The 59,311-nt window shown below is 37.6% G+C and overlaps 1 protein-coding gene across 3 annotated transcripts; it reads right to left on the reverse strand.

Moving 5' to 3' along the window:
- Nucleotides 1-3,129: 3,129 nt before the first annotated feature.
- On the reverse strand, nucleotides 3,130-53,420 carry WDR33 (WD repeat domain 33). Of its 3 annotated transcripts, none has more exons than XM_010020817.1 (22): nucleotides 53,204-53,420; nucleotides 51,494-51,562; nucleotides 50,382-50,486; nucleotides 49,646-49,741; nucleotides 48,997-49,148; nucleotides 47,135-47,232; nucleotides 22,535-22,661; nucleotides 21,813-21,967; nucleotides 21,607-21,685; nucleotides 21,116-21,226; nucleotides 20,220-20,314; nucleotides 19,986-19,994; nucleotides 19,189-19,275; nucleotides 18,803-18,942; nucleotides 18,284-18,436; nucleotides 16,861-17,898; nucleotides 12,330-12,432; nucleotides 11,589-11,850; nucleotides 7,830-7,996; nucleotides 7,607-7,699; nucleotides 6,606-6,791; nucleotides 3,130-3,766 (listed from the first exon to the last, which is right to left on the reverse strand). In XM_010020817.1, exons 1-22 carry the CDS (start codon nucleotides 53,405-53,407, stop codon nucleotides 3,543-3,545), a joined length of 3,753 nt encoding a protein of 1,250 aa, XP_010019119.1. In that variant the 5' UTR covers nucleotides 53,408-53,420; the 3' UTR covers nucleotides 3,130-3,542. The 3 variants fall into 3 exon arrangements, with proteins under 3 accessions (XP_010019119.1, XP_010019103.1, XP_010019111.1); XM_010020801.1 differs by having other exon boundaries at nucleotides 11,589-12,051; XM_010020809.1 differs by lacking the exon at nucleotides 19,986-19,994 and having other exon boundaries at nucleotides 11,589-12,051.
- Nucleotides 53,421-59,311: the final 5,891 nt, after the last annotated feature.

Here is a 59,311-nt window from a genome sequence, read left to right on the forward strand (position 1 = left end):
TTACTTCAAAACGTGAGTGAGATTATGGAGCCAATGAGACGTAATGATTGACTTACCCATGACATGGAAAGCAAGTGTCTTACAGCTGAGGTGCACAGGGCTGGCTGATGTTGAAACGTGGGGACAACTTAGTGAAATCTGGTCAAGTGTTGGGGTCAACGTTCAAAAATAGTTAACTGCTATTAACTCATTTTTGTGCTGACCCCTACACTGTGAACACACTTCAATTGCTGAGTAGTGCAGTCATCGGCCACCTCAGACCAGTGGTGAATGTGAATACTGTGTCCACTGAACTGCATTCCTCTCTAAAAAACATTTTTAAAATACCATTCAGTATGTGAAAGAAACTTTCCTGGGGCTGAAGGTCACAAAGACTACCCATAACTGTAAGGGTAGTCTTGTTGCATGACAGTGATAGGATGAAAGGTGCTAATCTTAGGTAAGAGCCTTAGTCTTTGAAGGTAGTGCTGCTGCCTTACAGCTGCTGTAAGGTAGCAAATACCTGGGCTTGAAAAGGGTAGCTTCAGCTCTTAGAACTTAATTTTTTTATATGTATGTATTTTGCTTTCTCAGCTTAGGCAGGAATTGCTTACTTATCACAACATGGCCTTCAAAAATAAGATTTGCTAGTAATTAGAGCTTGTTTCAGCCAGCACAGCTCAGTTTCAAAGCAGAAGCTAGACAGCTTTAGGAAGATGCTGAATTCAGGCTGACAGTCCCTACTGAGAGCTTGGTGCTTCAGTTTGGGCTGTGTACTGCACTACTGCAGGTAAAGGGGAATACCAAGCCTAACTTGCTCAGAGCCTGAGTATCTCATTAAGTATATGTGCCTCATATACAAAATAAAGCTAAACACTGCAATATTTATCTGATATCACTACTTAAAGTTTAGTGTATTCACCTAATACTCCGAATTAAACTGAAATTGTTAAATGGGGGTTCCTAATTGTACAGAGATTACTTTAATAAAACTACTTGTGTACCAAATTTCAATACAGACATTCAACTAATGGTCACTCTTTTCCCATAAAAATGTAGGCCAGAGCTATCCGAATAGCATTAAATTAGTTATCTTGTTTTTATAACTTCTAAGCTATTGTATATACAATTAATTTTATTCCTAACAGCAGTAACAAACTAAACAAATCTTAGACAAGGTGGAGCTGTAAAGTAGCAGGTAGAGGATAAGGATTCCACATACTGGTAAAAGAACTTGACCCAAAGAGTACAGCAGTATATTCCCATTAAGTAACCTTACCCATTTCCCAGCAATAGTGGGTCATGGTACCACAGACTGGGGCACATCTTCTGCCTCTCCTGCTATGCTGTCACCTGCTAAGATTTTACACAAAAGCTAGCTCATTTTCCATTTTTCTTAAACATTTTGTGCATATTCCATGATTGTGGGGTATTTCAAAACTTAATTAAAAAAGCTGTCCCTTGATAAGGAATTTTACTTAACACCAAGTACCATAGTGGTTTAAGGAGTTAAGGAAACATCAGAGGAAAACCAAGTATACTCCCTTTTATCTAGATAGAAACAGCTGGGTTTCCTATTGGGTGCACTCTCGTTTTGGTAGAGGACTGTGGTTTAATTGAAGACTAAAGCTCATCCTCAAAATCATACTCTAACTATTAAACAACAAAAGTAACTTTCAGACTCTTAAAAATACATAGGTCTTGTTAGAAAAAAAGAGAGGGCAAGCTTTCCCCTTTGCTGTCAAAATTTAGTGGTATTTATTACTAAAACTTCAGAATAGATCCTAACTCACTGTTGTATACCAAAAGTGACCAAAGCCCTTCTTCAAGTACAGGTAAAAAGCAATTTCTTTTTTAGTCCTCAAAGGAGAAACTGTGTTATATCAGATGCATCTCAGCTGTTTCCCAGATAATTCCTTTAAGATCATTCTGTTTCTAGAGCCCCATGAGAAGGATTTTATAGGCTAATGATCAGTTAAATACTGTAATTTTCAAATGCCATTTTATACACTACAAATGAAAAACTAAGAAAGAAAATGCTATTTGTGACTGAGCCAGGAGCAGTTAAGTATCTGTGTTTTGATCTCTTTGTACAAGATGGGTCATCAGGACTTAAGCAAGTCTTTAGTAAATCTGACTGTATAAAAGTCCGATAAAATAGCTGCCCTGTTTCACTATGTTGTTGCAGTAGCCTTGACAGCTACGGAAGTACAATACCATATTATCCTGAGTATTAAAACATTAATTTCAGGGCAGGGGGGATGGAAGCCTGGTAATACTTTTCATTATACATTATATCCTATACTTTTAATGTGGGAGCTTCCTGACAGCTGGCTTTAGAACATGTACTTCTGTGATAAAATTTTCAGTGAGGCTTTAGGTATTAAAAGAGCCTTTTGATAACCTGGTGACTGGAGATGATTAATATGAATGATTTATGGGGAAGACAAATCCATGGGTGGTAAGCAGATTTATAATGAAATGTGGGAAATGGGAATAACTCTTCCTTATCATTTCCCTCTCCTAGTAAAACTGAGAAACTATATCCTAAAGAAAACTATACTTAAAAAGTGATTAGAAAGTGACCAGCTGTTGAGGTTTGAATGCACCAGACCCTACTGAAAACAGCTATCTTTAAGCAGTGCATCCTCCAGCCATTGTAAAGCATATGCATCCATATTAATCAATCTACCAAACTTTCTTCCTCAGTTTCTACAGCCAGGTGGTGTTTTGAACAAAGATACTTGACTCGCGCAGGTGAAGCGTAGAATGGCAGTACCTGTCATGATGTCTATCTTGCTAGTAGTCCAGGTTGTAACACACTATGCCTATGACAACTTTTTCTAAATGGTGTTCCACGTTTTTCTCTTTCAGGATGGTAGACTAGCAAGCAGCGGTGATTTCCCGTGTTTTGGAATGTTAACGTCAGCACCACTTGTAATCTGTAGACAGCTGTGGCTAAAGGTGAAAAGGAAAGTTCTCTATGCATCATAAACCAAAAAACTAGGAATCATCCAGCTATGAGTATTTTAAACAGTTGAGATTTCAGGAGGTAGTTCTGTTGCTCCATCTGATACACAAGTTTGCCTAAAGACAACCCTCTTTATAATAATAGGTGAGTAAAGAATCACACACTGTGTTGATTTTATGTTAATTTTTGCGCAAATTACATTCTGTATTCATACAAAAACAACGTAACTCTTCTGACAAACTGTACATATAGAAACAAGTTTCTGTCTGGAGGTGAACTGAAATCTCTGGAGGTGCTCCATGTCTCATATCACTTAAAAAAAATTCCAGCTCTTCACAAAACAAAGCAGGTAAAAGAAGGTGAGGAAAACAAGGGTGGAGAGGACAAAACAGAAAGCTAGCTACAGCGCTGCAGCTAGCAGAAGTTGACTGATCTAGGAAAAGACCCTTGTCTTGTTAGGAACTAATGCACATTCAGTTATCCCAGTTAAAGAATCCAGGTTTGTGGTGTTGCAGGTTACTTTGAGTCCAGAGTAGCAATGCATTTAAATATTGTCCAGGAAGGACTGGGTGTGACCCAGTCAAAGCCTCTTCTATCGGCCCCTTCCACCACCCCTAGATGATCCTCTTCGTGATTGACCAGAGTTCATGTTATTTCCTCTTCCCCAGTTACTTCCACTCCTTCCTCCTCGAGAAGGGTTATTGCCTCCTGCAGGGCCTCCACCAAAAGCTTCATCTCTGTGGAATCCATCGTGATGGTCTCCATCTAAAGAACTGGATCTCCCAGATTTTGACGCTCTCTGTGAATTTCCTCGTCCTAAAAATGAAGCACAGTCAGTTACTGCTGTTGAAGTCTAAGCCATGCCTTTCTCAGACATACCATTTATGTAGCTAGTTTCTTTGGTGGAAGGAACTACGGGATACACATTTGCAGACCAAACATACTTGAGACGTAATTTTATGCCTTCTCCCCCCTCTGTAAGATTTTCCCCACATAGATTTACTGTCTCCATTACAGTCCAGAAGACGGACAGCAATCAGACAATTCCTTTGGAATTAAAGGAGTTCATAGATGATACGGTTAGCAATCACTTAATTAGAACAGTGATAGTCATGGTGTTCTCAGAACTGCCCAGGTGTACGTGTTTCTTGTGCTTTAACACCATCCTGTGGTTCTCTCTATATTTTTATTGCAAAACACTTTTTTCCCCTAAACAAAGACATTGCACTGATGGATTGGTTGAGGTTGGTGGTGAAGACAGTGAGTAACGTTACTGGTTCATTCCATTTTTTCCTAGAAATAATGGAAAAATGCTCTGTTTTAATCACTAACCAGAACATAAACTACATCAGCTCTTACTGCCAGAAATGGGATTTTCTACTTCTCACAGATCTTCTTAGTACCGAGACTTAAATTAATATTAAAAACCCCGAAGTCATTAGCTCAAAATAACAAGCAGTATTTTGGGGGAAAAAAACCCCAACAAAGTAGTAACGGTAACCGTGCTTTGTGGACACAACAAAGTGCTCCAGCTAAATTAGGACATTTTTCCTCACTTCAGCAAGAAGGATTTTTTTGTTGACTGCTTGGATCTGTGTAAAATAGAGACCAAATTGTTCCACAGAGCTTATAATTCATGAAGTTTTAATCTTCACATGACTTTACCAATCAACTGAAAGTGACACAGCCCACTCATGAAAAAGTATTGTCAATGCTTTGTTTATCAGGCTTTCTGGCATTGTTATCTAGGCACCAGAAGTGTGGTAGTTAACACTTGTTTTGATTTCAATAAAGAATCTGATAGAGTTATCACAAATTACTACTGAAGCTGGAGAAGGAATCCTTACAGATTTGGTAAGAAGCTGGCTAAATGAGAAACACAGCAGTGTTGAAAGGAAAAATATTGATACAGAGGGAGTTCACGAGCAAAGTTTCATTAAAAACCTCTGTGAATGAATATCAACACCTGCTGTCAATACAACACTGGAAATAAATACAATCCATGCAGAGGAGGACTGGCCTACGCTTAAAACTAAATGAGCTTCAGGACAACAGTAAGAGAAGTGGAATGAAATTTGGTGGCATAAAAGACAAAGCTGCGCAGTAGAGGTCTAACAGAAAACTCAACGATAGGCTGGCTGAGCTCAGCATTTGGAAGCATCTGGGAAGAATCTTTGTCATTGACCACTACCTAATAGTGGGTAGTCAATATGAGGGCATAAAAAACCCCTCAAAGACAACATTAACAAGAAAACATCAGTCCCAAGATTTGTAAGAAAAAGGATCAAGAACTGGTACAAGACTAACGGGATGATTGTGGAAATGGTATATACAGTATTAGGCTCTGAACTAACTCTGAAAGAATGTATCTATCTTGTGGGTTACAGTAACTAGTTGCATGACAGTGCCATGTGACTGTTCAGTAGTTCGTTAAAAAGGGAAATCAATAGGACATCAGGAGCTATTAGGAAACAAATGAGAACAAAACCAAGTGAACTACAGAAATCCAGGGTTAAACCACATCTTAAATAGTGTGTGCAACTTCTAGTTACCCTGTTTAATTTACAAAAGGATAAATTAAAAATGAAAATAATATATACGGAGTAATAAGGGTAGTAAAAGATACAGATCAGAGCTCCGACTTGGAGAAGAACTAGTTCAGGTTGGAAATGGCAGTTTGATGCAATCAGAGATAGCATTCAGAAATAATAGGTATCATCTTCCAGCTGTTCCAGTTAAAACACAAGACATCATCGAATGAAATTAGTGAGCAAAAGGCTTAAAACAAGAGGAAAACATTTTCCTTTTTTTTTAAGCATAGTCTACTGCAGTTAAGTTTTAGAGCTCTCCACAGATGTTGCAGATGCCAAAAGTTTATATGATTCTTAAAGCAATTAGAGAAGCACGCAAAAGGTAAGTCAAAAGCCATTATATATAAAAATACTGTAGCAGGCCACTGAACTACAGATCTTCATAGGTTGAGAGAGCATCTCAGGACATACCACTACAGACTTACACTGTTAAGAACAGTGTAGTGCTTCCCTCAGTATCTGCTACTGGCTATTGCTGAAGACGAGCTACTGAGCTTTATGGACTTCTGGTCTGATCATGGATGGCCATGCTTACACTCTTACAAGAAGACAACTCACAGACTGGTTTGGGTTGGAAGGGACCGTAAAGATCATCTAGTTCCAACATCCCTGACCTTCCACTAGACCAGGTTGCTCATGAGCAAAAACTTAAAATGTTTGGATTCATCAAGTCCAACAGAGTGAAGGCTGAGACAGGAAGGGTATTTCAGGTAAAGGATACTAGCACAAGCTTGAGTAACAACTAAACTGAAAATTAGAGGGTGGGGGGGAAAGCTGTTAACAGTTTTCCAGTTGGAATAACAGGGAGCCAAAACCTAACTGGTTTTGATCAGGGCAATAAAGAGGATTACGTGAAGCTGGAGAGAAGATTTGGATTTGATGTCCCAGAAAATCCCTCCATTCTTATGTTCCTGTAAGACTGGTGTTCAGCTTCACAGATGGTAATATCAGATATTTACCAGTTCAGCTTTATCCCCTCTGAACAGATAAGGAATTCTGGGCAAGTTTACTGTTGAAAAATGAGCCAGTGTTAGATAAGGTTTTCAATACAAGGGGCTTTTTACCTTTGCCCCTCTCTTCTGGAGGTCCACCTGGAGCATCCATTTCTCTGTGGTCAGAGCTCCCTGGTCCATCATGCCAGGGACGTTTACGTGGTGGCAGTGAGGCCATATCCATGCCTTGGAGCGAAGAAGCACGTTCTCTGTTAGCTGGAGAATGCCTGTCATGAGGAGGGTGATCTGGACGAGGACCTGAGCATATAGAGGAAAAACAGAATTGTAATGTGGATCTGATCGTTATTCCTCACTTTTGGGGGAAGTCACATGAATTTACACACTTTCCATTGTACTTGGCACACAAATTAAAATTACATAAAGCTTCCCCCCCCTCCTCATCCCAATAGGAAACCAAGCAAACATTAGATGAGTAAGTTTTAAGAAAGCTAAAGGTAAAACTGGTCTCTCAAAGATGATGGGAAAGTGACAGATCTAAAGTGTTCTTTTCAGTGTATTTTCATATATTTTAGAGATGATCATATCTTCATTATGGATTTGTCATTTGTGTTCATTTTTTCCATGGCATTTGAAAACTCAGTTTCCCCCCATGTAGGGTTGCCACTGGTCACACAAATGCAAATATGAATAAGCTGTCAGACACTGCAGCAGCAAACATTATTTTTGCAACAATAGAGAAGATGCCACCCAAGATTACTACTGGTTTTAATATAGACCTCAAAAAAATCCCCAGGATATGTGCTTCAGTCATCCACATGTGACAACAAGAAGTAGTTCTGGGCCTTACAGGAATTCAACTTAAAATCAAGGCTTTGAGGCCACAATAAGTTTGGTGAGACAGTTGCATTTGGAGCCAGTTAAGTCATGTACAGTTAATTTTTTCCTAAATTTAGAAGTCCAAAGAACTACATTTTGGTTTTCTTATAGTAAAAGACTGATAAGGAGCATATGAGGTACAGGAAGAAGAGGTGATTTTTTAAAATAAATGTTTTGGTAATGAGTTACATCATAGAAGTCTACAGTTATCTATAACAAACCTCACCAGTTTTTACCTGGTTCTCTGTTTCCATCCCAGGATTCTGGTTTCCGCCCTCCTTCAAAGCGTGGAAATTCATCTGGAGTAGGAAGTAAACCCTTCCGGCCTCCTGCGCAGTAAGAGATGCAGGGGACAGGAGTAAGAAGAGACATTGGATTCACGACAGTACTGTAATTTGCCCAAGAAGTGTCTTTGCTTCCTTAACCGTGCATTTCAGTGTGGAAGAATGTTCCCCTCACCTCTTAAAGCACCACGACCTCGCCCCCGAACACCATGGTCCCTTCCTCTTGAGTTTTCATCTGGAGAGTCAAAAGCATCATCTGGCCCAAAATCTTCAGGGCCAGGAAAGCCATCTCTCCCCCTGGGTCCCCGGCCCTCATGTCTTGAGGGGCCTCCTCTTCTGAAGCTACAAGAAAGAACATGGTACAAATGTGGTTTTTAGGCAGAATTTAGATTGAGAAACTTTAGTCAGCTTCAGTTTAATAATCTACTCATTTCTGAACTGTTTTACTTAATACTAGAGCACATAGAGTTACTAGAATAGGATTTGTGGGTGGAAAAGCGCTCATTTTCTGCCTTTGAGCACTTCATTTATTAATTTTTGTAGTTTCCCCTCATTCCTTCTGTTGATTGTGTTGTTTTTTCATGCAAGAAATACTTTCAAATATACTGTGTTCATTTAATGAAAAGGGGGGGGGGGGAGAAAAATCAGTGAGTGATGACAAATAGAAGGTAAAGGATAAGTGAATTTCCCTTAATGTGGTGGTCTTTTTTCCCCTTCCATTTTTTCCCTTTCCATTGTGGTAAAAACAAACTGGAAGAATACAAGCAATGAGAATTATGGCTATAACAAAACGTATCAGCATCTCATTCCATTGATTTTTACTATGCTAGAACATTCTCTTTTCTGTTCCATTCTTCTAAGTTTACAGTTTTAGCAGATGAATCTAGACTGCCCTTGGCTCCATAGGGATGAGGATGATTGTTGAACAGCACACACAGTGGCATTCTACAACCTGAAGAGCAGTTTATTTAATTGCAATAATGAAGGATTTTGTTTTGAAAAACATAGTTTTGACACTGAAGCTTATAATTTCCTTCCAGTAAGTCCCATGGCAGTAATTTGCTATGACTGGGTTCTGCAGCTCATCTGAAATGAGTGTAGCCCCTCCAGTATCACACTGGGGTTTTAACAGAGATGTTCAGAGAAGAATGGTTCTTAATGAACTGTCAGTGCCATTTCAGGTAAGCTTGTAGGTGGCTGCATGAATACTAGTAGTTTTTGTTTTCACATTGCCAGTTTAAACACTTGACGTGCCTGTAAAAGCACATCTGTGTTCTGTGTATTACTGCAACTCTAGAACTGCATCCTAACTAGCACCAGTTGTTAGGATTGCTTTAGTTTACAGCCCAGTTTCAGTGCCAGCACAGGCGAGAGCTTTAGGCAGTGCAGGCACACTGGTTCAGGAGTCCTCACTGTCAGTGCGACCCCACGCTGCTCCTGCCCACCCCGCAGCAGCAGCACACATAATGCAGGGCATTCTTTGCCCATTCCCACTGTTTTCCCCCCACCTCCCCTCTCTTCCCAGTTCCACAGTGGCCAGATTGCAACCACCATAATACTCGGATGGTGTTGGCTTTGTGCAACATCCCCCTCCCCAGCTCATTAACGACACAGTGCATCCTATTACAAGCAAAACTTTAGATACTTTTATTTAGAATTTTAACAACATTAACCTTTTAATTACAAATTTAAATATTTTAACAGTAGTCATAACACAATACAATATTTTTAAAGTTTTACATTTTTTTTTTCTTTTTCATTAAAAACAATAGGTCTGTCTCCACCTCCCAGAAAACAAACACAATACAGAGAGGGGGCTGCTGTGCCTGTATAGGTACAACAGTGGATGGAGGGAGTGCTGTGTATGGACAGTGAACCATTTTACATTAACCTGGACGATTTGGGAAAACAAACTGAACAGTTTCAGGTACAAATGGTTCAGATGATCACATAGCAATATCGTTTAGCCTTGAAACAGCACAGTCCTCTAGATGTTCTTTAGAGGGCCTCCCATTTTAATACTGACATGGTGTGATTCTGCTTAGCGTGTAAATTACCAAGATTTGCAACACAAAGTCTTATGGCTAGCAGGAATAGGGCCTTTCCTTTTGTTTCCAGGCAACGTTATGGACACAGTTTAGTTCTGAAATCTATCATACCTATGCCTGACATAGCCACAGCTCCTAATATTGTGTTATGTATATTCTATTTCATATCAGTCGTATGTAAAACCCTGCCTTGCATAGGGCTCAGTTTCTGTTTTGACTGCTCTTGGATCTTCTTCCTCGAGGCCTAGGACCTTAATGTACAGAACTACACACTGTGCAGATTAGCAGGCAGGAAGAGGCAGGTCTCCTCTGCAGTAGAAGCATCATGTTGATATGCATAGGTACAGTAAGAACAGGACAGGGATGAAAAGGATGGGAAATAAGAGAGAAACACACATACACACACTTCCCTCTCATGCTTCATCAAACCAGTTACAGTCTAAATTCCAAACCAAGTCAGCTAAATGAGTGGTTGGGATTCTTGAGTTCACCTCAGCATCTGCAGTAAATGGCACCTAATTCGCCTTCATTCAAAGGAATTCATTAAGTTTGAAAGCACAATAAAGCCTTTTATAGCTCTGTGCTGATTCCTTTTAAACCAAGCTGTACAAACACTTGTACTCTAAATAGACTCTTCTTAGTTCAGAAGTTAGATTTACAGGTCATAAGGTTCTTAGACTCTTCCTGAAACCTTTCTAAAAATCGGAATCATCGTAAAATATCTTCCAGTCCCATAGCATTTCCAAAGTAAGATCTGAAAATCTCTACTGAGCTTCTAAAAGTGTCTGCTGCATCTTTTAGAATTCTACAATGCAGACCATTCAGCTTGGATTCTCTCTATTTATACTTTTTAAAAATGGCTTTGTTACCTTCTCTTAGTTATTGTTCATTTCTTTTCATACTCTTCACACAAAAGGAAGGTACATCTTTACAGAGCTAGGTAGAAAATAGCTAAAAGAAGAGCTGTATAGATGCAAAGTAAAAGGAATGTAAGAAAATGATTAAAAAGGCAACTAAAACACACAAAATTCACATTATGTGGAGACCACAATATATTTGTACAAGTACATGTTCTTATACATATAGAGTTGGTGGTCAGTGAGAGGCTTAGACCTTGGAGGCCAAATTTAACTCAGTTAAAGTAGCATAAATGTGGAGCAATTTTGATGACAGTTAATCTTGCTGACTTAGCATAATTCCTCCATATTTACATCTGTAACTAGACACAAATTCATCCCTTTAATTTATTTGGAAATTGTGAGCAATGACGTGGACATTGCCATAAGTTGGATTATTTTTGAGTTCTTCGCTTGGCATTAAGAAATAAAAGTCAGAAAGAGAAATAAAATCTCTACAAGCAAAACCATGAGAAAATAGTCTCAACAGTCCAACAGATGCTGTAGCTCTGTCCCTTATATTTGATAGTAGGATCACTGTTCTGCTCCTTACAAGTATCTTACATCTCATTCTACAGTCTCTACAGTCATGCTGTAGTTTGTGACTGGAGACAAAGTCTCAAAATCCACTTCTAGTGTTCAAAAGTTTGTCACTTTAACCTTCAAGTTTCCTCTCAATTTTCATCAAAACGGTCTCAAATCTTCATCCTGTGTCACTGGATCTTCTCTAAAAATTTCCTCCCTTCTCTTTACTTACTGTTTAAAGACACGGAAGCTGCTGTGTACAATGACCATTTTTCAAGTTTTCTTCTATTACTGAATGATTTTTATGGACTCTATACTCTGGTATATTAGAGTTTTCATTTCCTTATTGGTTTCCAGTTTATAAATCTGAAACAGATAGACTCCTTAATGAAAAGGAAACCAGGAAGAAAGAGTTCCCTCCATTAACCCTTTTGCCCCCCACAAAATGAGTAGATTAATTCTTACCTCTCATCTCGTCTTCCTCGGAACCGTGCATCCTCAGGATCCCGTGGATATCTATCATCTGAAGGTCTGCGTCCTTCCCAAGCACCAGGAGGCCCACGGTTTGAACCCCCTCCTTCAAATTCCCTGTGATCAGGAGGAAAGGGAGGCCCAGGTCCACCTCGTCTCCACTTCTCATCTTGCAATGGTGGGCCTCCTCTCCCCTCAAATTCCCGTAATCGATGGCCAAATCTCTTATCTGGATGGAAGTCGTCACGGAAGTCATCTGGTCGATCAAAGTCATCATGGAAATCTGGGTGAGGTCCTCGTCTATCTGGCATGCCCCTGCTGTCTCTACCATCACCCCACTCCTGGCCACCTCGAAACAACCCTCTCTCAGGCCCATGATCAGGACCACCACTGTTCTGGTCGTGCCTTCTATCTGAGAGAGGGCCCATGTGATGGTTTGGTGGACCACGGGAGTCACCTTGAGGGAAAAAATCATAGCAGATTTCTGTAATGTTTTCTAAAAAGGCTGTAGGATGCTCTAGTTCGTACAGTTCTACAAAGTACATGTTATACATTTCACATTAAATCAATTTTTTTTGTGGCACGTTTCCTCTACATTCCAGACCAAGTCTAAGAAGCTTTCCTCTCAGCCAAGGCCCTGTCCTCTGCTGTAGCTTTTTCTGTCTATAGGCACTGCACTGGAACAGCCTCTTTAGGAGAATTACTCACGGAAGAACAGACAACATAATTAATTACCTTTATTAAGACCAGGTCCTTGGTTGTGAGGGCCAAGACGACCTTGTCCTCCCTGCTGCCCCAGTCCTGGTATCAGTGGCGGAGGACCTGGGTTCTGTCCATCCTATGAGCATATAATAAAAAAGCCATGTGAATTGCCATGTGTGAGTAGTTTTGATTTTAAGCATTTTCTAAGGGGGCAAAATTTTCTTTGCATAAAGACCGCATCTGCACAGGTCTTACGGGAGAAACAGCTGCTTTTCCAAGGGTTTCAGCCTAATTTTTCAGACATTCACATCAGTAATGCTTTTCAGTCACTATCTGAGGAACACATCATTTTATAGCAAACTCAGCTTTTCAGGGACTAAAATTTTACCCATAACAACCAAAGATAATAAAGCTCATATTCTAGCCGTCTTGTTAGAGCAGATGAGGAAACTGCATGTATTTGAAAAATATCAGGTACTTACTTATATGCAGTTAAAGAGCTGCACAGACCAAAGACTTCCTTTGGAAATGAAGAAAATAAAACAGTGCCAATGAAAAAAAATCAAGATTGTGAGGACAAGGAGGAAAACAACAGGGCTTAACAGCACCTCTCTTGTAAACCTTTGTAAACTTTTAACATGGAAATACATAAGCTTCATTTTTAACATGCTGGCAAAGTTTCTTTTTCTTAATTCTAATTCTAGGATCAAAAGAAAGTACTAATACTTGGCTAAGCACCAAGAGACACGTTGTTAATGGGTTAGTAAGCAGTGACAGGGCTGAAGGCAGACAGTGTAGAAGCTTTTCTCAAGCAGAAAGAGTGGAGCGAGCAGAGATTTATGCAAGTAACATGATCCCAAAGGAAAAATAAAGTATGTATAAGTATTTTGTTACTTTCTCTCTTATTTTGTGAATTTTAAAGGATAAAGTTATAATTTTTAAATTCACTGTCACAAACCCATGAAAAATTTCTACAGGTACCACATTTATACTGGGCCCACTATAACATTGACCAGGAAATAATGTGGTTGAACTGTCTGATTCTGCCTTTAAACAGCAAAGGCCAAAGAGTCATCATCTGGGGTTTGTACTTGACTGGAACTCTGTAATTTGCACTGTAGCAATGAGATCCAACAATAAAAATGTATCACTGTGAACAAGGCAGACTTGAGACTTGCAAGATGGCGATACAAAACCTTTTTATGTTGGCATCACCAAAACCAGTAAAATCCTCACAAACCCATACCAGAAAACCCTGAACACGTAATATTTTTTTCCTAAGATTTACACTTGGCCTTCATATTGGCTTGTAAAAAACCCTCCAGACTTCAAGTAGTTTGTAAATACTTAAAACCCTATACTCCATCACTGTCACTGTGTTTGTAATTACACTGTTTAATCTCTCCATGAATCAAAATTAAATCATTTTCATGCTCTACATGTATTTTTGATAAACACTACCTTTTTCTTTCTGGTTACAAAGAAGTAATTAGTTAATTTATGTATTTTTCAGATCATATTTTGAAATATGGGTTTTAAATTAAACCTAACTGCAATAGAAGTGCTAAACACAGAAAAGCACACAAATATATACTACAAACATGAGAGTTTTGTAGGATATTTGCACTGAGTAATTTTGTAAGGACTTTGGAAAAAAACCCATCAAAATAAAAGGCCTGTTCCAATGCTTATTAAAAAAAAAACCCAGAACAACACAACCACCAAAACCACTTTCCTAATGACTGAATGTTGACTTGGGTCCAGAACAAACAAATTCCTTGACCAGGTAAGATCCAGCTATCACAATGGTTCTGCTATTCTTGACCAAAACCTTGCTGGAATTCCATTTCTCATACATTTAGCATACACTTACTTAAAATAAACTTTACTGAACTTCTTAAATTTATGCCACTAGCGTTTAACCAAAGCAGCAGTTTCTGGCACTCTCTAAATGAGTTTCCTCAGTGTTTGGCAAAAACCTCTATTCCAAACAAATCATGCTTTGACAAGACGGGCAGACAGAGCTGTACCACAACGCTTCCTCAGGCCTTTCATGTTCTGCACAAGTCAGATAAGCTGCTGCAGAATGCAACTGCTCCACATTACCAGCCTATCTGCCCTATAGATCTGGTTTATGATAGCCATCTGTATTAATTCAAGCTATGCACTGAAGGAGGAAAGAACTCTTCGTATTCACCCTTAAGAAAAAATTGCATTCCTTCTGAAATAATGCACAAGCTTCTGAAGTTTGTCTCTATGTGGATGAGAGACTTGGCCTGAAGTATCTGTACTTCACTTAACCAGTAAATGACAAGAAATTCTACACATCTGTCTAAAAGGAATGTGAAATCTAAATTAGCAATAGCAGAAGTGCTCCAAAGTACTACTGCTAACTCGGGAATATTCTATTTATCTACCTGCATTTTAGTATCAACATGCCTATCTCCAGAATAAGACTTTGACAATCATATCTCAGGCAATTTTCTTCTCATAAACAGTTCTCTACCCCATTTCACATTTGCAGAAGGCAGATCTCATGTTCAGGAAGAGATGTGTATCTTGCCCACACACTCCGCAGTGAATTTCTGCTTTCCCAAGTACAGCAGATGCAGGCAAATGTGGTATCTTATATGGAGATTAACCTTTACAAATCCATATAAAAGTAGAAGCCATTGAAAAAGCAGATATATATTCATAGGCTTCCTGAAAAGGAAGGCAAGTGATTTGTACAAGTTTACAGAAGATAAATGTGAAGCCTATTACTTAAAAAATCACAGATAGGGCCTTTTTACATAGGAACTTCTCTTATATTCATATTACATAGAAGCAAGCTGGAGAAAAAGCTGACACTGTGAATTTTAAAATCTGTTCCTTTTTAAAAGACATTATCAGAATAACACTGCACAAAGAAGGAAAATGGTCAAACCCACCTTGCTTTGTCTTTTTTTAGTATTTGTAAAAGACCTCAAGATAGCAGTATGCATTGAAAATAAGCAGCCCCCTGTCAGAAGCAACTTACTGAATTCTGACCAGAGTGTTAACAGCAGGGTCAGATAAGGCCATCCCCATATATATGTAAACATACCCAAATATTTATATACACACAAGATTGCTAATTATTCTCAGTGCAGAAAAGTTAGTCTCCCTGGGATAGCAATGAATAACATTATGCTGATTTAAGTTAGACAGTTGGGGAACCAACTCTCATTTGCTTATCTTTGATGCTTTTGAAATCTCAGCAACAGCATCACATTAACAGACTTCTGTAGGGAATTACTGCTCATTTTCATAAGGAAAAAAATAGTCAAATAAAATCACAATTGGCAGGCTAGTCCACTTCAATCTGAAATGGTATCACTGAGTTAAAACTCACTTCAGTATGTCATCACTCACTGTGACTGGTACCAGAGTACACACTAAGGACTACCTGCATACCTGTCTAAAGCTTTGACTACAAACTACTGACTGCAAGTCTAAAAGAGTTCATTTGGTTTAAAAAAACCTCCATGTTTTTAAAACTTGAGTAAGTAGACTTTTTTTCCCAAACATTCCTTTCAAAATTAACCTTAAAGCTGAAGACAACAGAAATTTTAAGTACAGGATCAGTGCCATACAAATAAGAACTTTTAAGAGCTAATAAATACATAAAGCTCTGCATTATCTGTGGTAGATCAGAAGATGGAAAAGCCTGTTATGAAAGATGCTGCAGGCAGCAGAGCAGGTTCACCTGGTATTGAACCAGACTTAATCTGACTTGATTCCTGCAGAATTAATTGGCAAGTCTGTAAGCATCAGTCTCCAGTATTCCAGGTCAGCTAAGCACAAGTATATTGCTTAGCTGAGCTGGTGAATCCTCCTGGAGCTGAATGCCAAGGCAGCACCGTACAGGGACATCAGACAAACCTGTCTGATACCTGATACCTCCCTCTCATGCTTCTTGGCAACTGGTGCAGAAAGGAGTTCACGGTGTACAGCAACAATCTCTTAACTCATGCTCCAGAAAGTACAAAGGTGGGTGAATTATTTCTATACCAAAGTAGGAAGCAGGGTAGCTGTGTTCCTGTGCACTTAGTTTGAACTGGTAAATTCAAGCAGACCTAAGCTGATTCCAGATGTGTCAGCATCTATGGTAAATTCATCCCATGATTTGGATTATCTACTCTGGGGCAACTGTGAGTTGACAGTAACTTGCTCTGACTAATACATACAAGTTTCAGTTTGCTTAGATTCAACTTTTCTGAGTGCTTACCTACTCCCCAGGAAATTCCCCATTTAAGACAGTTCAGTGTCTTGAAACTAAAACAACTGGAGTTACTCGTAAGGTTACATATTTTCATAGCAGGCTGATTTTGATACCAGTATTTCCTATAATCCCTTTTCTACCGTAACCTTTGCTGTTTCCAAACTACACAACTGTTTCCAATATCATTTAGGTTTTTCTGAGGCCTCAATCTTGCAAGTATACCAAACCTTCAGCCTCAGCTCTTGCTCTGCATTTCTACTGCGTGACATTATCATTCCTACATTCTTAACACTCTTGTGATACAGACCATGTCATACATACCTGATTGAACGGGGGACGAGGCCCGTCACCCAACAGAGGTGTTTTCTGCTGCTGGAAAGGCAGAGGGCCCTGGGAAGGGTGCGGCCCCCTTGAAGGGTTCGGTTGTCCCTGAGGTCCTTGCATGTTTCCTTGAGGCCCTACTAAAGAGCCTTGTGGAGGTCCCTGCTGGCCTTGTGGCCCACGCAGTTCTTGTGGTGGTCCTAACATTGTACCTTGAGGCGGGGGTCCCTGGAGACCTCTCATCTCCTGGGGACCATGTCCTAGTAAACCACTTTGCATATGAGGACCTCTCATTTCTTGCGGATGACCCATCATCATCCCCTGTGGAGTAGGTCCCTGGTTATCTCTGGGTCCTGGTGGACCCTGCATCCCTCTTGGATTAAGTCCCATCAAAGGCCCTTGAGATATAGGGCCTTGCATCCCTTGAGATCCTGGAGCTCCTTGCATGCCGTGAGGAAGAGGTCCTTGCATTCCACGGGGACCAGGTGGCCCTTGCATTCCTTGACCACCAGGGGGACCTTGAGGACCCAAGTGACCTTGTGGGCCAGGTGGACCCTGCGGTCCTAAATGAGTCTGAGATCCAGGTAGACCCTGTGGTCCTAAGTGGCCTTGTGGGCCAGCATTACCCTGTGGGCCTGGAGGCCCCATTGGCCCATGAGGGCCTGGATGTCTCTGCATTCCTTGATGTCCATGTAAATCCTGAGGCCGTGGCATTCCTTGTGGAGGCCCTTGGGGGCCTGGAGGTCCTTGTGGTCCCATGAACCCTTGTGGACCTGCAGCTCCTTGGTGTAATGGAGGACCCTGAGGTCCCATTTGCCCTTGGGGTCCTGGAGGTCTGAACTGTCCTTGTGGACCAGGAGGTCCCATCTGAGGCATATTCATTGGCATCTGCTGAGGAAGAGGCTGCTGAAATCCTTGAGGCATCTGTGACATTGGGCCTTGCCCTGGAAAAGGCTGGGGTCCATGAAGAGAGCCTCCTGGAGGTGGCGGCTGCACTTGCTCAGCTTGCTTCTGTGCGAGTCTCTCAATCTTCAATTGCTGTTTGAAAAAGAGAGACTCACAAAATCAGCCAAGCACAGAAGTACACATAACAACTACAAGTCAGAAGCAAACTGATTTCTCAGGAGTTCAAAAAGGTTTAGTGCTTTTCTCTTAACTAACGGCAGTATAACTGCAGAGATCCATACATCAGCACTAGTTAACTGAAATGTGGGAGCCTCATTGAAGGTGTCATAGAATCATGCATTAAGTACAATATCCTGTTCAATTAGATGTTTGGCTGGTTGGTTTGTGGGTTTTTGTTTTTTTTTTTTTAAAAAGGTGAAAACAGTACTGCGAAAACAAGATACTAATTTTAGTGTTGAGGTCCAAATATATCACATAGAGCACTCAAATCTGCTAACAGCTGTCTTTACATTCATACCTCCAAGAGTTGTGGGTTTGTGTACTGAAGTGCTGCCATTTCCTGTTCAATCTCTGCCTGTGTCTTCTTCTTCTCCTCCAGCTTAATATCCTCCTTTCTATCATTCAATGGCTCAGGTGGGGGAGGCAGAGGAACTTTATTCTGCATCCATGCCTATAAATCGTAAACATAAGAAGATCTCTGTGGGTCCACATGTATGCAATATACTGCTGTATTAGGAAAGGATATGCTGGAATGCTGTGTAGAGTGGATATCCAAAAGCTAAAAACAATACTGAATAAAACTTCTATATCTTATAACATACTATTTTCCAAGTACAGATACGATTTATAAAGGATTTAACCAAATATTTTATGCTTAAGTAGTAACTAAACTAACTACTGTGGTAAATTATTTTGCACTGGGTTTTGATAGAAAAGAGCTGATACTGGAAATCCAAAACAATTCAACAGCCACACACTTTCTGAAGTTGGGAGAATAACAAGTTGTTCTCCTGTTCACTATATATCAGGTGCTTACCTGCTGAAACTGTGCTGGTATTGGTTTTGCATAGGGCACTTTTTTCTGTGGCACCTTCTTTTGGTCCTTTTGCATTACTTCCTCCATTCCCCAATCCAGCCCTGGGATTGTCATTTCAATGTCGTTGGACTCATCTTTCCCTTTAGCACAAGAGACACAAATAATTAGAGCAATGCACGTTTACAGAGAAATACTGTTACTCTCTCTACAGCTTATTTAGCAAAAGAGACCAAGAGGTTTTCATCTCTTCCTCCTTTACATGGGAAATAAGCACAATGAGAACTTCAGAAAAAAAACATCTGCGCTACCAAAATATATGAAAAGAATCAAAGAAGTCACAGTATTTGAATGGCTCAAGAAAATGCTTCCCCATAGCTCCTACTTACCCATCTGCTCTTGCTCCATGGCTATTTTCAATTGTTCAGGTATTCCCATCCCAGGAATAACTGCTAGGCTGTTGGGTTCTAGATCATCTACAGAAAAACAATAAATATTTATCCTTGGAACATTTTTCTTTACATTATCATTTTATCCTTTTAGATTCTCACATGATTTTACCATTGGCATCACTATGTATTATTGCACAACTGGTGGGTCACTTTAGTTCCATACATGAACTATAGGATATTAAAAGACCTGCAAATTCACATTGATAAATATGCCCCAAAAGGTCAGACAGTATATCCTTTCAAGAAAGCTACATGTATGGTAGAAGCTTAAAAAAGGAAATAATAACCCATACCCATTCTTGTTATAACAAATCTATATATTTTAAAACTAAAATTCCATTCTTGTTATAACAAATCTATATATTTTAAAACTAAAATTGTATTAAAGTGCTGCATTTCAATTAACATTCCCAAAGACAAAAGAGCAAATAATCAAAAATCTGAAGAAACAGATACAACCTTAGAGATGAAAAGGTTGCTGAGGCATGCCAGAGAGCAAAGTACCATTACCTTTGTAGTTTTAGGCTCTGAGCAGCCTAAAATTACCAAGATAAATCCTTAAGTAAGTTTTAAGATTTTAGTCAAGTTCAGTAATTTGAAAGATTTTCCTGCTGTAGTTCAGGACTGTGGGAAGTCTTGAAGTCACATGAAGTTTTCAGGAAGGAAAGTATAGTGAAGATACTGCCAGAGGGAAAGCCAAACCTCATTCCTGTAATTGACAGAGCAGGTCTTACCTCCTGGGGCTGCAGAAACAAAAGAAAACTCACTGTTGGAACGGTGATCACTGATAACATGGACAGTAAAATCATGGTCATCTTAATAAAAAGTATCTTTGTCTAGGTAGGCACGAATGCTATAATACTGTTTCACCATCTCACCCAGAGCCTGCACTCTAGTGAGTGCAGCTAACAACCTAGATTTGTTCCTGACCTCAACCCTCTCTTCCATATTGAGGGAAATGGCCTTACCGTATTCCACACCATCCTCTGACATCCCAGGCAGCAGATTCAAGTTATAACGATCTCGCATTTTATCTCCAGGCCGATTTCTAGTCCAGAACTTGCTGTCAAAAGGAAGTGATATGATCTCGAAAAAGGGTCTGATTAATCTAATTAGTTCTTCAATCTTTATAGCGTGCTATCTTGATTATATAAGGATTCAACTCTTACTGGATCAAGTTCAGTGCTAGATCTGAACATTAGGTGTGAGGCTCAAACCAAAAAAAAAACCCCAGCAGTTATCACATTCAATTATCTAGTTACAATTCAGAAGATACTTCAAAGTGTAATGCCTGTAAGTACAAGGCATCAACATCAGATCCTGAACAAGACAGATAAATTTCTAGTCTATTCAAACAAAATTCTCACTCAATTTGAATGTATCCTTATACACAACTAAACTTGTCAATACACATCCCTACAGAAAAATTTACTCCATTTATAGAATACTTCATGTTTACAGCACGTTCAACCTAAATGCACATAATTTGTGCCTCCAAACATGCTTGCAATGTGAAAAGACACACATGACCAGCAGATGATCTGCAGGAAAAAAATGCTGTGGAGATAAGAATATTTCTTTAGCAAGAAACTACAACAATTCTTCCTTAAGAATTTCTTCAGGAGATTTCAAAGCTCTCATAAACCCCAAATCCTAGTATTTTTAAAGCTTCCTTAGATGAAAGAAAGAGGTTAGACAATGCTTTTAGTGTAAAAAGTCAGTGCCTTCCCATTAGGTAAGTTTGTGTCTCTGCTTTTCACATTATTGTGTATAAGAATCATCCCAACCTATTCTTTGTTCAATGATGCCCTGGATCATTCTAGTGTACATACTTTCCCTTAGATGTTTAAATACTTGAAATTACCTGGTGTGATCATTTGAGCCCGAACAGAGAATGTGTCCAAGGGGATGCCACGCCAGACTCCAAATCATTCCCTCATGGGCCATTTCCATTCCACCAACCTCCTTCTCAACCCTGAAGCATATTAATAAAAAAATCAGTCATGACACGGGGGAATATCTGCTAGAATACAAACCTTTTGAAGCTATTCAATTGTTCCTCTATCCCATATTTTGCTAAACTTAAGCCTCTGTTATCTTTCTAGTTGGTGAATTGAATGTTCTCAGTTGTTCTCAATAAGGAATTCAGTAACGTAGGGATTTTCAACAGTACCTTTAGAAACAAAATAACTGAATCTCGGAACAAGCTCTAAGAAACTTGGATTTCCAACCATTCATCACCCTCTCAACAAAAAGCTATTTTCTGTGCAAGTAATCGTATCCTTTAAAAACACATCTGCACAAGACAACTTCTGACCAATACCTATCCAACATGCTGATGAAAATGCCACATACCCAACATGCCAGAATAACAAAGAGCCATCAGATCCTCCACTGGCAAACAGCCCTTCATGAACAGGATGCCAGGCCACAGCTGAAATACAAATAAGCCACAATCAGAAAGCATAACACAGGATTTCTAATGAATGGAAATCAGGATCTCAAAAACTTTAATTTTTAATCCAAGCTTATTAATAAAAATCCACATAACAAATTCTGACCTGTGGCCTCCTTTTTATGACCCCTGAAGACCTGAAGTTCTTCTTTCAGATTACGAATATCAAAGAGCTTACAGAGATGATCACGAGAAGCTGTTAGCAGCCAGTTGCCATTCAGATTCAGTTTCACCTCCATCACTGTGTTTTTATGAGCATGTCTGCAAGCAGAAATAGACTGTTTGTCCAAATACTGATTTCTCAGACACACTAAAACCCCAGTAACTTACCAGTCCCAAATACTCAGATCAATAACAAAGTAGTTCAGGCTACTAACCCAGGAAACTGTGGCATTCTGTGCAAAGGCCCTATGCCTTAATCCTGGTCTTGCATACTTCAGAGCAACTGGGTAGTGCTCATTCAGATAGTGTTCAGTTACTGTGCATGTTTCTCATGTAGCCTAAGAAATTTTTATCAGCCAGATGAAACATCTCATTTGTGTTTCCATATCTCAGTTCTGCTTTCCAAATGAGAACTGTATGAGTAGGAGGTCTATAGAGAAGGACAAAGTAAATTTAAATTCCTATTCAATATTAAAGTCACAATTTTCCAAGAATAGACTTGTCTTCATCTAACCTCTAGATTTTCTGGCAGAGCTAAAGCACAAGCTTTATATTTGAAGCAACTGAGTATGGCTGAAAAGATGCAAGACAAAAAGCTAAGAAAGGAATGAAAAAGTTTTATGAAATTAGCTTGTATTTGAGCAAAGTCTGTGGGCAAGAACTTACAGTGTGGCAAGGCTCTGGCCAGTCTTTGGATCCCAGAACTTAATGGGCTGTTGGCTATCTTTACTTCCTGATACAACTAATCCCTTTGTAGGATGCCAGTCAACACATTTCACATCTGCTCCATGTCCTATTAAGGAGACAAAAATTGTTCATTTTGAGATTTCAGATGCTGCAAAATTAAAGGGTACACACTTTATAACTGTAATGTAAAACTGAATGAAGAACATCACAGAGCACAGGTCACAAAACAAAATCAAACTAAATAAAAACTGAGTGATTTAGGTGCCTTTCTTCCCACTAATCACTGAGACCACCTTCTCCTCAGATTGTACCCTCAAACCAAGCTCACTTCACCAACACAGTAGTTCTAAGAAGTTTCTGCTCAAACTGGTACTTTTCTTTAGGCTTTGGCCCTAAACAGTATTTTAAACATAACCCTGACAAAGAGTTTGTATGGAAGCGCTAAGGGAAAGTAACACCGAGACACTTTCTGTGAAATGTAGAAATGAAAAGCAAACACGTATTTATTCCTGTCCCATCAGTACCCTTCTGCTGTCCTGTCAGAAAATAAAGAAATGAGATTATGGAACTGAAAACTAAATTAGCATATAATGAAAAGATACGAAATACAACCTCTTACCAGGTCAGAGGGATTCAGGTATTTCTAATGCTCAAGAGTTAGGAAACACCCTTGTAATATCATTTCATTTTAAACAGACTGACTGAGAATCACTGCTGCTCAGAGGATGTTAAATCTGTCAAGAAGAAATGCCTGTTCCTGCTACACAACAAAACAAGGTTTCTGAGCTGAACTATAGGGATTTAGAGAAGAAATAACAAGCAATGATTTCTCTCTGATCTGTCCCCATGCCAGCCCACCTCAAGGGAAACTCAACAGTAATAGTCAATACCAGAAAATGAGGCAGCATGAAGTAACTAAACAAAAAAGCAAGATGGGAAAGGAAGGGCTGTCTGCAACATAGAGGCACTGAAGTAATAAAACGGTATGGAAGAATGGCAGCATGTTCCATGAAAGACAAAGGTTTCCTGTCAAAGTAAGACAACTCCCGCAAGTACTGCTTTGCTACATAGTGAAACAGAACTTCAAGCAGCTGCCTTTATATAGGCCTTAGTCCGACAAGATGTTGAAAATTAATATCAGTCGAAACTTTTCTGAGGCCACAGAAACATTAAACTGTAAAAACCAATATTTTATCTTAAAATAAAAGCAGAATGTTAACACAGAGAGCACGCTCTCCGTCAAATGAGTGCAACTTTCCTCTCTCTGGAGAAAGAACAGACAGGGAAGAGATTCATGACCTAAGAAGAAATGAATACAGCTTTGATAAGTATGTGAGGAATGACTTTAAGGATTGATTGACAACATGGATGAAGGAACACAACTCTCTTCCCCCAGCCACAGCAGGCAGAATTGCCCATGGAATATACAGGGTCTCAGGGAAAAGCAGGATCCTCAAGTTGCAAAGACTACAGATCTGCTCAGAAGTGATCACTGCGGTGGTCCTACCAACAGAGTGGCACTTGGAGATGCACCATTTCCCTTCTCTCTGGATCTTCTAATGTGGAAAGGAATGAAAGTTACTGTCTGTCTGGATTTGCTCTGACTAAATCTCTCTCCCTCAACTAAAACATGAAGCTGACGACTAAGCAAACCTTGTTTCCAAGTGTTTGTGTGGGAAGAACAATTCAGCCTGCAGTAAGAGAGCTCTTTTCCTCCACAGTGAAAGGCAACTCACACTTGCAGATTTTCAGCTGATGATATTCTGTAGGTACTTGCTATCCTGCAATCCCGAGGGAAAGACAGGGGATTTTAATTCAAGGGCAACAACAGGCCCTTATAAAGAAACATTCTGTTACAGTTAATAACTGGTTGAACCCTGTGAAAATGTGTTCAGACTGGAATACTTGAGTACTATCATAAATACAAAAAACCAAACCCCAGCAAAACCACAAAACACCCTTATCCACATGGACTGGAATTACACTGGCCTTGCTGCTCCCAAAATAAAGACAACTAGTAATGGAAGAGCACTAAGAGATAAAGGATGACTCTGGTCAGTAAGACTGCATCTGGAAAATGAGTTGTGCTGGTAAAAGGCTACCTCTGAATCACAGTTCAACCTGTGCAAGGCCTGATTTAGGCCTTTCTTCCAAGACCTGAGTTAAACCAGCCTAAATACGTACCCTGAGGGAAAAAAGGCTCAGAGTGGGCAATCCAGTTCAAGTTCAGAGCCATACTCTGTTTAAACAGAGCAACCAAAGCACCTATCCTATAAAAGTCTTCAGAAGGGAGTGACAGTGATGGGACAGCACTGGACTGATTGGCTTGTCGGAAGCCAAGTTTGTTAGTCACTACCCACTAGCCCCAGACCACAAAGCTGAAAGGTCATAAATGATGCCACGACATTCAGAACAGCCCCTGTCTGTAAAAAAGAATAGATGCTGTATCATCTCCCGTTTTTATAGATAACTAAATTGAAATGAGGGAATTGTTTAGAATTTATGGGAAAAAAAGCCTACAAATAAATTGAAATGAAAGACTGAAGGTAAAGATTTTTGACAAACTGAACTTGTTTAAAATCATGAGTTAATGTCTGAGCACAAAACAATATACTAACACTTCACAGTTTTACTTCCTACAACTTTTTCTAATCTTGAAAAAAACCCACAGAAAATAAAAGCAAGCATATGTAGATTCTTTTAAAAGTTCAGATACAAAAGTAGTTCTCTAATAATACTTTTCAAATGCATAACACATTTTTGAACTGTAGTCAAAATGTCATAATACATTTTGTGACTGTAGTCACAACCCCGTTAATTAAAACACTGATTGTTAATACTTGTAGCCGACTCACTTGAAGGATTGTGCTTTAAAAGACACTGAACAGAAATTCTGGTTCGTGAAAAGCATAACGAGCTATAATAAGATTATGTGTAATAGTATTAGATCAAATCCAGCATGTCACAAGTCTGGAAAAATACACATAAATTAAGGACTTGATTTCCCCCGCCTTCTCTCCTCTGATTTCTGCACATATGACTTAGTGAATGTAGAAGATGGTGTAAAAAAGTTGTTTTGGATCATTGCCTTTTTATTACAGTCTTGAATATATCTAGACTGTATATCTATATGTTTTCCATCTATATATATTTATATTTTATAATACAACTGTATATAAACTATCAATTATGGATATATCAGGTTTACTGCTATAGCTTTTTCCTATTATATCCTTTCCCCTAGGAATGACCCCTATTCTGAAGGCTATTTTACTTGCTTGGTTTGATTTTCGTTTGTTTTTAAAGACTCGTGGTTCTCTTATTCTGTTTTAAGTGGGGAGTAAATAGAAGGGCATACCCTCTGTTTGAATTGGTCAGCCTTGAAGCCTGTTCATCAGCACACAGTAATGTTCACCTTCCTATAATCTGTATCTCCAAAATAACAGAACACCTCTCAGAAGAGCAGGCCCTTTGTAGCGGACTATTTCCAAGGGATCTGCAAAGAGACATCAGGTCTTACTACTGTTTGAGCTAAAGCTTTCCACCCCCAAAAAGAAAGGGGGGGATGACAGATGACGACACAGACATGTGCAAGTCAAAGATAACGGCAAACAACCATGTTAGCAGAAAGATACTCGAGTCTTTATGTAATTCTCTTAGACTTTGTTAGCTGCTTCCAGCCTATTGGGCAAATCGGATTAATCTGCCTATTGTTTTTATGGAAAGCTTTTAAAATGTTATCTGACAGTTACCCATTCCCTCAGCAATTCCTTGCTTCTACGTAAAGCTCACTTAGGAACTGAATACCTCATACCTACAAGAACCTAGGAACTCTTTTGATAATACCAATCAGGCTAGCAATAAGGATAAGAATATATTTTAATTCCACTGATTTAGTGTTCTTTGCCCTATGCAGTATAGTACGTGAACTGTACTCTGCTTGAAAGCTGTCCTATTCACTTCCTATTCTCTACTCCAAGAATGAATCCCACAGAAACCCTCCACCTACAGATACACAGTATGCTGCTTCTTTTGAGCATGTGGGAGACTGGCGAATAAGAAATTAAGAGAAAATGCCCTTTCAGTCTTCAGTGGATTAAGAACAATGCCTCCCACCATGCTTTCAGACCTCTGTCCTGTAAACTCGCTTTATTTTCCTCTATTTGTGCACAGTCTTTCTGTAGCTCTTATTAAATGTGGTATCTAGAGAGACTGCTAGAGTTTTAATCTATGTACAGGGATTTATTTTTTTTTTTTTACAGTTCTATAATAAGTTTTCTTCCCAGACAAAAGCTCTTCTACCAGAACAGGGATTTTTTTTACCATCTCTGAAATCAGAAGGTTAAAAAAATCCATAATAATTAGTAAACACCAATGAAAATAATTTTGAAATTACCACTGTGGGTAAATGACTTTTCCCAACATTACCTGTAACAGGTAATCAACCCCCAAACTGTTCCCATAAATGAGTTTACAATTTGTATGTGCTAGTCCTAACTGAGCTTACACCACTCAGTGAATAGTCTGAATTCTACAAAATCCTAAAAACACTAGGAAAAAACCCAAGTTTCAACTTAATGCTACTTGTGGGCTTGCACAGCTTGTGTAACAGCAAATGCACTGCAAAGAATTACAATAAAAATGTTATGTTACATGTAATCACCAGTAATGGCATATAGTGGTCTGAATTCTTTACATCTGTTGAAATTCAGTGACAGTATCTTCTGTATGGGTTTATAGCAAGGGGAAGAAATCCAGCTGGATCCCAAGTGTATGTGGTACCTGGGTCATGCAGGGTTCAGTTTGTAACTAATGGAACTACTCATATGTTAAAGTGAATGTTTAAATTCTTCAGTGAATTGAAGTGAATAGAATGCTGCAACTTCCAAAGCTGAAATGCTCTGCTTTAAACAGAAACAAAAATTACACACCTGAAAACGTCTACAGCTTTAGATTTGTGGTGCCAGGTCTTTTTTGTTTTAAATCATTAAGCATGTTAATGCTAGAGCCTACAAACGTTATCAAGATACATTTCCTTTTAGACAGATTTGCTTGTCCCTAACTCCTGAATGTATTTTTGAGCATTATCACCACCTACACCCGATCAGGTTATTTCCTGTATATGCTTAAAACATCTAGAGACAAAACAAGTTCAACAGCAGGTTGTGCAACAGCACAGTAACGGGACCAGCACCTGTAGCAAGCAATGAGTTGTTCAACATTCTCTTAGAAGTGAGAACTATATGAAAATCAATTAGGTATGCATGTTTCACAATTTCTAATCATAAGACATAGTTAAGTCATTACCTACATTGATCACAGATAATTATCGAAGTTATTTTAGTCTATAAAAATATTACATTAACCAGCATCCAGATTTACTAATTTTAAGTGCACTTTTATGCACTTAAAAGAAAACCCCCTATGGATAACATTAAGTGCATCTCTGTCACCCAGTTCACCTATGCAGTGGCAATGCTTTAAAATGCAGCATAATGCTTAGTGCATTATTACTAATTAAGAAGTCGTTATTCATCTTAAACAGAAAGCCATCAGGAAGCTCAGAGCTAGCTGAAGAGAAACGACAGGAAAAAATAGGGCAGGAAGTGTAAAAGGAGAAGACACACCACATTAAAAACTGTCTAACATCATCTTATTCAATATATATATGTTAGTGCTTAGCAGTAACGGCAGCTGAATTGAAGGACAAAGGCAGGTTTCCATCACAGTTGGAGTTAAATTATTTATGAAAAGGAGACTGGGTTCTACTTTGCCCTTAGACTCAGTTATCTATTAAAATTCTCATGCCCTATTACTTAAAACTCCTTTACAGGTATTCATCAGAGAATCAAGAGAGCTTTTTTAAATTGCAAATGACAGAACAACATTTTTTTTTTTTTTTTTTTTTTTGCTGGTTACATTATTTGTCAAGTAGCTGGGGCTAGATGTTCTTTTCTCTTCAAAAACTAGCCAGCCTACTTTGAAAGCAGCAACACACTTGCTTTTCATTGATAGAAAATATTTATTTACAATGGTATTTACATTTAATTGTATTAAAAATAAATGTTGTACAAGAAACATTAAAAATGAACAGTAATCGTAAGAAAAATTCTCATTCTTTATAACAAACAGCTGAAAAAGAGCCAAAACCCCACTCTCAGAGGGAAAATATCACACAATTTACTATTGTTTGTTTTCTGGCACCTTCCTTTCAAGTATTTAACGCTCCTCACTGGATCTGAAAGAGCCTGCAGTGCCTCTAATGAGTGTTTACTGTCTTAAGCCACCAGACAAGACTGATCTCTAGTCTAACATGCATGGCAAGTACTACATAGTGCCATACAGAAAAGGGGCAGTATAGCTGTGTCCAGGAATAGAACAACTGTGGTCCTTCTAAGGAAGAAAAGGTATGAACTTTAAAGATAAGAAATTGAATGGTTTTGTCACTCATTAGCTTGCAGTTCCCACAGATTTGTAGCTTTATATCTGAGTACAGAACGAGTTTGCCCGGCAGCATGTTATTTTGTGAAAAGAAACAGAAAGTATCTGTATGTGTGAGCTTTCACATCATAGTGTTCCCAGTCAAGTCCTCGGAACAGAATCTTCACAAATGTTTTGAGTCTGCTCACAGCCTGTACCATCAAAACTGTCAAAACTACAGTATTTATTTAGACATACTTTTAAATTAACTTGAAGCTAATAAAAAAAACTGTGGTGCATCCTAAACTTGAGCATGACTATGTAGTGAAAGAATGGAAAAGGAAGGAAATCAGTGGACAGAACTTCCTACCAGCTCTCTGTTCTGATTGTAATTTCAGTCAAGGTTGTAAGCTGAATACTTAGTTCCCAACTCAGAAAGAGAACAAATACTTCCAAAAAAGCTAAGAGTAATCATCATTAATAATTTTCAGCACTTATTTCCTTTAACATCCTGCTGGATGTTCATTAAAGTTCTGCTAGCGATTATGGCTGTTGCAAAAGGAAAGCACAGTCCAAATACCTAGTTTAGAGATTAACCCAAGTTTCAAAACACTTTCTGGCCGCAAGAGCAGACATCACTCTCAGCAAGCTACTAAAACCCAAGGGGGAAAAAAAAAAGTGTGGATTCCAGCAAAAAAAGTTACAAGAAGTCTTTTACTTTTATATAATTTGATATACCCTTAACTCCCAGAATCTTTTAATAAAGATACCTACCACAGGAGGACTACCAAGATCTTTTTGTCAATCTGATCTTCCTTCATTGGAAGAATTGGTTTCAGTATGTTCTTATTGTTGAGACTACAGAGCAGGATTCCACTTTTTTTACATCCCATTTTGACATTTTACATCCCATTGAGAGGTTGAAGTACTATCAACTCTCTTCTCTACCAGACAAGTAAATTACTTCTAAAGACAGACATCTGTTCATCTGGACAGTCACAGACCACTTGTCCATCCAGCTCCTCACTTCAAGGGGCAGTAAGGTTGCAGGAAAACTGTTTTCCTTCTTGGCAACCAAAAAAGCCATTTAAGCAACTTTGATGGCCAGTTTATAAACACAGAACACCCCATAGTATGAGCCCACCATCACTTTAAGCAAGGAAATAAAGAGTTTAGGTACACTGAAGTTAAGAAAACTATTTGCTTTGGTTCTAGGGCAAATACTGCATAAGCACCTGCTCTCAGAAATCTAAGTGAATAGCAGTTGGGCCCAGGGGTAGAGCGAGGGAACAGGACAGATTATCAAACTTTGTGTAGACTCTAGGAAAAGATTTGTGTCAGCCAATAATCCAGACAATTAGCAAGTATAAGAGATATAAGAAGGGATATGCAGATAGAAGCCATTTAACTTGCCTTTTTAAATGAACTCTGCATTTTACAATTGCCATTTTACAGAATACTCTGCATTTTAAATGCAGAGGCCATTTTAAAATGTACTCTGCATTTTACAATACCACCAAGATTGAGCACACTAGGAAGCAGCAGGTCTACTGAAGTAAACTGCTGGCAGAAAGCAGAGTACATAATATTGACCTAAACTGAAAAGCACTACAGTTTCTATACAGAGGTGAAGTGAAACAGACAGGAGGGCTTTCATCTCAAGCACGAAGGACCAATTTTTAAGCCACTGAAACATGAAAGGTCTGTAAATTACGAGGACAGAAACACACACAATTAGCAGAGTACCATGAACTAAAACAGAACAACGAAACCCCTAAACTCAGCCTGTAATTATCATACGGTGACTTATGAATGTGTCTAACCTAGTGCTGATCTCTGGGCTAATGAGAAGAAACACACCAGAATTAAAAACCAAACAAACAAAAAAAAAATCCCAAACGAACAGCACAAAAATGTAATTAAAATGCAGGAGCAAAACAATGATTTGAATAGTGTTAAAGAAATACAATAGAGATAATATGTTCCATTGACATTTCCATCAAGCAGCAAAGAAAAGATGAGCTCAGGTGAGAGACAGAAACAAGCAATGTTTTATCACAGTCTTATTTCAAATTTCTGCATCATTAGTGCTTTTATTTCCTCTTATTTTCCTGTGCTTTCCTATATCAGCACCACATCTGTGCACTCAGTCCACTATCCTGCCACCTACTAATTCTGAGATTTAAGAATTTATTTTCCTTTGAGATTTAAAGCTAATACTGAAGTCTCTATCTAAGTAGAGGAACCCAATATTTTTATTTCTGTTTCAATTCTAAAAATAGGTCCGTATTAAGTAAGTGTTTTGTAGAGTGTGGCTGTATAAATATCTATGCAGCTCTCTAAAATGCTAGGCATCCCCATGTATCATTTTAAATTCCACAGGTACATGAATGGAAGAAATAGTAAGACTCTTCACATCTGATCCAACAGAGAGATAAGGAAAAAGATGGTGTTGAAAACTTACGAGGGATTTTGTGTGATAAAACCTAACAAAGAAAGGGAGAGGTATCAACAGGGAGAAACGGGATAAAATGATCCAAAGAATACTTAAGATAACTCAGATATATCAAAAGCAGGGGGCAAAAATATGTAGAACACATAAAAGATGACATACGTGGTTATGAGAAGAAGAAAGGCAGAGGGGTTTCCTCTGAGAATGTATTATGGGACTGTTCTTTCAAGATGAGAATAGATGGTACAAGAATTAAACAGACCACACCACATCATACTATGGATAGATTGAACACTTCTTTGACCCCTGTGCTCCTTGAAATGACCACCAGTTACGTATTTTCTGCTGACTTCAAAGGAATAAAAAAGAAATCAGACAAGATAGGAATACTGTACTGGCATTTAAATGTGATGTTTACCTCTGTAATGCAGCCTATGATGGAACTGGTATTTGAATATATAGGTAATTGCACTCAGTAGCATGTTACAAATTTCCAAAAGCAGCATAAAGTAATCACGTGGAGGTCTGCAGGAAAGTATCCTAAGAGCACACTGCAATTCTAACATCAGTGTATGTTCCCATTAATTAACTGGACCTTTCATGGAATAAACGTTGATTAGAACAGGATATTTTTCTTCTTGAAGCAGAAAAATATTCAATTCAAATGCCAGATCTACCCCTGGAGTAATAACTCCCAGATGTTATTACATACACCAGAAACACTGTCTAATATTTCAAAATGAAACTTTTTCAATTTTCCAATTAAAGGACACTCCCAGAAGAGAGAAAAAAAAAGTTTAAAATACTTTATGAACTCTACAATAAACTTTTAAAAAAGCTTTTTCAAAAGTTTATACAAAAAATATCTAGAAAATACAGAAAAAACCAATAACATGGACAAAGAATCCAAGACAGAGAATGTCTACAGATTTTCATTATTAGCATTCTGGAAATAAAAGTTGAAAGTATAAACAAATTATCTATGGGACTTTTTTATCACGGGTTTTGGAGCATTTGTTGTATGAAAATACCACCACAAAAGATATCTGCTAAAACTCAATCATGCATTTTAAACATCCACAGATGTGTAAATAAAATGGCCTGAAACCACTAAGAAAAAATTCCAACTAGGTAATCAATTTAAAATAAAAGGCAAAAGAAAACAAGTGTTTACTGGACCGATGTGGTTCACACAGAAGCTCTTTCCTCAGGAATCTTTACACTTCTCCTGGTGCTTTCTGTAGCAGCTTTTAAAGCTTTTAATCTTACACCAAAAAAGAAAAGGAAATATATCTTTCCAGTCTCAGAAATGTACAATCCAGTCCACATAAGAACAATGAACTTGGTCCATTTATGAAACTACAGAGACAGGAGACAGAAGCTAAAAAGCAGTGCTTTTGGGAAAATGGTGTACGTTCACAAAGTAACAGGAAAAACAAAGTAAGTAGGTTATGAACACAAATAGAAAGCATCACCAGTAAGATTAATATACTGACTCCTGAGTGGAACTTTCAGTGCTCGTCAAATTGAACACTCGTTACAGTGCTGTTTGAATTGTGCAGAAATAGCTAAGCTGAGGGATGGAAAACTCCAGTATTTCTCTTGTAGGAAGCTGGGCCTTAGAAATCTGTAAAATAAAATAACTGATAAATTGAATCAGTGACTGGGGGAGAAAGGGGGTAGTGAAGTTTCCTCTTCACTTGCACAGACAAGCCTCCATACATACTCTCATTCAAATACTAGCAGAAGCAGAGACTAAAAAAAGATGACTTTCACGAAACAAGGTGACATCATTTCTGTTTCAGAAAAGGCTATGTAAGAGCATGCAACTGCTACTGAAGTAATTGGCTGAAGAAACTGAAAAAACAAAAAATGTATTTGTTGGCAAAATGATGCAAAATACCAGTTCTGCCAAACTTACATTCTGGTTTTTAAGATTTTTGTTAATACCACAACCTCGTATCAGGGGACAAAGTTCATTTTTAACCTTAAAATTTAACCAAAAAAAAAAAACAAAAAAACAAAAAAGGAAGCTTTAACAGGTACAATCCCATGTCAACAGTTTATTTTCAGTGCAAGTTAAAATACAGTTATTGATTTAGTACAAAGAATACACCTTCATTAGACTAGTCTATTTTTGGAATACATATCCCCTGTGAATTTTCTTTTGCTACAAGATGCAGTTTTACAAGCATCAATGTGTTGTGAATGTTATCAACTGCAACACAAGCACTACATTGGAGGAAAAGGTACAGTAGGATGAAAACCACCTGGCTTTAAGAATGACAGATTCTTCATCTACTGGAGACTGGGCATTAATTAGTCATTTGTACTCCACCAGCGATATGCTAATCTCTTCAAGACTGCACATCAATGAGGCTGGTTGTGCCTTCGTATCAATGCATCTTTCACAGAGAACACTAGGGGTTTTAAGTTCTTTTACATGATGTCTACAGTGAATGCAGTATGCATGACATACATCCTATGGCAAAAAGCAGCAAAACCCGTTATTCCGCTATCGATTACAAACAAGCAAACTTTTACAAAAGTTATAGCAGTTTTTAAATGCAAGCCTGATTTATCTATCATACAGTTTTATGAAATCTTTTCTGATACTGCATGAATGAAGAACAACTTTATTTTTGCAAGGGATAGATTTTCTAGAAGATTGGTGCCATTTTCCACCTTTCGCTAGCAGATAATCCATTTAGACTGATGGGAACTAGAATTATCACATAACATCTGGTTAGTAGAACACGTTACCTAAATCAGCAGGGTTACCAGTTGCTACCATGCAGATGTTTGATTCACACTAACTGCCATCAAAGAGCTATGGACTGCAAGAAACTGAAAAATTAATTCACTTTTCACTCCTAAGCTCAAGTGCTCCTTTCTGTGCAAGGATTGCAGAGTAGACCCTTCAGGAAAAATATTCTGATAGTATTCAGGTCTAGTAAAAGCAGTATTATTTCCTAAGATTTTAATATGGCACTTCAAATTAAGTCAAGTTAAATGCTAATTAAAGTTCTCCATATTGTTCATTTTCAAATACCGCTGCTAAATTGTTTGTTAGATTTCTGATAATTACTGCTTCTAAGTATTTTTGAGGAAAGCTCGTCTTATACCTATTCCTTACTTGCATTTTGACATCTTGCAAAAAACCTTACTCAATTACCAACATCGTATCAGAACAAAAGTTATTAATTTGGTCAATAAAATATTGTGCAATGGGTTAAAAATAACTTCTGGTATTTCTAGTAAATAAACCACCTTATTTGTAACCTTCTCTGAATTTCAGTAAAGTGCTATAGCTTGCTACAGATGTTGCAGAGATTGTACCTGACAGGACAGACTTCTGCAGAAACAAATGCAGCTTCAACCATTGTGCAAAACACAGACAGACTTAATTGCCAGTTATTTCCATCCAGACTTAATAGGAACAGACATCCTCATGGTGAAATTGTAGACTGAAACACACATAGTAAGTAGTCTGAGGGAAAAAGACTCTGTTCCTTGAAGAATTCCATGACACAGGGAAAAGAAAATGGCAAAGTGGGAGAGAAGCAGGCAGCATATGAAGAACCCTCTGAGCAAGCAAGATGGTTTTTTCAGACAGGAAGCAGCAGTTGCATCTCTACAAAAAAAAGGCTGGCAGGATTGCACCTGCTATTTAAAGCCTCCACCGTTCCAGTTTTATAACACGAACGCTGGAATTCTGAAGTTTAATCCTAGCAGTACAATTCCTCATTGCATAAGAGCCCTGTTTGAAATTGCAAATGCAACACATACTAGAGAAAATACAAATCTAACATGCTTATGTAGGTGAATAGAATGATCAAGTTTTTTTCTCCATTCCTTTGGAAGCAACAGACATTCCTGATAAGCTGGGAATAGTGTGAGAGAGAACCTACCTTTGCCCAAAGATCTCCAGAATACAACTGCAGAGTATAAACCAATTTAATAAAAGAATTGTCTTGAGTGAATTTAGCTTTTTATGTTCCTAGTCTTAACACAATATGCTTACTTGTAAGCCTCTGGAGAACAGGGACTTCCAAAAGGAGAATGGCAATCCACAGAACTCCACATTCATCATTATCGATATTCCTAATCACTAGATATAGCAAACTAGCCAAGAGAATAATTATTTTGAGAATATATGTATTGCCAAAGAGAGAACACCATATACATTCATTAAGTAGATGGAGTTCCTACTAGGGAAGCAACAAAGAGTCATTGCTGTTTGAGGATGTAAGAGCATAAGGTGAGATCTCTAGGGAAAAGACATCATCCAACTATATTAGCTGACCTAAAATAAGCAAGTTTGTGTGTCCTTAAGACAGGTTTGTGTGGCCTTTAAAAAACAAACAAAAAATTAAAAAAAAAAAAAAATAACAAAACACACACACACACAAACCCCCCAAACAAACCAACCCAAAGCAAACAACACTAACCTAACCTTTTTGTCTAATTATATCAGCTGATCCAATTTAGAACTTCATTTCTGCCTACAAATTATGCATGGCCAAGAAAAAGCAGAAGGCAGATGTAAAGAAAAGGCAGGATATTTCCTGACCAGGCACAAACAGCAAGCAGTAACACACTGCACTGTATCAAGCTGTAGTCCTGGTCAATCTGCATAAAAAGGGACACCTTGCTAACAATTTTTAGATCTTGTAACTATGCTATATACAAGTGAGCTTCACACAGTCCATAGTATTTTCCATGTGCAACAGATCCTTGCTACTGATCAGTTACAATTCAGAAGGGGGACTTTTATCTACAGAAACATGTTGTAATTCTTCCCTAAATTCATCTGCAATAGAAACACCACAACAAATCCAGTTTGGACTTTTCAAGTGCTTGAAAGATAGCATGTTTCAAGACAAAGCAACTCTTTTTTTAAATAACAATTTTTGTCTCCAGATTATATTTAATATTGTGTAGTCTTCTGTTAATATACTTTAACTTAGAAATTACATAAATAATTTGGGTTTTGACATAATGGTCAGTCAAGACTTGGGATAGGTGTAGGCATGAACAATGAAATAGACTATGTAGACCAGCTTTTGCTTGAAATAGATAAAGTATTCTCTAAAACCCATTTCATTTAGACATAAAGGCTCATGTTTGCAAACGCATGAGGCCTACTTAAGGCTCTTCTGGAGAATTTAAGAGACGTGATCTAGGGAAATGCACCTTCAAGAACAGTAATTAGAAAGCAGATGGACAAAGCTAGGCTGCTTCAATTTAAGGAGTACAGAAGTTTCCTAAATTACTTTTTCCTCTTAAAGCAAACACTTTCAATCTACTTTCATTGTGTATGCGCTTTAAAGCTTCACAACACTACCTGCACAATCTATCAGGACTGCATTAATTTTGAAACAAATAAGAAAGCAGCAAGCTAATATCACCTCCATAAAATGTGCCACTAGGTAACATTATAAATGCTGTATACTTACAGACTTTGACTGAAATTATATATGCATATGTAACAAATGCATATGTCTCTCTATATAGAGATACCTTTTTACCTCACTACATAATCAGGAGGTTCGAAGACAGTGACAGCATGTTATCATCTTCCATCTTATTTATAACAAATTTTCATTGCTTGTAGGAGGATTCCAAGCAAGTATTCAAACTTCAGTGATGATTAAGTTGAACAAACTATTTGTCGCTATGGAATGGCGAAACATTTACATCTAGAAAATTTCCACTAAGCATTAAGAAATCTTTCTAATCCAAATAGATAGTGTGCCTTACCTCCAGCATGTTAAAGCTGGAATAGAAGCTAAAAAACCCATTTTCTATAGTCTTTTGAAGACTCAACTCCTATGTCAGACTTGCTGGTGTACAACGAAAGGTAACTAAACATTAAATTACTAGGATTTTTTGTTCCTGTTTCCCCTTTAGTAAAACAGGGAAATTCAGTATCATAAGAACACAGGACAAGTCAGGTTGGAAAGAACCTCAGAAGTTCTCTCAAATGGAAGTTTAACCTCCTGCTCAAAGTTCTGGAGTCAAAGCAGCTTTCTCATGAGTTTAACCAGTTTTATTTTGAAAGCCTCCAAGGCCAGAGACCGCACAATATCTAAAATTAAGCAAAACTCACATTCTTCTACTGCACTAGTAAGAGAATAGGTTAGAGAAAAAACCCAAAACCAAGGAGAAAAAAAAACAAAAGGCAAAAAAAAAAGCAAAACCAAACACCAAAAACCAAATGAAAACCAAACCAAACCCCAAACACCTCCAGTAAAAATGGCATTTTAAATGTGTTTTCTACAAATGTGTTTTGTTCCTAAACAAAAGTGTTTTCCATTTTAGAATTGTTAACTTTACTATCATGCTTACAGTTCTAATGGCAACATACCTGGAACACTAAATGAGTTTGAACTCAAACTTCTGGAGATTTCCATTAGACTTGTACTTAAGTGGGAAATTACTTACCTGTGAGCACCATTTACATCGATTTCTGCTATGTTATCTCCAAATGTAAAAAAAAAATAAAAATAAAAATAAAAATTCTCTTGTCAAAGACAAATGTTTTACTTCCATCTGAAACTCTCTGCTCCATCCCAGAACAAGTTTCTCCCATGGGAAGTTGAGGGTGGGTGAGGGGGAATCAGTTCTTCACTGGATTGAAAGATACTCAGATTTTTTAAAACCTCAAGTATACTGATTATTTATAATGCCAGGCAGAACCTCAACCACTGATGAAGAGTAGTTCTCAGGGAGCATTAGGCCTTGTTTTAAGCAAGTAAGGATGTTAGTCTTGCTATGCAAATTCTCAGTGTCAAGACAGTAAACATTTATCAGAGCTACTCCTTCCTTAAATCTTGTAACACACAGAAAAATAAAGCAGCATAGGATGACCTTGGAGAAGAGAAAAAGAACTCAGCTATAGAGAGAAGTTAAAACGTAGAAGTATGTGTAAGTAGTTGGACTTTATTTTCTCTAAAGTATATATAATAATAGCAATAATAGGCTGGATCTTGAGCAACATATTTTCATCAGGTAATTCTACTTGTTGTTTAAGAGCTAGAATAGCTACAGATCTACTAATTTATCAGGTGTTATGACTCTTTAGAAGCATTTTTTAAGTGATGGAACTTTAAAAACTAAGATTTTAAGATAACATTTAAAATATTTTCATGCTCCATCATTGTAAATAAAAAGGCAAAGAAAAAAAAAAGCTGTTACGCATGTGGTAGAATATGCATCTGTCAGCACACACCAGGAAGCTGGGTTTGCTTTTTACTAAAAGATACTATTCTTCCTAGTTTTAAGCAGCCAACGGAACACATTCCTCAACTTTTTTGAATGGAAATTTTAAGTTTACCCTCTGAGATCTTGGGGACGTGGTAGAAGCACCTATTCCAGTCCTGTTACAATGAACTTTCAGTTTCTCAGGTAAGGCTCATATTTAAATAGCCGTTATAAGTTCCTCTAAAAGCTTATTCTGATGAGCTAAAAGGTCTACGCAGAATTTCTATTAATGGTCAACATCAGCTATAGCTAGCTTTGTCTTCAAAGACAATATATGCTAGGTATTTGCAATCCTTGCCTTGTCTATACCAGAAAATGATACCCAAGTGTCAAAAACACTTCTTTCTGTGGCTGTAGTTACATCTGGAATAGTGCTGCCTACCTACATATCTTAGCTGGAGCAAAATCAATTTGAATGCAATATGCAAATATTGGAATTTAAAAAAAAGATACACAACTAACCCATGTTTTAAACTGTTCAGTAAAAGCCAGAACTCGACAGTGCAATGTCTCAAACGAACGTTTTGCATAACTAGAGGCTTATCAAGCATATCAGATGCTTCCACTGATAGTGGCAAATCGTAATCCAAACTGTCCCGGATGGAAGAAGTATTAAACTGAGTCTGTGAAAATGTTAAGATAAAAGTATTTTGAAAAGTCAGAGTTTTCACCTCTCTACCTGTACTTCTGATGCTTCCAGCTGTGCTTCTTTGAAGCTAAGACACTTAACAGTCCAATCAGGTTTTAATTTTCATATTTTGTAGAGATAAGTATTTTTACAGGCTTCTTAATTTATAAAACTTCCAAGACAGTTACTTTACCTACAATGCACACATGTACTTTTGGCAGTAAAAATCAAAATGTCTTCCCTTGAAAAGTGTTTTGTTTTCAACAAAAAGCCTTTATCTGTAAGTAGGAAAATTAAATGTCAGTTTGTATTTTCACTGTGAAATGAGTATCAGTCACTTGGAAAGTTCTGGCACCGTACTTTGAAAACATGTTTGCACGCTTAATATCATCAACCACTTTTTCCTGAGGCATACAGCATGTTGTACGCCTTGGTTATCTTCTCTGATGCAACCTAGATCTAGCATTAGGTCTGAAAAGCAACTATCAGATACTGCTCCAGCAACTGAGTTTGCCTGGATTAATCCCCACAATGCCAGGGTGCAACTTTTGCTAGTTTCTACCACCTCATTCTCATCTCCTTGGTCACGCTGCCACTATCTTTTCTCAATCCTTGTATAAGCTGTTTACTTATTAAGTTGGGGTTTTTTTCATACTGACACAGCCTCCACACTTTCCATTCATTTGCTATCCTTCTTTCAGCCACTATTCACCCAGTTGTTGTTTTTTTTTCCCCCAGGATTCTTATTTATCCCTTTCGCCTGGTTTGCTATAAAATCCCATTTCAGCACATTCCCCAGTTTCAATTTGGACTCTGTGTCTTCCTACAAACACATGTGATGAGCAGGACTAGATTTCTCATGAGAATGTAAGGCCAGGCAGGTACAGAAGCACAGAAAAAAAAAAAAAGTGAAAAAAAAAAAAAAAATGAAACCAACCCACTATTTTAGGGAAGACATTTGCAAGCTATCTCCCCATCTCCCTATTCTGGGTTATTTTAAGTATGAGAACTGCAGTGTTATTCATATGATAAAATGATGCAAAGTAGTTTCTCACTACTAAAATGAGAATATCACTCACGAGCTAAATGTACTATAACAGGAAATAATTTGAGTATGTGGAGTTGAAATGATACAAAAGAAAGCATCAAATGCTTCACAAATTCTATGCTTACTTAGAAGCACAAAAGCTTTTAGTATGGTAAATAGAGGATATTAAAAAAAAAAAAGGGAGCAGAGGGCAAGGGGGAGAAGTGGTCCGTTTAATTCACGCACGAAAGAAAAATGGAGTCAACAGCTCACAAGGTAAGTTTCTAAGGACTGACATGGATTATTGTCACCAGGGAATTGTGGGTTTTGTTTTTTGAAGACTTCTACCATTTATTCTGAAATAGCTTATTTCCGTAGTTGCACTCGATTAAGAAATCGTATGTCAGATGAAAGATTCCATAAAGAACAAATAATTAAAGTGTTCGATTCTGTCCACATAAGATTTTATCAAGGAAGATGAATTATGAACATAACTTGCATAAAATTTTTTTTAGTGTAAAATTTGCCCTTGGAGTGAACGTGAGAGATTATATAATTAAGCATCAGGACAATTTTCAGGGAAGATTTCAGAAGTGCATCTAAAATAATCTCACTCTTGCACAGTGTCTCTTCATTCTTGTCTCATGAAAAGTGTTGAAAGAAGAGTCTGGTATAACTTTCTTAGAGCATGGTGTTGTGGTCATCTTTCATGATCTCTTTCACTCCTTCTTTGAGAATTCTATATATTACTTACTAACTCTTCAGGAGTTTTAAAACACTAGATTCTAGTTGAAAAACAGAACTCACACTTATTATGCTGTATTTTAATGTTGCTCAGAACTGAACTTTAATATAAACCTTAATGCATACCAGATGCAATCCCCTACAGAAGCAGTCTTCAATACCCTCTAATTCTTGTGGCATTATTTCAGGGAGCAGAGCAAAGGTATCATGAAACTACCTCCTAGTCACCCCTTTTAATCACAGAAATCAAGGACCTCAATTATAGTTGATCAAAATAAAATCTGTACAATTCAGCATATTCCACAAATAGGAACCTGTCATAAGTCAACATAGCAGGAAGTATCTCAACTTTCAGACGGATTTTACATTTCACACATATAGAATTAGATATTTTAACAAAGTCTACCTCTAATAAAGTTTCCTATACAGAGAAAATTAATATGGTGTAGCTTTCAAAGTCGTATTCGGAGATAAAACTGAGCTGCAAGATGACGCCTGAACATTGTTTGTAGCCTCAAGCAAGAAGATACTGGATTCTTCTCATCTAATGTAAGTTACACCCACCACTAACAAGCAGTAGTAAATTTATTTTATGAGCTCAGGAAGGTGTACGTGTATTCACACCCCAAGTCCTTGGTGTTTCTTAATTTTGGGAAAGTGTAGCAAAAGATGCTAGGAAAATATATTTTGCATTATAACTTCCATTTATGAAGCTGGAATTTGTATACAATGTTTCTCAGTCTCCTAAAGGCAACGGAGAGGTTTCCTAATGAGATGAAAAAGTGAATGAGCGTGTAGAGAGCCCTTTATGCAACCCAAAAGCAGCAAGTCACAGCTGGCACAACACATAGAGCAGAATAAAAAGTCTCCTGCATCATTCATTGTGCAGGTGATCTGAACTGTTTGTACAGAAAAAAAATCCTCACAGTCACTATTAACATCCCATTGAGTGAGTTCCCTACCATTCCTTCTGTCTAAAACACATGAAAAAGTTGATGCACAGCAACTTAAAGAGTACAACTGTACTTCGAAAGACTTAGCTGCAACTTATCACTTTCCCCCACCTCAAACTTAGCTGTGGCAATGAAGATTCATGGAGATCAGAGACCTGCAAGATAAGCTGGCATACTAAAGCCCACCAACAAATAGGAGATTTAACTGATTCAACGCTAGCATCTCAAGACAGCTCATCTTAGCTAAATTAAAAAATTCAAGGACTTTCCTTCTCTAGATTGATATGGTTGGTGCCAGTATCAGCCAGGTCTCATCTCACCTTGAGCTTTTGTTCTGAAGAAAAAAGTCCTTCTAATATTTATTCATTAGGGATGTTTCAGTAGACTAAAAGCATATCAGACAAATTTGAAATCCTAACAGTACAAAGCAATAAGCCCCCACAAACCAACCTGAAGGTTTAAGCACTGTCTCCTTACAATAAACACAGTATCAACACACACACACACACACACTTCTTGAATTTGCTGAGTTTACCCTCCCAATTAAGATAAGGAAAACAAAAGAAAAACCTTACAAAAAGGTAAGAAAGATGGAAACGCCAACATCAGGATTAACTTTTTTTCTTTTGAATTATCTGATGTAGAGTTCAATTACATTCCAGGAAAATGTAAGTTTTAGAAGCTACCTGCTTCAAAGGCTAAGAGCTAGCTACTGGTTTGTGCTTAAAAGTGAAGGACCAAATTGAAGATGCAGTTTTGGTTAGTTCTGACTCTCAGATTCCTTTTAACTACTGAACACATCATCTCTAAATTTTAAGTACAGGATTTGCTATTTGACTGAGGAAGTAGTTGCCAAAAACTCTGAAGAGACCCTTCACTTTCAGGCAGGAAGTGCAGAGTATTGAAACCATGCAATAGATTTAAACCACGAAAGACATTTTATGGTATTTTATTTGCTAATGAAGATCCAGAAACAGAAGAGATGAAGGAAGAAAGGAACAAATTAAAACCACTCCAGTTATTTCAGTATGGCTAGCTGTGGGGATGCTTTTTCAGAACTTGTGAGATGAAAACTAAGTTTACCATAACTGCTTTGACTTTTGCATGCATATATACACATACATGTCATTTTGTAGATGATGCAGCTTTGCACTGGTGTTATGCCCAAATGGAAAGTTCCAGGCAGAACAATGTAATTAAAGACAGACAGAAGACTTCTCTTAGAGTAAACCACATACTAGTAAGAAATTAAATGTTGTTACAAACAGCAAATACTAAATCCAGATAGAATGTAAAGGAATCATGACTGCTTTTCATTAGTCAAGCTAGGATAAGAAAAACCTTTTGCCAAATTTACCATGTTGTCTGGAGGATCATTTAGTGTATTACTCTATTGTACATCCAGAAAATAGGAAAAACTTATCTACAAAGTATCACATCTTGGGTTAGCATCCTTCAGAGAGCTGCGTAGTCACCCTCACCAAAAGGCCTATTTAGGGCCGGCAACCTTTGAAATCCTGGGAACACAATGCTCATCTAGACTTCAGATTGAAAACCTTACAGTCCTCCCAGGCACATTTTTCTACTGGATTTTGTGCGTGTCACTGTGAAAGGAAGAAGGAAGGAAGGACAGACCAGGGAACCAACAACACTGAAATGTGTCTGTAGCCTCCTAACCCATCATGTCATGCTGAGAGTAATTAAGAAGTCATGTGTTTACTAATGATCTACCCAAATGTTCTCAGGGATACATGAGCACAGAACAAATACCCAGAGATTCACAGTCACCAGTCAAATTACCAATAACATTAATTTCTGAATAGAATTAAAGGGACATCAAGCTTTTCCTGCATACATTTTTTTTCAACAGAGGTGTTTAGCATTATTAAAAGCCATCAGTGTGTATGTTCTTACAGAAATGGGGACTGTTTACACGAGTCCTGGCATTGGCTTTAGTGCAATTGTAGGCTAAAGACCTAATAGTGTTTTGTTCTAAGTGCCATTATTGGAAATGCCTTGCAGAGTAACATTACTGACATGAAAACAATGTATTGCTATACTACAGCCTGTTTTCTATGTCTTGTTCTTTTAACAAAACCATTTTTATTTTAACAACAGTTAGTTTTCTACCAGTGTGTTTTAGCAAGTGCAAACTGTACTTGCTACAATCACCAAGATGATAACATGCCAGAAGTTAACACAGGCAAAAAATACTGGTGCAGAATTAAGAGTACAGCACCTTTACTTGAAGAGAAAAAACAGACAGTAACTGGGTTGAGGGGAAGCAAGCAGGTAAGGAACTAGGACACTCAATGCCATTTCCCCCATCTTCAAGTTCTTCCAAGATAATTTACTTTAAGATGAGTTACTCAAAGATGGCTCCCCAAGAACCTCATGCACCATGCATTCATGGGCTCAACTACCCAAAAAAATGTGTAGCCTAATAAAGACAGCTGGAACAACTCCAGCAAAACCTATGTCAGTTACGGGTTCCAATTTGTTACTCTAATTCTCTTTGGAAGGTAAGACTAGAATTGTTGTTTCAGACAAGTTTTAAGGGAAATATTTAATCAAATAATAAATTACATTAGTTCAATTCAGTGCAAACAAAAGCACCTGTAATGAGTCTCCAGAGTTCTATCCTTTCCATATATCAGCAGTTTATCCCAGTATCTTTAACACCCTTTATAATTTACTTTAAAAGCATTCCTTAGCATTAAAGTCCTCAAATCTGTTTTGTTTTAAAATGTGTTCCCTAATTTGTTACTGAAAATATCCGCAAGAATAACTATATACTGACACTGCATCCCTGAATTATAATCTTTTTTTATGAATACATGTGACTATAAATTGGTAATTTCGTTTTATTTTTATAATTGTGTGATAACCTGAAGAATCCTTTAACATACTAAGTGAACCTTTGGATCTAAACTACAGTGTAAAACGTCTCAACTTCACGGCACCAATAATAATCAGAGTAGCTGAAGAGCACGATTTGTGAAAGCAGGAAATAAGAACATTCCTTAACACGGTATTTGATCTAAACACTTTTTGTACATAATGAAATGTATTTTTAATGAAATGCCACCAGAATTTTAATCTGGAGATCACCAGCATTGGAACGGCAATGGCATGTGTATATACATAATCCAAAGTCGTACTCGTAAACACATAAAAGCAGGATGTATGTGGAGAAGCAAAAAGCTGAAGGTGACCTTCCTAAAATTCCAAATAACAGACTGAAAGCTTGTATTTTCCACCAGGAAAGCTACCAAAGTGTTACCCCTACAGCTCTTTCAAATAAGTCTTCTGATCCTATTTAACAGTAGTGCTTAGGGACCAAAACTAAATCAAACTTACATGTTTTGCAAGGACACCCTCCCATTCCCAATACACAGGGGTTTGGGTATTACTTTTGTTCTCTCGTGGGGGATTTTTTTGTTGGTGGTGTTTGGGTTGGTTTGCTTTTTTGATTGTTTTTCTTATCTGATAGCAGAAACAAGGAATAATCTGTCCTGTCCAATTTTATCCAGAGACACAAGCTCTTATTCTTCTATATAAGTTCGAAATATTTTGAAATGTATTGTGGGTAAAAAACCAGAAGGAAATACATTCTTTATAGAGCTATTTTTCAAACTAAAAATTATATACTGAGACATATAAACTAAGAAATTAAAGCATAATTCAAGATCTAGTCATAACAGTAATGTTCAAGTAAGCAAGGTAACAGAAGGAAATGTATTACAAGTTCTGTTCTCTATGGCCCAAGCTACTCCTACTTTCTGCAGAAGGTTAAAAGAATATAGAAGAATTGGAGGGATTTTTATAATCTTGAAGGCTCTTCATGGAGGAAATCTCCATTTCCTCTACACAGTTTAAATGAATAGTTTGTACAAACCTGGAAGAGGGTATAGAATATGTTTAGTGCAGAATGATTTCTCTTGTAAAGCATCAAGCAAAACAGTCCCAAATCTGTTTGGGTCCTTCCAGAATAACAGGTGTAAATGATACAGCCTAGAAACTTGCTTGCCAGCTCCTGCGAAGAACACTTCTACCATCATGCCTATGCAGATTGTTAGAATATCATCACTGCAAGATCGCTGGAACCCAATGTCTTTTCAAAGTAGTCATGTTTAAAAGTAATGCATTAGTAAAAAAAAAGAGAGCTTAAGAGCCAAGAGAAATAGGAATAGCTCTAGTTCAGAAAATACATAGTGCAGGTCCAAGCTGGAAGCATGATTTAAGACAATAAGTAAATAAATAAATCCACCTTAGTTTAGGAAAGCACTTAAGACGCTCCTGCCTAAAACTGAAATGCCATGTTTTTACTGCATACCTTCTTTGCAGTTTATCTGCATGTCTACAGCCCCCAATCTCAAAGAAGTCTTTAATATATTCTCCTATTATGTACCTTTGACATCTTCTGCTAGAAAGGAATAGTTGTCAGAACCTGTTGTTATCACTCAGTAAGACTGTGACAAGAGAAGGAGAAAGCTCAAGGCCAGTGGAAAGGCACCAGAAGCTAGCATACACAGATATGGGACAAAGAACTACTGAACTGAAGTTAGGATCGTTTGCATGTGCTATGCATGTTGTGACTAAAGTCACTTGTTTTCTCTACCCAACTGCTCTCTTCCTCTTAAGGACTGAGAACAAGTAACTATCTTGCCTCTGAAGAAACTAAATGGAAGGCACTCCCATGAAAAGAATGGAATCCCCTGCATGAAGATGCGTATTCTGAAGTAAAAGTGGTCAGAAAGATTAAGCTTTGGAGAAAGATAAATGTATTCCTGATGCAGAAACAGCTGTTTCTACTAACATTAGCAGTAGAAAAATGTCTTTATATCCACCTCCACTGTATAGAGCCTAAGTGGACAGTAAACAGAGTAAAGCCATTGTGAACTGTAGCCTATCAAATATTATAAGGCACCTATAGCAGCAGCCAAACAAAAACTTGTTTGGAGGATTTAAGACAAGGATGTAATACAAAAATTGTAGACAAGCTGGTACTTCTGTTTTGTGAACACCTAGTTAAAAAAAGGTTTTACCCCTCTTGAAATACCCCAATCAGTACTTTTGGTACACATACCTCGAAGAATTCTCTCCTCATGGCAACGTAGAAAGTCCCAGATTCTAACAGTGCCGTCGTCAGAGCATGTAGCAAATTTATTATCCGTGGGTGAGAAACTGTTACATGAAGACACACAGCAGGGGAAAGAAGTCAGCATTTAACAGATTATCTATGCTTCTCAGACAGGGCAAAATTATACTTAATGTGTTACACACCGAAGGATGCATTTGAACATAGGGGCTTTAAAGTGAATACAGTGCCTGCCAAATGCCACTTCATTGCAAGACATGAATTTAGCATAGGATTAGTATTGCATTGCAGTCCCGACAAAAGAGGAAAAATAATTCCACAATTTATTATTAGCACCTTCCTATCTATGACTGCACACAGTAGCACCTTCTCTGCAGGATGAGAAGCAACATCAGTATGATTTGGTAACTGCCACCCTAGATTTTCATGTCTGGTAACACCATAAGAAAGTGACACTGCGTAGAAGCACGAGAGAACAGTTCTTAGGAAAAAAACCTCCTCTTCATCCACAGGTGCTTTGCAGAGAAGCAAAAATAAGGGAAAGCTGGTTGCAGGAAAATGCTAGTTGGATTAACTGTTGGGAAAAAATGTATATAAAACAAGTGTACACTTATTGTAAAAGTAATTTGGAAAAAATCCCTCTCATTACACCCCATCAACACCATGAATAGAATCCTACAGACATAGAAGCAGCTTCCAGATTGAACAATCAATATTGCTTGATGAAAGTCACTGGAAAAGCAAGAGGTTATTTAGCCATGTGATTAGGGCCAGAACATCTCCAGCAACTGAGGCACTCACTTCCTTTCTGGTGCATGAAAGACCATGATGGAGCCCTTGCAAAGTCCTATATCTTTATAATCAGGAAAGGGCTTAAAATAGTAGAGAAATTCAGTGTATGGGCCATGATAGTCAGACAGTAACTGAATCCAATGTAAGCACTTCTCAAAACCAAACTCTGGCATAAAATGCTGCACCCTAAAGAAAAATGGTGACTTTAATGGAAGTGGGTTTGTGGCAGTGAACCTTTACGACCAAGGGCCAGCACCTGAACCCGAAGAAACACTGCTTTAACTTCATTTTGGATCTGCAGCTTCTCTCCAGGCTTACTTTAAAAACATCTCCAGATCTTACTAAAGATTATGTGTAGGTTTGCTTTAGAAACATCCTTCTTTTACACCTTACTGATAGTATCACTTTAGATTCCATTTTTTTATATAAATAGACATTTGCACAACTGAGGCATCAACACTGAACCAAGAGAATACCCTACAGTCTTCTTTTCAATGGCTTGCTTACAGTTTCAAGCTTGAAGAACCCATTCAGTATTAACATTAGACTTCTGTATGTGCAGTCTGCGTGGGTATTTAGTATTACTGGAAGTCTTGGCTTCACCAAGCCAAGCAGTTCTTCACTTTATTTAGTGTTTTATTATTTTGTGAGAACTATGCAGGTGTTTTATTTCTGAAGGCTTTATATTTTATTCAGTTAGATTATTAAAGACTGAATTCTTTATTTGGAATGAAATTGTTGTCTTACACAGTGCGTATAAAAAGGAATAACTGATACACATTGTCACCATATTAAAATGAAAAGAATACCAGTGTAAAATGCGGCAGACAAATACATCTCTAACATATTGCAGAGGCAGATACTGGGACAATACTAAGTCAGAAAGGTGCCAGCAAAACGGTGAGAATGTGGAAACAAAAGAAAATATTGTGTTTATGTGGTGCAGGAAGTTTCCCAGAATCTGACAGAACCCATGCATTTCTGCACCCAGAATACACTTAGAGAACAGTCTAATCATGGCAATAGGTACTACAGAAAATGGTATATTGTGTATAAACCTGGCCTCTCTAATCGCCTCCTTATGTGCCTGGAACATCTTGACGTTGTTCATGTTGGACTGCCAGTATTTCACATATCCCCCGTGGTCTGCTGTCAGCATCCACATATCATTGTGTGACCAAGTCATAGCCCTTACAGGGCTGTCGTGAGCCTGCAAATTCAGAAACAAAACTTCTAGCAAACATGTTCAAGTACTATCTGACCCACACAAACACAAAAGTTAGTAAAGTTCCTGCTTAAAAGCTGCAACAAAGAAATGAACGCAACGATGATCTAATTAGATTCATGATGTTACTGCAGCAAAAAAAAAAAATCCCTTACTCTGTATACAATGGTCTCTTAAATAAAAAATGAAGAGTATTTGCATTGTGTTTCCAAAATGGTTCTTTTCTTTATTACAAATACTCAGAGTATGCTCTTGAGAACAGTTAGCATAGCACATGAAGATGGAATGAGAAACATTAAATCAATTGCTTTTAGCCATGGTCTGACATGGAATCAGAGCAGAATAAAAACATAGAAGACCTATAAGGCTCCAATTACCACACTTAGACCAGACACTCATGATGAGCAGGGTGAAGATGATTTCCTAAAACATGCTCCCTAGACCTCAGGGAAATACACAGAAATCTTGACAGATGAATTTACCTGCAATATTGTTTCAAAATTGAAAGTCAGTCCATTCCATAAAGTGAACTCTCCACTAGATGCACCAGTGACCAAACGTCTCCCCTCAGGAGTCCACTGCAAAAGAAAAACATAACTAAACTGTGAAATATAACATTCAAAGATTTCTTCACAATCCTCCAAATAAATCATAAGCTTCTTTCAGGGAAACTGCAGAACTGGAATTTACTAAATAACTTTCTAGAGGATGTAAGACAGAAAAAATGCAGAACTGTACCAGAGGGCTTTTGACTTTTATAACAACAGGACAAAGCCCACTGTAAAAGCAATGGGAAAAAAATGTAGTTGTAGAGAAGTAACAGCTTATGGGCACCAATACATTTCCAGCACAATATTCATACTAAACAATATTGCTGACATCATGGAAAAGTTGTTAAAAGATGCCATAAGAGTCAAGGAGCAGAGACCAAACTGCCTTTTTTTCTGAGAATCAAGATATATTAGCCCACTCAAAATGGGCAGAAACAAAACTAAGTAGGAAGTGCACCTCAAACTCAAGTGAAATAATTATTTTGTACTCAGACCTTCCAATTTCCTAAAATCATCCATAGAAAGACTAAACACAGAAGTAGTTAATACATTCCACATGCTAGTTTTATTTGGAAATGCTTTATCCGTTATCTTCTTTCTTGCTTCAGTTAAGAATATCACTGTAATGTAAATTAAGACAACTAAGTGAATCCAACACTATACTCACCCTAACAACAAACACTGGGCATTTTACTTTATTAGTAGATGTCCGAACGAATTTTGTTGTGACAGCATTCATAGGGTTGTTCAGCATTCCTATAGGAGGGACCAACTGTGAGAGAACAAACAAAAGATTTAGTAATGACATTTCCAAACAGAAACTGCAAGAAAAGCATACATTCTGAACACCCATTTTTGGAAAAGCAAGTTTTTCATTTGCAGGGATAATAACAAAAGTATTCAAAAGTCTGCATGATTTAACATCTCAAACATCCAGAACTAGCATCTTCAAGAGCAGCTTTGCAAGCTTAGTGCATTATGAGAGTTCTTTTTTCCAAAAATTAAAAGCCTATTCAATTTCAGGTTCTCTTCTGTCCTGGTTTCAGCTGAGATACGGTTAGTTTTCTTCCTAGTAGCTGGTGCAATGCTGTGTTTTGGCTTTAGTCTGAGAACGATGTCGATAACACGTTTTAGTTGTTGCTCAGCATCACTTATCCTGATCAAGGACTTCTCAGTGTCTCATGATCTGCCAGTGAGGAGGGGCACAAGAACCCAGGAGGAAGCAGAGACAGGACACCAGACCCAAACTAGCCAAAGGGATATTGCATACCACAGCACATCATGCTTGGTGTAGAAACTGGGGGGAGTTAGCCAGGAGGCAACAATCACTACTTGCGAATGAGCTGGGCATCAGTCAGCAGGGGGTGAATAATTGTATCATGCATCACTTGTTTTTTACCTTGTGTTTTATACCTCCTTCTCCTTTCCATTAAAATTACTATTATTATGGTTATTATTATATTTTAACTTTTTCCGCCAGTAATTAAACTGTTCTTACCTCAACCCATCGTTTTACCTTTTTCTGATTCTCCCCCCCATACCACGGGGCAGAGTGGGAGAAGTGAGCAAACAGCTCAATGGAACTTAGCTGCCAGCCAGGCAACATCTTTATGGACATGAATACCAACAGAACCAGATAATGTAGAATCAATATAGCCTTCAAATCTTTAGGGCCTCTTGTGAACAAAGAAGATAACCTCAGCTGACAGACAGAATCCTTCCAATTCCCTGCAAAAATTTTATGCACAGACCATCATGAAATAGAAATATTTTACTTACATCATTGTAATACCCTGCATCAGGCTGGATTGCTCGCATGTCTCGTTGGTCTCTCTGCCATACTCTATTCTGGAAGAGGAAAAAAAATTCCAAGTTCATACCACCACTACACTTCACTGTTAAACAACAGAAAATAAAGGAACATACTGACTGCTTATTCTGGAAATTCCAAAGCACTCCAAGGATTTTAGAATAAACTCAGTAAAAACACTTTGGTCTCAGGAAACCTATAGAATTTGTACAGCATAAACTAAAGATGCAAGAATGTTTAAAGTCTTCATTTCATCAGACTGAAGCAGCTCTTTTAAAATTGCAGCTTAACAATTTGAAAAGAGCAGTCCTATGTAATAAGGCACATAACTGTAACAAAGATGACTGGTTCTTTGCTGCCCAGGCTAATAGGTACTCTAAAAGCTGCCAAACATCTTCAGAAACACTTTACATGAATTAAGCATGGACTTATTTCAGCTTTGTGCTGTACATTTTACCAGTTTGGATTTGTGTACCTATTAGAAACATAAGATAAAATTCTAGGTAAAACACTTCCAGCATACACTACTACAGTTTGCTAGAATTTCTTAAGCCAACAGCAAATTACATTTTTAATAGTACCACATCAAATTAGATCAGTCAAATTGAAGTCAGGAACAAAAGAGCATTCTGGTGTACCCTAATTTTGTCTAAGTCAAACCATACAGATGTCATTTTTGTTTGTTTCAATAAATAGAAGTTTGGGGGTGCTTATTTCTGCCACAGTAGAAGAAAGGTCCTGAATGACTAAATTTTATTTATTTACTTAGAATTAGTCCACTACTAGCAGATCTTTCTGGGGACATTTCTAAACTATAAGAGTATGTTTTAAATGTTCAGTGCCTAAAGAGATCTTAGAAGACAATTTAAATTTATTATTAAGAAAATCTTCTAATTGTTAACATCTCCAAGCTATAATCATGCACAGGCCACATAAAAGCAAATTGATTTCATCATGTTCTTGCAATGCTGCTGTTGAGATTCCAACAATCCCTGCATGTACAGATTTGATTCTATTTCTTCTAAGCTAACATCCAGAAAATCTTGATTGTGTAACTGAACAGTAAATCTTGATCATATAACTATATTTAAAAAATTACTACTACCCCATCAGGAACATTAAATAAGCATTTTTACAGAAATGTTTATTCAACAAAACTTCATTTGAAGTTGTTCTGTATCTAGTAACTGTGCAGAAAGGGACTTCCAGAGACCACAGTGCAAGCTGCAATGCTATTTAGTAAAATGATGAGAAAACATTTTTATGGTGCCCTAGTTTGGAGGGGCAGGGGGTAATGGTTTATTTCCCATTTTACAAAACTTCTATTTCAAAATAAAAATAAGAACAATTACATTAGAGAATGAGTTTTTATGTTCACTGAAAAGTCAGAACGTCACACAAAACACTCAACTGCACTCCAAGTTGAAATTCTAAGACAGAATATAAAAATTGGTGATACACAAACAACAAATTCAGCTGTGTACATATGCACTTTTATTACCAAGGACCAAACCCCTTTTTATTCATACAATTGCAAGTTTACAAACATTTGTCATTTAGTTTGAAAATGCAGCAGTAGATCTTCCAGGATCCTAGACTCCTATTTGGACACCAAAAAGAATAATTACTAATTTCAAGCAAAAAAAACCTTTTCAAACAAAACCAGAAAATTAACTAACCTCCAAATATTTAATTACAGAAGGATTGTAGTCTATGGTCTTTCGGTTCACAGCTTTTCTCATCCGCTTTCCATCAAAAGTAAGCTGTTGCATTGCTTGCTGCTGTGCAAAATCAGGTCTTTTGTAGAACAACTGCCGAGGCGCCTGGTGCTGGAACCTCGGCATGTGGAAAAATCGGGGCGGGGAGCCAATTTCTGTGGCCATGGCTGTCTTGTTTCTGCAAGTCTGCAAAAAGTAAAACACTAGGTTACTAAATGACAGTGACAAAAATCCCACATTAGTATCTCCACTATGTTTACAAGAATGAGTAACAACTTCATAAAGAACTGTTTATTGGGAAGAAATACCTGCAGGTTCCTCTAAACAATTACTATTCTTCCCCTGTGCCATATAACACTGACATTAAAGCAATTAAGTACTTTGTTCTCTAGCAAGAAGAATTTTGTATTGAAACAGATCACTATAAAGTTTGCATCACCACCCCTTAACTAGAACTGTGAGGGAAAAGAACTTTCTCAGTAAAAACAGGTACAAGTAAATGCAAGAAATTGTAAGATCATCCAACAGAAGATTATATCTCACATTCAGCATACAACAAACATCATATTACTTACAAATTAATTTAAATATTAACAAGGAAATAAGTTGTAAATGGCTGCCTCAAAACCTTATTCTAGGACCTGAAAATAAAATTACGTTCCCTTTACATAACTTATAGTAAGTACAACACAGATCACATTCTACCTCTAGGTATATTTTCAGTTCCATTACTGCAAAATAAATGGATTAATCTTTATCAAGGTTTGGTAAATGTAATCAAACGTCACTTTCTCTCAACAAAACCCACGGAGAATGTGAAGAAAATAGAGCAGGGGGAAAAACTGAATATTCAGATGTATTTTTTTTCTGACAGATCAGGCAAAAGTAATTTTTCAGCCTATAAAATCCTTAAATGAGGTCATAGCAACCTCTTCACAACTGAAAACTACAACATACACTGTCTTTGAAGTACATACTAACTTCATACTAAGCAGTGGTACACTCTGAACCAATGAAAAGCTCAAAATTTATTCTCAACTTGTACCCCCTATCCTCCTCCCAGCCTCTTATTTTGGAAACTGTTTTCAACTAAAACCTGCCACTGCCATTAGGGGAATATAAAATCTGAGAAACCTTTCTTTGTAGGAAGGCTAAAGTGCTTATACAGAGGCAAAGTGCACTTAATAAAAAGGGTAGAACTGGTAAATTTTTTTAAAAATTGAAATAACCTGTTTGTAAATTCATTAATGTACTTTACTATTTAAGTAAAATATTCTTAGCCTCAATTTGAAAGAGTTGGGAAGTTGGTTCAACTGCTGTCTTAAATTTTACCTAATTTTTTTATCCAAATAACTGAAAAACATTTCTATGTTTTAAACAGCAAAATAAAGCTAAGATAGAAGTGCTAGACATAAAAGAGAGTTCAAGAGAAAGTAATGCATAGTTTGATTCTTACCAAGAGGTTCTTTGTAACTACAAGGAGCAGGTTGTCCTTTAAATATCAGTCAAATTTCTAGCAGAGGGAAGGGATTAACCTTCATAGGCTTTGCAAACTTGGAAATCACATACTGCTTTCCACTCCTAACTGAAAGTGGGGCAGGCCAGCTACAAAAACAAGCTATGACACCTGGCTGTTAGGCTACACAAACAACTCAAATGTGCAAGGGAAACAACAAACTAAAGCCATTACAACTATTCTCCATTCAAGAAAAACAAGTCCAAACTAAAATAGCGTATTTCTTTAAATAAGGTAAAGAAATTTAAGATCTTTGGCAGGAGTTTCATCTTTTATTAGACAAATTCTTGGTAACTGGAAAGAGACAAGCTTTCAAATAAGCAAACCTGCACCTTGGGGCTGAAAGGCTCGCTTGCCTGAAAGCTGCCCAATACCAGGTGATCTATTAAGACACCATGTCTTCCTGCCAGTACCACCACATCCGTAACACCACTGTAAAAACACAATTACTACAACATTAAGCTATATGACCCAAGAAAAAGGCATCAAAACTCTAATGTGGGAAGTATGCCAAGTACCCCTAACACTATTATCAGATTCTCTTACAACTCATCAGAAGGTAGCTAACTTGTACAGAAATTTTCAGGTGTTAAATCTCAAAACGTAAACTTAAAGTTATACTAGTGCTTTTATATCAAAAGATAAAGCAGCTTCTTCACACGAGCAAAGCAACATGCAAGCCCATTAATGGCCTTTTTTCATTACTCAGGGTTAAAAAAAAAAAAAGGGGAGGGGGAGGGGGGTGAGAAGAGGGAATTTCCAGTACTACTCTCTCTCAAGTCTATACACTCCTTTACCAACCCGTGCTTTAAACCAGAGGGAAAAAGATGTATTTTCAAAGCCACACATCTGTACTCTCTTACTGGCAATGCAATAAATTTCAAGAACCAAAACCAAGAATGCAGACAAAGATGTACGCTGGAGCCTCCAAAAATACTTTGATCAGCTATACTTGCAAGCAAAAACCAAACCAAACCAAAAACAAACATAAAAATGCCTTTTTAGAGAAACAATTCAAAGCAACAATTTACTCTCATTTTTTCAGAAAATGAAGTCTCCTGAAGAACATTTTTCAATTACTAACTTAGGTGAATAAAGCATTTACTATGATATGGATAAATTTAGATTGGGCATACTCAAAACTATCACAAGCAGTGTCTATCTTTGATTCCCATAAACAACATTCATTTTACATGCAATCAACATCAGCTAAATCTACTAAAAGGTGACCAAAGGCATAAACATATTAATTACAACTCTTCATGCCTCCAGACCCTTCCAAGTTCATGATTATGACAGGACAATATGTGACATCACAGCTTCAACAACATGACAAGGGAGATGGCACAGGATTAGGAAAATGAAGGGTTTATGTTCCAAACTGTTTCTCCAACTTTTTAGATCACTGCCTCTACCACTAAAAGTCTCCTACCTGCAGTTATAAATGCCCAAGTCAATTTGCATACATTATATATATAATATATATATATAAACCAAAGGCAGGATTAGGAGACCAGATGTACAAAAAAATCCCAAAGACAAGTTAGAAGAAATGCAGTAAGAGTGGGAGTAATGACAGAAGCAAAAACACTCAGATGCAAGGTCAGTCAAGAAAGAGTGAATGAGAAATCTGAAAATAGACACAGTTAAAAAACAAGACAAATTAAAAAGAATTTAGTTGAGAGAATAGGACAGAAGAAACTACACAACAGAAGTCAAGGAGCTTGTGATAGTACCCAAGATGTCCACTGCTGTTCCTTAACAATCAAACACACACAATTGCAACAGAGCCTTTTATTAGGTTCTAACACTGCCATAAGGATGGCAGGCTTACTAATGTTATCAGGTAATCAGAGTGATAGGGCAATAGAAGTTAAAAACAACTGAGGATGACCTTATAGCTAAGGGCAGCACAGTATCACAAAATAGGTGGATTTGTGGAGAGAAAATGAATGGGATAATGCATTTAGTAACATTATTATTTTATCACCTTATTTGGGTATAGCTGTTTCTGTAATATCAAAATGAACCTCTCGTTAAGTTTTGAAAATTGACAGATTTGGGCTTTGTTGCCCAAAATCATGCAACCAAAGCAATTCACACATAACTTCACTAAATCAAGATAAATTAGGCTACTCAAACCAAAGTAAAATCACCAAGTAGCCTTCTACACTGGTTTAATCAGGTGAAGTTTGACAAAAGAGTGTCATGGCTGATATTAAATGTCTCACTTCTTACAGACAGTTCAATACTAAAAGGAAAAAAAACCAACCAACTGTGATTTATGTATAATGGACAAATTTTATATGGTTCATCCAAAAAGTAATGATCACTATTAACGATGTGCACTTACAGGTAACTAAAACATGATTGCCTATTTAACAGTTACTATTCACTTAGGTGAAGTTACTTGGCTGCAACACAGTAACAACCTGAATACCTCAAAAGAAAACTATGTTTCCAAATGGTAGAAAAGAACTCTGTTCTCCTGGGGAGTGCAAGCAGACGGTGACTTTGCAAACCTTATGCTGCCCTCTAAACAGAACATGCTGCAACTCAGAAGACATTTCCCTGGAAGCAGCAATGGTGGGGGCGGGGGGAGGGGAACTTCATCAAAAAAACCAACCAACCAAGTGCTAAAAGTTTCCCGAATCTGTATACAACTTCTTTAAATACTATCAGATAGCTAAAATACATGTAGGCTTTAGAGCAAGCACTTTCACCGTGTAAAATTAATAGTAATTATTTACATTGAATAGTACATAGAAGTCCAAAACATAGTTCAGACATCCAGTAAAAACTACAACACAATTAAGAGAAAACCACCACCTCAGCTTTCTGACGCAGAAGCATAAGATAAGAACAAAACAATGAAAAGTTAGCATAACAAGTTTATTGTTCAATACATCAGTGGAAAATACTTCTTTGATTAGACAAGCACCTTTACATCTACCACAAGGTATAGATACCTCTTACTTTAGTAACATTTCTCTAAATTCAAAAATCCTACTGTAAATAGTAATCTCTGGAAAACCTGCATCTCTGGAAAACCTGCATCTCTGGAAAACCTGCATCTCTGGAAAACCTGCATCTCTGGAAAACCTGCATCTCTGGAAAACCTGCATCTCTGGAAAACCTGCATCTCTGCATTTTTTAATTGGTAATTAAGTCTATAAGCACATCTGAAAAAAACCAACCAATCAGATCAAACAAATTAAATATATTCCCTTCCCTCTTCTACAGAGTATCAACACTGACTTCCAAAAAAATTCTCCTCTTTCATCTTTGGGAAGAATGTGCATCTCTGCTCTGGAGACCAGCAGTGGATCCTTCCATGGCTTCCCCATCCTGAACATTCTCTGTACTTTCAGGAAAGCTCCTCTTTGGTCTCATCACCCAGTCTTTTTGGTTACCTGAGACTCATACCTCTTCCCAGTGCAAGAGAATTATGTGGAAGGATGTATTCCAGACACAGATGTTCTATTTTTGCCATCTTTGGAAAAATGACTGAACAACAACAACAAACCACATAGATGTACATGCATCATTTCTCGATTACACAGGAATAGAGCCAGCCATCCTGGTTAAGGGCTGAAGAGAGTGACAGGCTGTTGAGACCCAGGCATTTCTTGAAAGTTTAAAATCATCAGGTAGGAGGTTACACAGAGAAAGGATTCTTCATTTTTGCAAACCATGTAATCTTAAGGAAATGGTCTTTAAAGTATTTTAAATTGCCTAAATTAGGTATTTCCAAAATAATTCCTCTCTTAGGAAATGAACCTGAGCAAAAGATTGGCTTTGAAACAGTGTTTCTGCATCTCCTTTGCTTTATTCACTGAAACAGATGCACTTACAATCTAGAACGATCAGAAACACACATTAACATTGTAAAAGGAGCACTAGCAACAGCAAGCTTCCACCACATTTTTCTGAAGATACACTTGAAATCTGCTGAAACTGATTTGTGTGTATGCCAATGAATTAGTCTCTCACAACAGAGGTGACTTGCTTCTGTTCTGTCCAGATGTCATCATTTTTCTGAAGAAAACATTAATCAAAAGTTTCCTTCACAGCGCACAATTCCACTCTGAAAAAACAGAAGCATTACAGAAACGGAAAAATTATGCCAATTTGCAGATCTTGTGAAGAATATATTAATTTGACCAATTTCTTGAATTGCTTTGTTTCCATTTCCTATTGTATTTGAGAAACATTTAATCAGATCACCTACAGTATGAAAATTGTACATCTGTGCGGCACTTAAAAGTCTCAATTTCAGGAGTTCTTTTTATAAACAGTCTTCTTTTGTAACATAGAACAAACTTCGTCCAGAGAGAATGCTATGGACCTTTACTGATTTACAGTTCTATAACTGCATGGTATCTTAGTTATGAAAGATAATGGCTGTATTAAGCAGGAAAATAAGAGTTTAAAAAAAAAAAACAACCCAAAAACAAACCCATACATTCTCATCTTCAAAGCTACTCTGTGACCTACCTTCACTCACTAAAAGAACATCGCTTTGTGTAAAAACAGCATACGCTCCAGCAGGA

Source organism: Nestor notabilis, unplaced genomic scaffold (assembly GCF_000696875.1).
Source record: "Nestor notabilis isolate BGI_N333 unplaced genomic scaffold, ASM69687v1 scaffold20310, whole genome shotgun sequence".
Taxonomy (NCBI): Eukaryota; Metazoa; Chordata; class Aves; order Psittaciformes; family Psittacidae; genus Nestor; species Nestor notabilis.

Coding starts and splice junctions, on each gene's coding strand:
- WDR33 (XM_010020801.1), bottom strand. CDS start 53,407: ATGGCCACAGAAATTGGCTCCCCGCCCCGATTTTTCCACATGCCGAGG. Junction 49,149..49,645: donor ATTTTGAAACAATATTGCAG/GTAAATTCATCT, acceptor CTGAATTTGCAG/GCTCACGACAGCCCTGTAAG. Junction 17,899..18,283: donor CAAACCCACAACTCTTGGAG/GTATGAATGTAA, acceptor TTTTTCAAACAG/CAATTGAAGATTGAGAGACT.